This window comes from Phyllostomus hastatus, unplaced genomic scaffold (assembly GCF_019186645.2).
Source record: "Phyllostomus hastatus isolate PE091 unplaced genomic scaffold, TTU_PhHast_1.1 phas_contig_137, whole genome shotgun sequence".
Classification (NCBI taxonomy): Eukaryota; Metazoa; Chordata; class Mammalia; order Chiroptera; family Phyllostomidae; genus Phyllostomus; species Phyllostomus hastatus.
Window position 1 is genome coordinate 4,581,440 of NW_025333583.1, and position 70,680 is coordinate 4,652,119.

Sequence of the window (70,680 nt, forward strand, 5' to 3'; positions counted from 1 at the left end):
ATTTGCAGGTGGATTAATGAACTGAACACAAAGGATTAAAGAACAGGAAGGACACACTTCAGATTTGTCCTCAACTGAATTAAATGTTAAACACTTTAGAATAGTGCCTGGTGCACAGTAGCTATAATTAGTTATGGAATATTAAATTGATCAATATTTTTTTTACTAGATGGCCTCAATACTTTAAGCTGCTTTTGATCTTTGTGTTTTCCTTTAAAAACACAAAATACATCTTTTCTGCTATTTATTTCATAGAAAGTGAATGATTAGAAAATGAATTAGCCTTGGCCAGTGTGGCTCAGTGAATTGAGTGCCGGCCTTTGAAGCAAAAAGTTGCTGGTTCGATTCCCAGTCAGGGCATATGCCTGGGTTGTGGGCCAGGTCCCCAGCACATGGGCACATGAGAGGCAGCCACACATTGGTGCTTCTCTCCCTCTTTCTCCCCCACTTCCCCTCTGTCTAAAAATAAATATTTGAAAAAAAGAAAATGAATTAGTATACAGATTTTTAAACCTAGATGGAATCTAGAGATTGTGTAAATACCTCATTGCTACAGTATACAGCTTACATTTCTAAAAGTTAAATTATAACATTACTATTTTAGCTAAAATTAGAGAGGCAAAGTTCATTCACCTGGGTAAATCAAATTAAACTATTAAACAATTAAAGAAGAATAACTTTACTGGTATTGCAGCAAAGTTCACACAAAACATACATTCAAACTATGATACCTCAAAGCTAGAAGGATATAAAATACACCAAATTGTACAAGTTGTACACAATAATAAAATCAAGAACCTAGTAAAAATTTATTGGGAAAACATCAAAAAAGACAACACGACCAAAATGATTTAAAGAAATTAAAAAAGAAAAGAAAACACATGCCTCGATAAATACTTGTTTAAATTCAGGAACTCGGTATGAGAAGTAAAGCATTATTCTACAATCCGAACACCTGGGACACCTGTCTCGCTGTTCTGCTTACAAATTCCAGGTTCCATCTACGGCCACACCACCCTGAACGCCCCCAATCTCATCTGATCTCAGGAGCTAAGCAGGGTCGGGCCTGGGCAGCACTTGGACGGGAGATGAATTTCACTTCCTCCAGCTTCGGCCAGCCCAGCTTCGGCAGCTAGCCGGCGGTGAGGGTCTCCTCTGCCCTGCAAACCTCTCTGGGCCTGGAATAGTCCCAAGGCCGCCTGTTCTCTGTGAAGCCGTACAGTTTCCTGAGCGCCACTCGAGCAGCTTCTTCTTCTGCGACCAGGACTGTCTCCCCAGGGCCTTCTGCCACCAGCTTCTTGTCACTAGGGTGAAAGAACAGCAGCAGTCTGAAAGTGGCCGGCGCACCATTAAGCATACTTCACAAGTCGGTTTCGCCCTGTAAATCTCGTTTTGGTGCCTCTACCCACCAGGAGCAACAGAAATACTGTACCATTGTTTTCTTTCTACCAGCAATAGTACATGTGAACTGCTGACAAAAGATATGTTTAAGGCTTGCCGGCCTGAGAAGCAGAAAAGTATCTTTCTGTTTGGCTTCCCACTTGAATTGAAACTGTAGACAAAACTTTACACCACCACCTGCTTTCTCCTTTGTGATGCCCTCCATTGGTTATATGGCTATAAAGCCCCTTGTCACATAAAGATTAGAAAAGTTACCTAAATTCTTAGTCATCTTGGATATTCACAGTTTACAGTTAACACTCCAACCCACCTGAATTCAACTGGGGGCAGGTCAACTGTCACTAAGAACACCAGGAAGTTCCGAGCGTAAGGTGATTTACATATATGTATACACTGGACAACTCAGCCCTTCCTTTCCCAGTCTTGGCTCAGCTAAAACTGTTTAAGTGTGGATTATGGTTAAATCTGTAAAACTCGAGTCAAAACTTTTATTTTTTTTCTACAGAAATACTTAGATTAACATATATGCCATGAAATTTATTGGTTATTAAAAGCTACTATTGGCAAGAAAAAGGTGAAGAGATTAAGAAGTACAAATTGGCAGTTACAAAACAGTCACGGGGTGTCAAGTACAGCATAAGAAATGCAGTCAGTAATACTGTATTAAGTATGTGTGGTACCAGGTGGGTACTTGAAATATCAGAGAATCAATCTGTAAATTATATAACTGTCTAACCACTATGCTGTATACCTGAAACCAATATAAAATAGTATTGAATGTCAACTGTAATTGAAAAATAAAAAACAAAAAGAAAATTTAAAAAAATTCAGGGGAAATAAAAAAGATACTTTGGGCAAACCATGGATCACGTGCCTTTCCCTAAGAATAGCCAACAGGAAAGGAAGTAGTACTCAGATAATCGCGGGAATGAGATTTTAAAAAAACTTTTAATGCAATGAGAGGCTGTACTAAGGAATTGTGAAAAATCCTTTTTTAAGGTCTCCAGACAATGTTACGAAATTAAGATTGAACTTTTACTAACCAGTATAAGCCAACGAAAAACACGGGCAAAGCTGTGGTGCCCCCGGACTGCCTGGTGAGTCTGGACTCGGGAGCTGACACATTCCTCTTCTTCAGCTCTTCCACCAGGAGCCCCATGGGGTTGACTACGCTCCAGATCTCAAAGAGGTCTTTTCCAGTTAGCTGAGTAATTAAGAAGTCCTGCATATAAAAACACAATGTATATGTTTAAGTTAGTGTAAAGAAAATAAGGACTAGAACTCAAGGTTTAATTTCAACAGAAATTAAAAACTTATGGGAAGTAGCCCTGGCTGGCGTATCAGTGGATTAAGCGTGGGCTGAGAACCAAAGTGTCGCAGGTTCGATTCCCAGTCAGGGCACATGCCTGGGTTGCAGGCCATGACCCCCAGCAACCGCACATTGATGTTTCTCTCTATCTCCCTCCCTTTCCTCTCTAAAAATAAATAAATAAAATCTTAAAAAAAAAAAGCCAAGAAAGGATTTCTCAAAAAAAAACAACTTATGGGAAGTAAAAGAAAAAAGGTACGATACCTTCACATTCCCATATAGTTTTCTCACATAAATTTTATTACAATAATCCTAGCTGAAGGTAACATCCTGTCTCATAATTTAGAAATATATTCTTATCAGTAAGAAAGATATTTTTAAAAAGTCCTAGTTGAAGGTAACATCCTGTCTCATAATTTAGAAATATATTCTTATCAGTAAGAAAGATATTTTTAAAAAGAGTTTAATTAATGAATAAACAGTAATAACTTCTGGCAGAAACTCCTGTAAAAAGGCACTGGGGTCTTCTAAGTTAGCACTACTTCTTTGTGCAAGTTCACAATTTCAAAAAGTCATTGAAATGATCATTTCATGGTTTTGGTGGCTGTAAAGCTGGGGAGATCATGGCCAGGCCAAGGACGCGAGATCTCACAGTCCCCCAGCCCTCTGACCCTCCCCAGAACACACTCAATAAAATGCTTTGATTCCTCCCTCCCCCACCAGTGGTAATCAGTTCACACTAACTGCCTTTTTAAAGTGTTTATGACTTGATATACTTTAAATTTAAACAACTAAAAAATGGAGGAACTAATTATGAACTTTCAAAGCAGAATTCTTTTTGGCAATAAATTATATTGAATAGGAAATATAGGAACAAACGTTAATTTTCACAATGATACACTATGTTAACAAACACAGTATGTAACAGGAAGGGTAAATGGGAGAAGATGGGAGAAATAAAAAAAAGATTTCTTAGTTCATGAAATGGAGTCACTTACATTACAACACTTCCTCGGCTTTGTTAATAAAAAATATTTATAAGGCCATTCTGAGCTGGAGATTTTGAATCTTTTAATGTACAGAGACAAAATGCTTGCAGGATGTACACAGTTGTTCACCCATGTATGAATCACTGGATTCCCATGTAGAATAACCAGCTGTGGGGTAAGGACAAATAATTCTAATGCCTAAGATAGCCATGGGAATATAGAAGGAGATCTCTGGGGTGATTACTTATGCCTCCTATTCTTTCCTCTTGGCTCCTGATCTTACCAGTTCATCATCAGAGCTTTCGGTAAGGTGGGCGTTGTTGACTATCCCAATCTCATCTCCCCACAGTAGGGAGGGAGCGTGAAGAAACGTCTCCAAAATGCACATCTGACCATGGAGATCTACCATCTAAAACCCCTCCAGCTGGCTCTACATTAGCCTGCACAAGACCATCAAACACACACCCCTTAGCTGCGCTAAGAGCAGTGCTGCTCACATCTGGGGGGCAAAAGCAGCACCTGGAGAGCTGCTGAAGCAGATTCCTAGGCCAGCCTCGCAGAGATTCTGATTCAGGAGTCTGAGGGGGTGCCTGAGAACCTGCATCTCTAATGAGTTCTCGGCGATGCTAATGCTACCTCTGCCAAACCGTGTTCTGAGGAGCACCGAGCTGAAAAGATCTTCCACACTCTGTCTAGCTGTTAGAGGTCCAGGCCGTCTCCCATCCCTTTTCCAGATTTAAAACAATCTGGCCACACAGCATGACTTGTAGTCTCCCAAGCACAAGCACAAGCTCATCCTGGAGGCTTCCTCCTGGAATATCCTTCAGGGCAAGCATAACCTCTGTAACCCTAACCCCTAACCCTGCTAGGGTTGCCGACACTCCCTAGCGCCTCCATGAGAACCTCCCACGTTCCACTCCATCTGCCCAGTGACCCTCAAGGCAAAAATCGTATCCTGTTTAGCTCAGGGAGCTCAGTGCCTGGCATGAATAACACAGGACAATTCAAACCTGTCGATTCTGGGATGGGAAACTAACAAACAAAAAAACTAAATGAAACAAACGCTCCTGACTTAGGCACAGGTCCCTGAATTATCCAACAGGCTCTGCGCCTGGAACTGTCGAAGAGGCACTAAAACAGGGTGAGCAAATATTTCCAGAATGCTCTCACAACTACCTCACAGAGATCTTGAGAAAGTGACAGAAAATTGTTGAGAGGGTTCTAAGACTCCGAAGAAGAGAGGGCGATAAAAAAAAAAAAGAAATGGAAATCAAGGAAGGACTTGTGAGAATGTCTTTAGAAAAAGCTATTTAGCCCTGGCTGGAGTAGCTCAGTGGATTGAGCATGGGCTGCGAACCAAAGCATCGCAGGTTCGATTCCCAGCCGGGGCACATGCCTGGGTTGCAGGCCAGGTCCCCAGAGGGGGCCATGTGAGGGGCAACCACACATTGATTCTCCCTCTCTCTTTCTCCCTCCCTTCCTCTCTCTAAAAAATAAATAAAATCTTAAAAAAAAAAAGGAATATTAAGTATTAAAAAAAAGCTATTTAATTCTGGGAGGGGAAAGCAGGGGACAGCAGGGGACACCTTCTGTTTCCCCTCGAGCCCAGGGGCCTTGACAGTGTCCACTGCCTCTGACCTGGGGCAGGGGGTGGCCTGCCTTTAAGCCAGCCAACACACGTTCCTGGCTTAAAGGCAGGAGGCCGGCAGAGGCCGGCAGAGGCCGCCTGTAGTAGTGGAGGGAAGTCTGCAGCAGACGTCTCGGGTACAAAACCCCTGAAGACCGGACGTGGGACTCGCAGAAGGCTGCCATTTGTAAAGAATCTTTCCAGGAAACCACACACCAAGAAGCCCACACTATGTCAAGGAACACGGCTGGGAGGTTCCAGCAGGGGACACGAGGCCCATTAGAGCTGGTGTCAATGTCGACCAGGCTCAGAAAGCACTCCACTACCTCGCAGTCATCAAGCCAAGTGAAAATTGTTCTCTTTCTCTTTCCCGGAGCTCCCACTCCAGAAGGGTCAGTCAACATACCTGCTTCCCAAAGGCAGACCCATCACAGGCCTTAGCAGGGGAAAGAAGACAGGTTTTACCTACGAACAGAGCCTGAGTGTTGGTAAATACAGATACCCTTCTCTATAAAACCATCCAACTCGGCATCGAAACTAAATGGATAGATTCCAACAGCAAGGGATGCTGGTTTAAAAGGTCCCGCATGCAAATGTCTAAATCAAGACTGTTTTTGGGGGGGTTTTTTTCTTTTTGACTTAAGGTGATTGTATGGACTTCTCATTTTGTAAGAGTAACCAAAAACTCATGCTTTCCTCCAATGCAGAGGACAGAAATTCTCTTAGTTAATAACTTCTAAGAGGACAGTGGGAGCCAAGTCATATGGGTTACATCTCATTTTAACTAGCTAAGCCACTGGCTCCCAAGAAGCTAGATGTACGTCGCCGGAAATCAGAAATCCAGGGTTTTATCACTCACGGTTCCGAAGCACACTGGGCCCTCCGGTGACTCCTTCCGTCTCCTTCCCTCACTCCGCAGCTGCTCAGCATCTACTACGGGGGCACTATCCCGGGACCTCGGGGTGTAAAACTAAAGACATGGCTTGCAGTCCTTCCAAATTCACAAGCCAGCATCTAACATTCACTCCTGAGAAGGTCCTCAATGAGACATAACTGGAGTAATTAATATGCTACCATGAAAAAGCTTTAGGTCTCTCTCATTTCACACACAACCTTCCAAAGTCATATCGCACAGAAATGAATGACAGAAAGAAATGCTCAAATTTGTCCTGGTACGTGCAATGAACAATGACCTACCCTGATGAAAAGCGCGGTCCTCTCAGGGCCGCTGCTCTGTAGCAGGGCTCCAACGACTGCAAAGAAAGTCCGCCGTAACACAGTCGGGGGGACTGGAAATGCCGCACTCAGCGTTAGCTGCTCCACCGCCAGGTTTCTAGCCACGTGGCACACGACGTCCTCGCCCGTGAGAAAGTCGACCAGACTCTGAACGCCTTCAGTGGGCAGGTGTGGGAATGCATCCTCCAGAAATTGGGTGAGGCAAGCTTGTGAAAAAGATGACCCTTGTTCAGAGAGTTCTCGATTATCTTTAATATTCAGAAGAACAGCCTCTTTCTCTATTCCCAGCTTTTGGCGCTTGGCCTCCTCACTTTTAATATAGCAGCTGTTAACAAATGCAGTTTTGAGGAGATCTAAGGAAAAGGCTTCCTGTAACCGGTGTCCAAAGGCTTGGATTTCAGCGTGGTAGTCCCAGTTGGGCTTCTCCGACCTGGAAACAGGAAACAGAAGACAGCACACAGGTGGTGAGGAAAACGACAGGATGTTATTCTGGTGCGAAGATTTTTTTCATTGATGATGCACTTCTGTTAATTACATAAAGGAAATTTCACAAAACTTTCATGTTAATGCCATGCTTTGATTTTTTAAAAGTTAAAATTCAAGTCAGATGATTATTTGTTCTTTCTTAGATACATTGTTGGAATATTTTTTTGCCTTTCAGCCAATTGCTACATTAAAGCACTCTAACCATGCAACTACACTTAATACCTAGGTGTGAAATACAGATTATAATTTCAAAGGTTCAAGCCATAAACAATAAATACATTGTATTTATTACATATTTTATTGAAAACATCCATTTAAATTAGCAATTAAGAAGTAGTTCAAAATCATTCCCAAGAATGAAAGTTTTTTTTAAAGATTATTAACCTGAAATAAAACTTTTAAATAAAAGAGGGAAGCAAAGTATAAAGAATTGAATTATAAATACAATGTGTATGTAATCCACAAATTTCTTCCAACTATAAAATCCTAAAGTGACTAGCCGCACAATAATCAGAGAAATGTGAATTAAAAAGAAATAATATGCCCTAGCTGGCATAGCTCCGTGGATTGAGCACCGGCTGTGAACCAAAGTGTTGCAGGTTCGATTCCCAGTCAGGGTACAAGCCTGGGTTGCAGGCCACAGCCCCCAGCAACCACACATTAATGTCTCTCTCTCTCTATCTCCCTCCCTTCCCTTTGTGTTCAAACAGTACAGGAATATGAGTATGCATATTCCTACTGGTAGGTGTATAAACTACATTACCTAAATTTTTTAAGGGGGGCGGAGGTCAACATTAAAGTAGCTATCGAAATTTCATACTAAATCTCCAAAGGAGTAAGAACTTCAAAGCTATTGACTGTTACACCAGTTGTAATAGCAATAATATGGAACTCAAATGCCCGTAAGTGTAGCCACAAAAGAGCTAAGTGCATCCACTTGTACTGCCACGACGAGACGTCAGACACATTATCTGAGAGGAAAAAGATGCAAAATCTCGTGTATAGAAGATCTAATTTGGTCCTATGAAGATCTGCGTCTCTTTCTACCGGACCTTCTGTTACTGAAACAAGATTAATTAAAGCGAAAACCTAAACCTAAAATGTTTCCCTTTTACTGTAGACAGTGGACTTGTGGTGAAATACACTTAATTTTTTTCTCCATCTAAACCGCAACCCTGGGGAGCGCCGCCTTCTCGCTTGTCGCAGTTGACAGGCTTCTAAATGGGAGTTCCAACGCGTGGAGGGCACAACTCCAGCATCTTTGGCTCAGTCCACGCGTCCTCGTCACAGGGGTGTTTGTATCGCAAACCTCCTAGGCTCGCACCAGGAACCCGTTAGCGACGAAGGACTGCTCCCCGCTGCAGGGCCGAGGCCAAGCGGGAGGTCCCAGGTCCTCGATCGCCACCCTGACCCCTTCCCGAGGCGGCTCCTACCGGCGGACGGGCGGCGGCGGGTTCCGGAGCAGGCGCCACCGCTCCAGCTCCTTCTGGAAGCGGACGGCTGCGCGGAAGTCTTTCACTCCCCGAGCTGGCGGGGCTCGGGCGGGGATGGCCGGTGCCGGGAGGGAGCGAGGCCCCCGCAACAGCAGCCTGACCAACCCGGATGCCATTGCAGGGGAGAGGGCAACGGAGGGAGGAAGGAAAAACGCCGGAATAGTGTCGCGGTAACACAGCCCCGTCGGAATAGGAGCGCTAAGGTAGGCCGGGGCGGGGCTAGCGCTCTGTGGGCGGGGCGGCTGCGGTTGAGTGACATCGCGCGTGAGCGAGCGTTGGTCCTTGCCGGAGCTCAGGATCACCCTTGGGTGAGCAGGTAGGTAGGGAAAGGCGTTTGGATCCAGAAATTTATGAAAGACGTTGCTTCTCCTTGTCAATTGTTCCTTCCTTTCTCATTAAAGCAAAACAAAAAACTTCTTTTACGTTCAGTTTAAAGAAAACACTAGTTCAAAAAAAGAAAATACTTCTCAGCAACATATATTTAGTCTTAGTTCCAGATCATAAACGGAGCAACCATTTGAGCAAATATTCATCTGGTCTGTCTCCAAAAAAACCTTCGTTTCAGGGGTCCTGGACAAAGAGTTACTGACTTAGCTGAATTTAAAACTTTTAGTTTAAAACAACCTTTTTAAAAAGCATAGGGGAAAAAAAAAAGAGGGCAAAGGGAAAAATACATCAACATGGAAACAGTGGATATATATGTCTTTTTCTTATCTTCCACACTTTAGCATTATTATTATATTGCTGTCCTATGAAGCTTAACATAATTTTTAAAAAATGTAATATTAATTTACAGAGGATGTCTTGTCTGAATTCCCAATTTTGAGCTGCCTGCTGAACATCTAGACCCTCAAAGAAGTACTTCTTTGTGCAGTCTCTCTTCTTGTGGGGGGCACCGGCGTGCCTTGAAGTAACCGAGACTGCGCTCCTGTGTTGGATCCTGGTTGGAACAAAACAACTGAAAAAAAAAAAGTAAAGGAAATGTGGAGTATTTGAATACTGACAAGTTTTTTAAAAAAAAAAATCAGAGAATTATTGGAGGTTTACAATGGGGGTATTTTAGTTTTGTTTTTAAAAAGTCTTTACTTTTTAGACATTTATGCCAAAATATTGACTTGTGAAAAATAAGCTACCTCAGACTCTCAGAATAATCAGGGTGGCAGTAGGTTGGGTTATTCTTGAAATAATCATGGCCATGAGTTGATGTCAAAAAGTAAATTAAATTTAATTTTAAAAAATGCAGATTAAGCCAGTCTTCTGCTCAAACTCTCCAATGGTTTTCCACCTCACTTAAAGTAAAAACCAAAGTCCTCACCATTCCCCAGGCCTGACATGGTCTGTCTGGTGACCTGTCTGTCCTCATTTCTGTCTGCACTTGTCACTCACTCTGCTCCAGCATCCTAGCTACCTTGCTCATCCTAGAAACCCTGAGGCCTGCCCTCACCGCAAGGCCATGGCACCTGCTGTCTCCTTTTCCAGGCCAGCACTTCTCCCATATTTCTACCCAGCTTCCTCCCTCCTCTCCTTCTTCCTGGGAGGCTAAAATGTCACCTTCTTCCTGAAGCCTTCCCCTCCCCTGGCCACCTGTCTCAGGTTGCATTCTCCAGAAGCAGCAGATGCTGAGACAGAAGTTGGCACACAGGGTGTTTATGAGGGATCCATAGCTGTGAAGGGAGCTGTAATGGGAGTAGGCGGATGAAGTCAGCTGCAATGCAGGCTTGGCAAAGCCTCATCCGACCCGGGAGAGAGTTCTGGAGCCAGTATTGCTCATCAGTGTGTCCTGGGCAGGTTGCAATGGGCCTGCCTTTATGTCTCATGTCTCATTTAGTTACTGAATTCAGGCTGCCACATGGAGGGCTTAGATGAGCATGATGGCTCTCTGCAGCTAAGGAAGACTCTGAAAGAGATGAAAGCTGGAGAATGCCTGCTGACCACCCCTCTTCCATGAAGTCAGATGGGTGAAGAGTATCTCCAGATCTACCACACCATCCCATGTAAAATTGCAACACCTCCCAGAGTCCGCATCAACCTTCCCAGCTTTATTTTCTCCACAGCATTTAATATATGTTAATATACTATGTAACTTACTTATTTTGTTTATTATCTGGTTCTTTCGCTGTAATAGAAGTTCAAATGATAGAGCGATTTCGTCTTGCTTCAGCACAGCTGCCTTTAGAATGGTGCTGGCCTCACAGCAGGCACTCGACAAATAAACATTTGTTGTTGGGAAAAAACTTGTCCAATAGCCTGTTTAGTCATTAAACTGTACAAGCCTTACAAGAACCATGTCTAATTGATCTTGTCAGTGCACTCCATGCAGTAGGTGTACAATACACGTTTGTTGAATTGATGAATGAATATGTGCATGAATGGGTATTAACTTCATTAGAAGAAAGTACTAGTACAGTGCTCTCCAACAGAAATACTAAGTTAGCCACATATATAATCTAAAATTTTTAGCCATATTGTAAAATAAGAAACAAGTAAAATTAATTTTAATAATATCTAATTTAATTCACTATACCTAAAATGTATCATTTCAACATGCAATCAATATAAAAATTGTTAATGAAATACCTTACATCCTTTTCGTTCTGTACTAAGTCTTTAAAATTGGGTGTGTATTTTGTACTCACACCACATCTCAGTTTTGACTAGATACACTTCAAGTGCTGGATACCCGGGTGAGCAGCACAGTTTCTAGTGCAATTCTGCAGTGCGGGAGTGAAAATAATACAGTGTGTGGGGAGGAGGATTGGAAAGGGAGGCCCCTGGAGCCAATGACTCCCTGGGTCCCAATCATGACTCATTAACTTACTAGCTGCCGACATTCTCCAGCAAAAAGCCACCAGGAATACATCTGTAGTTCACAAATAGGGTTGATTGTCTGTTGGAGGGGAGTCAGTGATAGAAAGGACTTAGAAAATTTACATTTGTGTTAGGAGAGTTTAAGGCGGAAGGGCTTCCCTCTGGACTCGATACTGTCAGGAAGTGGGGCAAATTCTATGCTTGGATGTCTTACTAAATCTTGTCTAGATGTAGGAAGAAGAGGCCGAGGCTGATGCTGTAATTGAGAAACAGGAGTCACTCATATTAGCCAGAATAGGGGGACATTTGGTCATTTTTGTGGTTTGGGCAATGTTCATAGTCTCACTGTGTTTAAATATGCGTATGAAGTCACCTTGTCTGACGTTTATGTTCTGCAGGAATAAGCTGTGAGCCCCTCGCCAGCTCCTAGCAACATGGAAGCCTGGTTGCTAGTACCAGGCCAGCTCCCGGAGGTCAAGGCTCCCTTTCTCTTTCCCATAGCTACATGACCTTAAGGGAGTGATTCCACTTTTCCCTGGTTCAGTCTTCTTATCTCTAAAGTGAGAATGCAGGAGCAGTTCTCTCTCCATTTCTTAACGTTATCAGTAATAAAGGAGAGAATCCATGTAAGGAAATTGGGATAGTGTTTAGTGTGTAGTTGCCGCTCAGTGAGAGTCACCTACTGTCTTTCAAAGACTCTCAGCTGCACTCTATTTTTTCACACAGACATCTGAAGTGAAGGTGTCTTCCAAAGAATGGCTTTTTAGAATGAGTACAATGTAATATTATTATTTTCTGAAGTTCTGGTTCCGAGGACAGTTTCTCTCCCCTGCCAACTGCTCAATCCATTCTGGGGTAAAGGACTTGACTTTTTGTGGACAAAAAAGAGGTCACACACCAAACCTGACAAGCTCAGGGGAGGCCTGCATGGTGGCTTTACAAACCCAAAAGACCCAAAGTAACCCATAGCATAGGATGGTCTGAACATAAACGTTCTTAACTGAAAGCAATTCATGGTGGGCAGTCACATGCTAGGCCTGTAGCTTCCTTGACAAAGGTCAGTCTTTACCTCAAGCCTGTCTGTCGTCTTTGTGCATCTAAAATAACACACCTTTGAAAGACCAGAGTAATCTTTTCCAGACCCCTCAGAGCGTGAGACGACAGAACCCCTCATTGTTATCTTGTACCCCAATACTATCTCTATGTGTTATTAATTAACTATGCTGTACCCACCAATGTAAAAGATGTATGGTTTCTCCGTTTTACTTGTTTTACTTTTTATCTAATCGCAGAGATTTGCCCACTTTGCTTTCTCCTGCCCTCTTAATCTACCACCAGTGGATTTCTTGTAGCCCTCTTTATGTCTCCTTCTTTTATTCTAATGTATAAAATAAGATGCGAAACTGACATTCTCAGGAGCATTTTCTCGGTCTTTTCAGATTTTGCTTTCTGGAAACTGTCGTCAGTTAGGCTCAAATCAACTAATAAACTCTTCAAAGTCTTTTCCTTAGGCCGGTCTTTTTCTTCCTTCACATTTTCAACCTTTATAACTTTCCCTACTTCCGGGCAGACGTCCTCTGCGGCTCTGGCCCCGCTTTGCGAATTTAGCTGCGCTTCTCCCCGCGGCAATACGGTGCCTGAGGCACAGCACTCGGGAGTTTACGGCAGCGCGGCGCCCACGCGGCCCGGGAGCCCTGGCAAACCGGCGCTCTCGCCCGCCCCGCCCGCCCCGCGGTCAGCTGATGGGCCGCCAGCCCCGGGAGGCTGCCGCCGCGCGAACATGGCGGCCGAGATCCACTCCAGGCCGCAGAGTAGCCGCCCGGTGCTGCTGAGCAAGATCGAGGGGCACCAGGACACCGTCACGGCCGCGCTGCTCATCCCGAAGGAGGACGGCGTGATCACCGCCAGCGAAGACAGGTCTGGTCGACGGGTCCGGCGCGGGGCCGAGGAGAGACGGGGGCGGCCGGTCCTCCCGCAGGCGACGGCGGGGTGTAGGGGCTGTGGGTCTCGCCGCCCCGTCCCTCTCCGCTTGGGGGCGTTCCCGGTTCCTAGGACGCGCGGCCCGTGGCGCCCCTCTGTACGCTGGAACTCCCGGTTCCCCCCCCCCCCCGCGCAAAGCCCTCCAGTTTCGATTCCGGTCCGGGACGTCTGGCCCTGCCACGCCCCTCGGGGACCCCTGACTCCCTCCAGCCGAGGGACCTCAGTTCCCGGGTGCCACTGCGCCCTTCTAGCTGGGGATCCCCGTCCCAATACACCCCTCCAGCCTGAGACTAGCGTTCCCGCCGCGCCTCTCTAGTCTGGGACCCCTATCGCCTCTCCAGCGGGTCCCCCGTCCCTTCCATCCCGGGACCCCAGTCCCCGCCTCTCCTTTGTGGGATTTCATCCCGAGCTGTTCAGTTCCGAGCCTCCTTCCAGGGAGCCCGGAGGTCGGGCGGCCGGCTACCGCGGTCCTGGTTTCCGGGATTCCCTGATAGCAGCAAACCTCCAGGGCTTTCACTCTCTTGCTTCTGCTTCACTCTGGGCTTTAGACATCTCTTTAGCGCAACACCAAGGTCCCAAGATCATTTATTCTGCACAACTGCTAGAACCACCTAAACTCTCATTTACTAGTTGTTGTTTTTCCTAAAAGCGACTCATTTTTGTTTTTAAAGCCTTAGATGCTTTTATTTTCAAGGACATTTTACATTACTACCATAATGGAAAACCAGTATCACTTCCATAAAGAATTAGACTAATAGCTAAAAGATGTTCATCTGTGTGCACCTAATATCAACTCTTTTTTGTATTGGGACGACTTGCATTGAATGCCCACCGTACTTTGGGAAACACTAATACCACCCGATTTTGTCATTCTAACCAAAAGGAAACTGGGGACCATGAAGAGTTGAGACTCCACCTCTCTGGTCTCCCCAGGACTATGTGATTGATTGGGGAGATACTTGCTTAAAACTTTAGCATTTTTATAACCCTCAACGTTTAAAGGGTTAGTGCTTTCCTGTGGGAATTTGGAGGAAATGACTGATGTTTATTGCGTGAAACTGTTTCCTTGGTACAGTGAGTGGTCTTAAATGGTGATATTCCAAAAGTTGAGAGGCTTTCTGGAAGACAGAGTGTACTGCTGTTCTCTCAAAGAGGGAGGCGTAGGGTCCAACTTTTTGTAATCATGGTGTGGAAGTAAGGAACTTTGGGAGCCTGCCCTAAATGGGAAGAGGAAACCTGAAGCCCTCAGTGTCTATTTGGGCTCTGCATTTTGCTTTTAAGTGAGTTCGTTGTGAGCAGGCCATGGCCTCTTCCTGCCAGTTTACAAGGCGAGAAAGGAGTACTCGAATCCTAAGGAGAAAAGAGGAATGTAAAAAAAAAAAAAAAAAAAGACAGAATAAATGATGTTTGCATGATAAGAACATAGATAAGGGCCCTTCATACAAGTTAGCTGTTTTTATTTGGTAAAGTGTTTTGTTTATGACTCATGCATGTTGAGTAAATTGCTGAATATTTGAGATTGTCGGCCAGGTGCACTGCTGATAAATGTCTTCTGGGGAGTGATCACGCAGCTGCTCTGGGCCTGAAATGTTCTGGGGGAGGCTTAGGTCAGCTCCTGTTTTCACTGGGGCACAGCAGGGCACACGGGCAGGTGACTGGACCAGGTGAGGGGCAGCACCTTGGGCTTCTAATTTGTGTTTCAGGCCCATGGAACTACCTCGAAAGGAAGACAGCCTAAGTTTTTAGCCAGTGCCACATTGTATGAGATTCAATGAGAGAGCGTGGCTATGGGCTCGTGGTTTTGGTTTTGTTGTTGTGTGTGTGTGTGTGTGTGTGTGTGTGTTTGGTGGTTTGTTTTTACATTGTTGTAAATATGTGTTAGACTCTTCAGTCATTCATTTGTTCATTTATTCACTCATTCACATATTTAGGAATACTGAGCTTATTGAGTACTTGGCCCTAGGAATACAACAGGGATCAAAAGCCACAGTTCCTGCCTTCATGTAACCTCTGATTCATTGGTTTTTATGGCCTCCCACCTGACGGAACCAGCATGTTGTTATTCATCAAACAAGCACTTATTGGACACTTACTGTGTACAGACTTGTGGGATAGGGAGGCAGCCGACTCCAAAATCACTGTTTCCAAAGGGCTGGGCAGTGTAGGGAGGTGAGGGCCCTGTGCTCTCAGCTTTCAGCTGCTGGGAAGGTAGGGAGGAGGGTCATTAGGTGAGGGCCAGGGTGTAAACCAAAATTGGCTTGCACGTTTTCTCTACAATCTCTGCTTTAATGCCCAGAAGAGTAACTTTTAACCTTTACAGTAAGGTCCAACCCTGGCTCGTGTGGCTCAGTGGATTGAGCGTGGGGCTGTGAACCAAAGGGATGCCAGTTCGACTCCCAGTCAGGGCACATGCCTGGGTTGCGGGGCCAGGCCCCCAGTGGGGGCCACATGAGAGGCAACCACATATTGAGAGGGAGGGGTTTCTCTCCCTCTCTCCCTGCCCCTCTCTCTAAAAATAAGTAAATAAACAAAATAAAGTAAGGTCCAGCTGGAGTTAATTCATTTATAAAGCAAAAAGCAGTGAGAACTGACTGAGAACATTTTGAGAGGAAACGGGCGTGATGGGAGGGTTGTCCTGAGTTTCGTGTCCATTTTTCTGAACTCTAGGCCAGCGGTTCTCAGCAGGAGGGATTTTGCCCCCTCCCCCACCCCAGGGGACGTTTGGCAACACCCTGAGACGTTTTGGTTGTCATCACTGGGGGAGGGTGCTACCAGCACCTAGTTGGGTGCTGCTCAACATCCAGCAACACACAGGATGGTCCCTCACAGAAAGAAGGGCTGTCGAGCCCCAGAAGTCAGTAGTGCCGAGGCTGAGAAACCCTGGCCTGGGCTGAATGTACTTGTTTATCTGGTCTCTCTGGACAGCAGTTCTCCAACTTGAGCAAGCGTCAGATTCACGTGGAGGTCTCGAGAGCAGATGGCTGTGCCCCGCCCCAGAGTTCTGATTCACTAAGTCTGGGGCGGAGCCCACAGGTTTGCATTTCTGCCAAGTTCTCGGTGACACTGATTGTGGGTGCCATTGGTCCCACACTGTGAGAACCACTACTCTACGATGAAGACGAGCCACTGGCCGCTTTGCTTGCCTGCGGAGACTCCCAGGGAGACAAAACCATGTGTACTCCGCCTTCTTTTCTGGTCAGTGTCTGGGATGTATTTCCCAGGAGTCATTCACATGTACCCACCTATTTCCCAGTAAAACCGAACTGTACATGACAGAGCTAGATACAAATAATGCCCCCAAAGGTGTTAAACCAGTGTGGGATACTGAGCCTAACTCCGTCGTACCTGGAGTCCCTGGCCATGGTTTGGGCAGCGAGCCTAGATGTCTAATCAGAAGTGCTCGGGGTGGGGGGTGGGGGGGTGGTTAACAATGGCTGTATTCTGCATGCGTCCATTTCTGTTTTGTTCAGGGGTAACAGATGCCCTGAGCTCTTTTGTTTGAACTCCATTCTCCCACTGAACCCCAATTAGTGTTTTCAAGTGTAGTTTTAAGTTGCCTGTACTTTGGAACTAGAGTACTTGAGTATGCACTCTTCAAAGTGTAAAATGGTATGTTTGTAAAGTTTTAAAAACTGGAGTCAATAGAGTGTGACTCTCTTTCTAGTCAGGAAACCGTAAAAATGAAACAGCCTCACCATTGAGTTCAAGGCTTTGAACTGCAGCCATCGTTCTCCTGGCGGGGAAGCAGAAACTGAGACTTGACTTTCAGAATGGCACTGAAAGACAGCGAGGCGGGAGGGACCGATTCCCTAGACACACACGTTTGCTTTTTGAACTTCTTTCCTGTGGAATGCACCAGCAACGTAGACCTCTGTTGGTTGGAGGATAGAATTTTTTAAAACGTGAAAGGGTTATTAGAAAACCTTAGGAGTGAGCTAAGGCTGTAGACCTGCTCTCCTCATTTTTGAAAAGTGGAGTTTGGAGGTTTGGGTATGTATGCCATTGCTTCGGGGGCCCGGACTGATTCTCAGAAACCCTGCAGAGGACACTCCGAGTTGCCTGGCCCAAGTCCAGCGTAGGTCTCGTGTGTGTTAAAATATTTCGGGATGTCGTGCCTCGGCTGGTGACCAATGAAGATGATAGAAAACCAACTCTTAAAACGGTTGGCATGTAGCCTCTTTTTTGTTAGACCTGCAAGTCCCCTGAACATATTTCTTTCCTCTTAGACATTTCTAAACAGATTAAGGTGCTTTGAGGAGCACCTTGTATATTTACTAACTGTTCCCATGGAAACAATCTTAAATAAACAACTTGATGGGTAAGTGTTGTGCTCAGAGGGAAGCCTGGCATGGCTGGGAGTCAGTCGATGGTTTGCCCAGAAAGCCAGGCTGCTAGCTGCTGTATTTTCGTCGGCGTGCAGTGCCTGAACGTAGTAGACCCTTTCACTTGTGTTGCAAAATGAATTGAGAAAGTGAGAAGTCAGGCAGCCTGGGTGGGAATGCCGTTGTTCCTCTGTTGTCAGACTGGCTCCCCATTGTCACATCCGGTTTCTTTTTTACCGTGTGGTTAGAAATGGATGCCGGGTGCACAACCCCGTGTGCCACGGGCCAGGTTCCTGGTCATAGTTTTCTCATCTGCAGAATGAAGGTGGTAACAGTGCCTGCCTCGTAGGGTTGGGGTATATGGAAAGCTCCGAGAACAGTGCCCAGCACGGAGAAAGCACTGATGTTTTGACTATTATTATTTTTATCCCATCATCTGTTTTTCATTGAATTACTGGAGCCTCGTTAAAAGCTAAAGATGTCTCTGCTTTGTGCATGTGTGTGTGTGTGTGTGTGTGTGTGTGTGCAAATAAAATAAACATTCGCCTTTTGAATAGGACAGCACCATTCCGGGGGGCACTTGCAGACCTGAGTTCGTACAATTGTGAGTCATGCCTTTTCATCATTTCCACACTTGCTTACTCACACGTCACGTCAGTCGTAAGTTTTCCTTTGAAACAGCCTCTGCCCTCATGTGCCAGGGTGCACAAGACCACTCTCAGTGTCATTGATTCACGCACTAGGAGGACTGCCACCTTATGCTTGTCCTTATAGCCATGATTTATTACAGCGAAAGGACACAAAACAAGCCCTTGCCGGGTGGCTAAGTTGGTTGGAGTGTCATCCGAACACCGAAAGGTTGGGGGTTTGATCCCAGTCCTGGCTCATGCCTAGGGTGCGGGTTCAGTCCTGGATGGGGCGTGTGTGGGGAGCAACCAATCGATGTTTCTGTTGCACATCGATGTTTCTCTCTCTCTGTCTCTGTCTCTCTCTCCCTCTGTCTCTCTCTTTCAAATCAGCAAACGTATCCTCAAGTGAGGGTTTTAAAAAGCAAAGGACACAGAACAAAATCCTCAAAGGGAAAGGTACAGGGCGAAGTCCAGAGGAAACCAGGCCCGAGCTCCCACGAGGCCTCACCCCGGGCAGTCACGTGGGAGGTGCTTCTTCCCTCCCGGACTGAGTTCTGAGCACACGCGTGACATGCTGCCTCCTGGGAAGCTCACGGGAGGCCCAGGACTCGGGGTTCATTGGGGCTGGTCACCTGCTAGCACGGGTCGGAACTGCAGACTCTGGGAAGGAAAGCGGGTGTGCGGTGGTGTCTCAGGTGTGAATTTAGTGAATCCGTAGACCTGTAGGAATAAGGAAGCATGGAACATGGAAGTTTAAAACAGGCTACTCTCCCTTACCGCCTCAGACTGTGCTGCAGTGGGGCTGATTAGACCTTGTGTTTCAAGACTTTTGGGGTATGGCTAGAGTGCGATCTTTTTGGCAAGTTAAGAAACTGTGTGTCCTGGACCCTGCTTTGACACTAACTCCATCCTGTCTGGGGGGGTGGGGGGCTTCTGCTTCTCAGGGGAGGAGATGGCTTCTGGCGTTCTTGGAGGCCCAGAGGTCACAAGGGATCCTTTTGTTGCTAAGTGAAAGGTAACAGCAGGGATTTGTTTCTCTAGTGAAAAAGAACACATCTATCTCCAGGTAGGTAACCAGCCATCCGGCTTTAGGAGAGGAGTTACTCACTCAGGTTCTGGTGCAGGTGCCATAGAAGTGACCGCCCCCATACCCCCAAAAATCCGCCAGCCAGGAGATCCACAGTCTGAGCTCCCTCATTGTCTTGGGCTCTTGAAGCTGTCTGGAATTCCTTCCCCAGGCTGTAGAAGGGATGGACATTTTAATTTTTGCTTAGCTGATCTAATTTTCTGTAAAAAACAGGCTGGATTCTCTTTGCCTTTCCATTTACATAATCAATTCAATAAAAATCTTGTGCTTTCCCCCTTTGCTGCCGGAGGAGAAAGACTCCTTTCTGTGGCAAGAGTGCAGAGTTCAGGAGACTGTGCTGGGAGGAAATTGCTATTTATGTGATAAAAGCAGATTGTGCAGATGACCCTGTCTGTTCCCGTCCCTTTCAGCTAACCTCTTAACGTTACAGAATCCGTCCCGGCTACCGGAATGACACCTCTCTGTCAGGCTAGGAAAAATGATCCTTTTCGGTAGGTACAGAAATGTTTGGAGATTTACCAAGATACCAAACAGCATCAGCAGCCCGAAGAGCGACTGGAAAATAAGTTTTCCTCATGCTTACGATTTTGCTTAGAGTTTGAAAGAAATCAGGTCTAGGGCTTAAATTGTAAGACAAGTTATACTCTGCATTTCCTTTTTAATTGATTGATTGAATCATCCCTCTATTCCAGCCTATAATTTAAATATGGTTAAATTGTGCTAATTTAGCTCTTTGGAGATGTTTTTTTAAAAGATTTTATTTATTTATTTTTAGAGAGGGAAGGGAGGGAGAGAGAGAGAGAGAGAGAAACATCAATGTGTGGTTGCTGGGGGTCACGGCCTGCAACCCAGGCATGTACCCTGGCTGGGAATAGAACCTGCGACACTTTGGTTTGCAGCCCGCGCTGAATCCACAGAGCTACGCCAGCCAGGGCTTGGAGATGATTTTTTAAAAAAGACCTGATTTTAGAAATGCTGATTTGTCAGGCAGGGTGGAGCCTGGCCTTGTAATTTTGCAGACACCCTCGTGTGCTTACTGGAATCTGCCCGTCCAGCCTCGGGCGTGGTTTCCAAGGTCCTCATGCTGGAAAATGACACACCCTGGGCCCAAACGTGTGGTCTTCTTGCGGGTCATAGGTTTAAAAATGAGGTTGATTGTGACTCCCCACAGACGCCTCCCAGCTTGAGAGACAGTGCTTTTCAGGAGGAAATTCATCCTGTAAGTCGGCCATTGCTCCTGCATAAGTAGATGAGGCTTCATAGGTTTGGTGATTCCCTAAAGTGTGTTTCTAACTTCCTCCAGCCAGATCCCTGAGGGAGCTAAACAGAGGGGCTGGGAGGAGTTAGAAGGAGCCTCTCCACCTCTTCTGGTCCTCAGGGCCATCCCTGAGCACACCGGAGGTTAACCTCCTGGAATGAACGCCTTATCCTTAATCAGCACTGTGGGTCCCAGCCTGCTTTTCCCTTGTCTCCTGCAGTAAGGTGACAGACAGAACTGTTATCCCTGGAGACGGGGCGAAAGTATTGAACAACATTGGAGTAATAACTTCATTTATGCTTTCACAGTAATTTCTCCAGTTTCTTAGGATTCCAGTTAGCATCTGTGCAAAGCGAGGATCCTGTATTTCCACTAAAAGTTAAAGTGGACTTGTTTGTTTACTAAGTACTTTCAAATCTGTGGCACTCAGTTAATAGCAAAGGCTATTTTTAGTTTTAAGATCAGATCCCCTAAGTATTCTTAAAAGTATACTGTTTGGAACAGATGACATTGTACCAATTATCTATTGCTACATAACAAACCACCTCAAGATTCAGTGGCTTCAAACAGCAAGAATTATCAACGTTCACGCACCCGTGGGTCCCTCAGACGGACAGCCCTTCTGGTCACACACCAGGCATGCATGTGCGTGTGTGTGTGTGTGTGTGTGTGTGTGTGAGTGAGTCAGCCTTGCTGGTCTTAGCTGGTACTTTCCCATCGTGGGGGGGTTAGCTAGCTGTCCTCTGGGGGCGGATGGCTTCCGCTGGCTCATGAGGAGGTGTTTAATTGTCGGCTTCTTGTTAGTGCTTACTGAGCCGGGGTGGGGGGCTGGGGACCTGCTGATTTCTGCTTCTCTGCTCCAAGTCCTTCCTCTGCCCACCCCCCCCCCCCCCCCGGGAGCCAAAGTCATTGTGTGCCTCTCAGGTGTGTTACCTTCTGCCCTACCTGCCCCTGGTCAGCCTCCTCACAGCCTGACTCGGCATAGTCATGGAATTTAGTTGTGTCGTTCTGTGTTAGGCTTTTAAAGTAAATTAACATTTCATAAACCTTTGTCATGGTTACATGGTCTTCATCGCTATTTTTAATGACTTTATAAGCTACTGAATTAATATGCCATTAACTTATAATTATTTAACACTTTTTCCAATTTTTGTTCTCCTGATGCTCATATGACCTTTTTAAATATATAATCCTTCTTCTTCCTCTTAATTAATTTCTTCAAAATCAATTGCCAAGCCTGGAATTCCTAAATCAATCAATCATTGTTGTCATTGCTATTACCATTACCATTACTATTGTTATTGTTGTTATTATTATTATCTGGGATATGCGTTTACCACTTTATGGAGCAAAATTGCAAAATTCTTGCCCAAGAGTCAGTTTAAATTTATAATGCTGGCAAAAAATTACGAGAGCCCTAGAAATGGCACTTTATTATTATTTTCAGCTCTTTCTTTGCTTATCCCTGTACAGTAATACATTTTAAAAACATTTCAACCTGAAATATTTTACAGAGAACTCCAACCTAACTTTGAGATTTCATTTATCTGGGAAATAAGTGGGTCTTCTGCTGGACTGAATGCCGGTGGACAAGTTTGTGGGTGGCAGTCATGTGTGTGCATCGTAGTTGTGTGCCAGGCCTGTCCAGAAGGGATCCGGCCATGCACTATGAAAAATAGAGACATTTATTGAAGAAGATAGAAGATACACTGTACACAGGACAATGATGCCTCAGTCAGTCCCCTTCAAAGTGGGCACCGTGGGACCTCACCCAGTTCTCCCAATGGCCATCAGCTGCCCTGTCATATTTTCTTGCATCTCATCAATGGTCTGAAACCTCTTCCCTTTCAAAGGTGATTTCAGTTTGGGGAAAAGCCAGAAGTCACAGCGGGGGGCTGAGTCACCTGAGTGATTTGATGTTTTGCCAAATACTCTGCATGAAATGTGATACACGATGCATTGTCATGATGCATTAAGCATTGTCATGCATTGACACGATGCAGTGTCAAAGGTGCACTGTCATGATGAAGCTGCCAGTCACCCATAGTGTGGCCTTCTGAATCATCCGAATGGTTTCTATGGAGCAATGTTCAAGCTTAATGCAAAATTTGATGCAGATTCATTGTTCTACTCACTCAGTCATTTTGAGTGTGACGGCCACACAGTACACATGCTCACTCCACAGCCTCTACTGCCCCCACTGACTAGTACAGTGAAGTCATCATTGTTCACAGAAGAGCATTCCAGTCCACTCTCCTTGGCTGCCAGGTCGCATCGATGTCGTGTAAACTGTTCTCGTTATATTAACAATGGCTGGACTTTTTCTGGATGGACCTCGTATATATATATATAATATAGAGATGCTTCTCTTGTGTGTCCGTGGAAGACGCCGCCGCTGTCTGTGAGTCCGTCCTCTAACAAGAAGGCCGAGGAGACTGCTGGCAGAGCCCCCTTCACAAGGACGCTAGCAGCGTGGGGAAGTGGGGTGAGCGTTTGCGTAGGCCCTGACAGGAATGACACATTTCCTTTCCAAGTACCTTTTGGAAAAATGTCAGATTATTGTTTTCAAGTGACTACAAAATAGAGCTTGGCACAGAATGAACATGTTTCTCATGTTTTGGTTCAAGAGAAGACTTTTTAAAAACGGACCTAGCCTTGGAATATGAAAGAAAGTCCATCCACTAGAAAAATGGAGGGAGTAACAGCAAGAAAAACGGAATGCGTTTGAGTGGGAGTAAAGTTGTCAAAATATTGAAGGAAAAGTTAAGCTGTTTTATCTTAGTGGAGAGAACGGCTTAGACATTCCTCTATGCAGAAAATATTGTGGTTTTCATAAAAATAAAGCCATCTGATCTTGACACTTTCGTGATTGTATGGTTTATTAGTATTATTGTAGAGTTTTTAATGGTTTGTTCCTGTAAAATGTTACTAAACTGTATTATTGTGTTACTTTCAATTTACTGAATAGCAGATCTTGCTTCCAGTTTCCTGAATAGCACATTTTTTTTGGTCTAAGGAATTTGTTGACTTTTTAATAAGCAGCCCAACTTAAGCCTGTTTTTACAGCCATTTGTTAAACCAGCGAGATGAGTTCTGAAGAAAACATCCAACAAATTCTTACATTACTTAATAGGAATTTCATGACCGATAGGTTCTTGGGAGTGCTGGAGTGTTTTGATTTAATCTTGCAAGTGGGAAATTTTACTGCATTGTCTAAGGAAGGGAAAGAATATAGCTTGAAAATTGAAGGAAGGGAACTCCAGATAGAAGGTGCGAATACAGAGGTAGAGCCGACTGTTAAGGTCAAGGGCCTCATTTGGAACCTGATTCCCAAGCACGGTCTCCTCTCAGCCTGGACGTGATGAACAGTTTTCAAATGAAACACCCCAGGAGATCTTTCAAGTCTTGCTGATTTCCTGGTGTGTCAGCTGGCTGCAGACCACGTTGTGGTACTGGTGATTTGCCCACTGGTGATTTGCCCTCCAAAGGAAATAAAACTGTTTCAAAAATGCCGGGTTCTGGGCAGGTTCCTCTTTGACCTTGGGCTACTCTAAATACCAATCTGCTGCTGCATGAAATGAAAATGTGACTTCCAGGTGAGGTGACTGGTTGGAAGAGACACCCTTTAAGGTTCCCTGCTCACAGGGACTTCTCTGCTGCCTGAGTCTGCTCTCCTCTCGGGGGACATGGGGACGGGCACATGGCCTTGTGTCCTCCATTGAGCTCCCTACACATCCATGACCCACACTTCTGGGGTGATTTGAAGGGTTTTAGAATATGTCAGCATTCTGTTCTGTAGACACTTAAAAAAACCAAACGGCCAGGTAGCCAGTAGGCTCAACCCCTGTGTGATCCTGTGTGAGTGAAGGCCAGTGAACTTGACAAAGCATGGCATGACACCCTAGTCTTCAAGTGCCTGGGCTTTCCCTGTCTCTGGAAACGGAGCAGAATCCTTGAGCAGATTCAGTGCTTGGGGGGGAGGTGGCCTTTCACTTATTACAACTCCTTTGGCTTCATCTCCGATATTGAACGTGAGTAATAAAATGTATCCATAAGCGTTCTACGTTAGGTAACAGAATATAGTCAACAAAATGCAGTATAGTGTTAGTAGTTCTGGCCTCAGGATCACCACTGTAAGTGTCTACTGATTATTTCTGATGAGGGAGCCATACTGCAGGGGTGCCCGTCCTGCAATGTGCCCCGATGAACCACTGCACCTGGAGAGGGGAGTTCTCGGTGGGGAAGGAGCACTTACACATACCCTGAGCTCCGTGTATTTGGGCCGTTTGAGGGTCACATCTCCCTGGGTTGCAGGGTCTGGGTCGGGGAGTCACAGGCACTGAGCGTGTCCGTTGAACTTTGATTTGAAACAACCAGCCCCTGGTGGGCTCTGAGCGCAGGGACAGCGGGGTGCCTGGCTCCTTGGGAGACGTCGTCGCTGCTAGGTGACACCCCTGAGGTGGGCCGGGGGGGGAGGGGTGGGGAGCCCAGGTGACTGAGAGGAAGCTGCACTGTGGCGGGCATGCTGAGACCAGAGAGCGAGAGCCAGCATCTCTCTTAGGAATTATTGCTTGTTCTTAAAAATCAAACACGCAAAAACCGTGAAATAGCTAGTCAGCGTCCATCTTTTCCATTGTTTCATAATGATATATGAAATGATATAGGTCTATTTAATAGTTTGACTGAGTCAGAATCCAAACAAGTCCATGCACTGTGATTGCTTGATATGCCTCTTAAACCTCTTTAATCACAGGCTGGTTCTCCGCCTCTGTTTTTCCTCCCTTGCAAATTATTTGCAGAAAAAAACTGGGTCCTTCGTCTATAGACTTTCCTGCACACCCAGTTTTTGCTAAAAGCCCTCCCGAGTTAGGGTTTATAATGTTCTTCTGCTTCCTATAAAGTTGGAAACCTCCTATAGAGGTTTGGTCAGGTTGCATTTTAAAATGAAGTTGGTGTCATACTGCACTTATCAGTTTTGTATAGGGCTTTCACTTACCATCACAGCATGAATATTTTCTCATGCCATTAAATATTTTTATGACTTGGTTCAAATGGTTCACACCTAACAAGAGGCATATCATGAAAGAGTTTTAATTTCTGAGGTTTGTAAGAGGAAACCCAAGTAATCCTGAACAGTAACCAAGAACCCACAAATAATAACAAAGCGGTTTAAACATTACCACAGAAAGTGTTAAATTTTGAATTAAGGTGTTAAATTATAAACCATAGAAATCATAGGTCTGTTCACACATGCTTTAGTGTGATCTCCCTCTCTGCCTTTTAGTGATGGATGTGAACTTGGGCTTTCTTGAACTTCCTGTCACAATATACGTACCTCAGAAAAGACCTGCCTGATTTATATTACCCTGCTAAATGGCATTTGAACGAGGAGACTATGTTTGGGATATTTCTTGGTGTCTCATGCAGACATAGTATATTAGTATTTCTGCTTATTGCAAACAACAGAAATAACTCAGGCTGGCTTAGGCCGCTGAGGGTGTTTATGGTGAGGACGCGGGGGTGTCTGCCTCCCAGAACCCGAGTCTAGGGACACAGCTCGGTTCCAGGAGCAGCTGGCATGATGGACTTTCCACCTCAGCCCTCCTCAGCTCACTTCTGCTTCTCTCCACAGGCAGCTTCCCCCCCACTCCTTTTTCTTTTTTAATGTGCACATCCCTCCAGTCCCATATGACCGGGAACAGCCATTTCAGCTACTGAAGACGTACTGATCTGTTTTTCTCTCTCTTGGTTTCAGATTTGCCAGGGAAGGAAGCAGTTTATCTGCCTAGGGTCAGATGCCCATTTCTGGTCTAGCCTATTGGGATTAGGGGTAGGATGTAAAGGAAAATTGTGGGTGATTCAGTTTGGCAGAAGTTCCATTGTGACCAGGCAGCAGCAGCAGGAGGAGAGGGCGTGCTGTGCAAATGCCTGCTCCTGCAGAAAGGCCGTGTCCAGTTCACATACAAAATAACGTCATGCCACCGGGTCGTCCGATTTATTTGAATGAATGCAGGTCAACATCTAGTCTTCGTTTTCTTTTATGACAGTCTAATCGTATAGAGCATTCTCGACAGATCTTCGGTGCAGTTGGGCAAGTTCTGACACAAATGCAGACACCCATGTAACTAAGTCCCCAGAGCCTTGCCAGTCACTGTCCTAGCACGGTCCCTCCTCTTCCTTTGCGTTGTGCCCTCCCACAGAAGCAAACCTGTTATCCTCTCGGACCAGTCTTACTTGTCTTCAACTTCAGGCGCAATGGACACATACAGTGTCAACATTTAGTCCTTTATGTTACTTTAGTTCAAGGTTGTAAACATCAGTCCAGTGCTGGCTGTGTGCCGACTTCTGTGTTGCTGTTCGGAATTGGGGGACGACTGCTACTGCGCTGTCAGCGAGGGAGGCAGACAGGAGGCGCTGTGCAGGCGCTGTGCAGGTGGAGTGCAGGCGCAGTGCGGCTGCGCCGCCGCGGCGGGGCGCAGGAGAGGCAGAGGCTGGAGCTGTGAGCACGCAGGTGCTGCGAGTGGGCGAGCAGGGTCACCGCATTCCCTGTTCTTTTTCCGCAGCGATAAGCCAAAGGATTAAATTTTGACTGTTTTGGTGATTTGTCATTTTCCTGCCTGTGCACCGGATTTCCTTGTCTTCCTGCATGGTCTCTGATGAGAGCAGGGGCGGGCGGGCAGGCCGGTCGTGGACTGGTTTCCGCCCGGGGCCTGGAGACGCGAGTTCTGGGTGAATGAACGGCAGCGTGGGCTCCGCTCCCCCGTCTCCCGGTTCCAGAAACATTTCCTTCCCCGTGTGTCTGCCACTCGCCTCACTTGGCTCAGATGTCAAGCGACCAGGTTCCCGGTTTGTTTTTACCAAGAAAAGCAGTTAGTAATCTCAGTTTTGTTGGTATGTAGGTCATTAGACAATGCGCATTTTCTATATTGTCAAAGTTATTTGAAGTCCTGACTCCTAACTACTATATAACTTACCATATGTGGTCATACTATATGTAACTATATATAACGTGTGTGCGCCTGTAGCATAGGTACTATATATAAATACATTATATACTATATGAACGTGAGTCTATGTACAGGGGTGAGCAAACGTAGGGCTACAGCTGGTTCGCATGGAAGGACATGCAGGTTGTGATCACGACAATAGCTTCGTTGGCTCTGTTCCGCTTACTCACAACTGCGGGCCTACCCCTGCCCACCCCTGCGTGGGTCTGCCCAGTGGGTTCACTGTGTAACGTCAGGTGGGGCGTAGTATTGCCAATAAAATGAGTCAGTTTCACAGGAGCATAAAAGAAGGTAAACTTGCTGTTTTTCCTTTTCTCTTCTCCATAGAACCCTCCGAGTATGGCTGAAGAGAGACAGCGGCCAGTACTGGCCCAGCATTTACCACACAATGGCCTGTAAGTAGCGGTCACCGTTCCACTTGAGGAAAATGTCTCGAATGTCTTTGATGATTGAATTTCAAAATGTCTGATTAAAACGTGCTGCTAGATTTCAGAATGAGCTTCCCGGTTGCCCAATACCTCCGGCAGCCTGTGCCTGGCAACTGCAGGAAAACGCCTTTTCTTTTGCAAAGGAAGTTTGGTCTCCTGGCTCAACTGAAGCACACTTGAGCAAAACTGGAGGGGGGGGGGGAGGCATGCCCTGTCACCCTGACCCTCAGTTTTCCTTAATTTTGCCACCTTGTCCTAGTAGTGACTTTGTACTTAGTAATAGCCGATACCCTGAAACAGGTTCTGTACACCCCCTATGCCCTTATAACTGGCCTTTTGCCCACCCTTTTGACAAACCTCTGGGGTCCGATGAGAGGTTTGGTCCAAGGCACAGCACATTCTAAATAGATAATTTTCTCAGTAGCTAAGTGTGTTCTAAAAATACATCTAAAGGATCAGCCTCTTGCACTGAGGTTTTTAGCACAGCCCTGAGCTGTACTGACATAAACTTGCATTTGTTTCTAGCCCTCCATGCAGACCTAATTGCCATCCTTCTCTCCCTCTTCTTGTTTCCATCCTTTCTGCAAAACGAAACCCCGTGGAGGATGCCGGGATCCCACCCAGGCCCCAGCTGGGGCTGAACCCTGCCGTCCTGAGTGGTCACACAGAGGCCATCCAGAGCTGCTCATTTCCTTGTGGTTTTGGTCCCTAATAAGGGATTTTGCTCAGTTAAGGGTTCCAAGTATGTAGAGGAACTTCTGGGAAAAGAAAAAAGGCTTTGGGGCATGCTAGATGGTTTTGCTTCTGAAGACCCTTATGAAGTTCCCTAAAGAAGACCTCTTGCTAGTTATTCCAGACACTGGCAACAACTTTTGTAAGAGTTGTTCCAGAGGCAGTGGAGTTTGTTATACGCACAGAGCAGCTAATTATTCAGCAGACTCCCTATAGTCAGTGTGAGGCATGCTCCCGGGCACCCCCGTTCTGGGCCAGCACTTTCTCATTTCCACATGTACGTGCATTGTCCAGACCCTGTGATCAGTCACTACAAAACATGAGTTAGTTTATCTGGATTTTCACTTGTTCTACCTTCCACCTCCAGCTTGGGCAGGCTCCTCAGCTCCTCTGTCTGGATAACCATTCAGCAAAAATGAAGTACACATTTTGGACTGGTTGTGTAAAGACAGCTATTATAAAAGGCACCTGAGAGCCTTTTAATTTGGAGCCCATTAGAAGAAAGCTTAATCACAGTTTATTGTGTGGAGCAGTAGTGTCTCCTGTTTGCCATATGCTGTTGATGCATGACCTTGGTTCCCCCTCTGAAATACCACGTGACCAATGTTTTAATAGAGGTGCTCATAGAGCCCATTTGATAAATTTCCTTGGGGATTTTTTTTGGAGTGGGGGGGGGACAGGCGGGTGGGACACCTTGGGCCTCCGAGCCCACCCTTCCCCCAACCAAAGAAAGGGCTTCTTTTAGACTGGTTACTCCTTCCAGTGGCCCAAGGATAGACCTGGTAGCTGGAAACAGCAGAACGGAGGAACCCATTCCAGTGCTGGGGAGTGTTTCGTCATGTTTGTGAGCAGGCGTGTTAAAGCTAGGGCCGTGATTCCTCCCATCTCTTTTTTCCCCCATACTTTGTATTTGAAACATAGCTTAACCTCCTTGAGTCCTCAACCTTGGAGTTCATGCTCATTAAAATAGAGAGACAGAGGGAGACAAAGATGGGTTTTGTTCTACATTTAATCCCTTTACTCTTTGACTTGTACTTCTCCCAAATGTTTAGTACACAGTATTGTGATTAGTTTCTCTCCCAGGGCACCAAAACCTGTCAGTGGAAGTGGGGACTCTTCCTTGGCTCTTAGGATTTGGGCACATGGCTGTGGCCGTCCTTTGCTAACTTGTCCTAAAGGTGCCCTCTGGAAGTGGCTCCCAGAGCACTGTGGCTGAGAAGACCAGTAAAAACTGGAAAGAACAGGTCCAGCGTCTCTGCTGGTGGTGGCTGACACCCGCATATTTGCACCCACACATATTTGTCTTGTTGCTTCCAGAAGCTTCCTTATTGCAGGCATCTGTAGATGTATGTGCCAATAAAAATGCAGAAACATTGCCAGAAGAAAACAGCGAATGAATTGTGAGAAACAGTCACTTGTCTGTTTTAGAATGACTTCAAAATAAATTCAAAATCTGAGAAGAAAAGTGCTGTGTCGGCTCTAAAAACTTTCTGTAGATTACCCAATTCAGGACATTTTAGTGGTCACCCACCAGCTGAGACTTTTTTCTACGACCTGACAGCGACCAGCGAGCCAAACCTTAGCATACTGCTGCACACGGTCCAACGGAGTTACAGAACATTGCCTCCCATCGCAGAGATAACTTTCGGAATCTGCTTTAGCTAAAGAAAAACAGTGTTTCTTCCTGTCTGTGTCTATTGCGTGCTTTGTGCCTTTTTAAAAGATAATGTCACTTTATGAAATCATCACACCTTAGGGAGATCGATGATGTTTCACCATCAGCAGGTGAGGAAATAGGCCAGAGGGGTTACATTGATCGCTTGCGGCTGGAGTTCCCATCCACGCCTGTCTGACTCCAAAACTTGGCCGCTGCCACGGTTATGGAGTGGGTCCGTGACCTTGTTCTGAAAGGGCCGGTCTCTGTGCGGCTCTTCAGCTTCCTGCCCTGGTAGCATGAGAGCAACCGTAAACCGTGCTAAAGAAGGAGGCTGGCTGTGCTGCTGCAAAACAAAAAAACCCCCGAATACTTTATTTACAAAACTAAAGCATGTGGTTTTGGATCACAGCGATGCCTTTTGGAAAGGCCACCGATTTTCTATTTTGTTTGTTTATAAAACTATATGAATTGAGAAACTTAAAAAAATATTGCTTATCTCAATAGAAGCTTCTCTTCCAGGAAGAAAGTAAATTTAAAAAGCCAGGACATCTTTATATACAAAACAAACTGAGGAAGCTTTTTGTTTCAACTGTAAGTCTTTCGTGGTCTCATCAAATATCTCAGCACACTGTGATTTTGACACAGATGAGAGATCTTACATATTTATGTACAGTTTGTTGGAGTGTTAGGCATAGAAAGAATGGAAAAGGAGGATAAAACCTTAAGATTTAGTACCAACTGAAAAGTAAGTAAAAATGATGACAGTGAGTCTTTGAAAGTATTAAAGTGTGAATTGATTCGCCAATGATGATTTTATGCATGGATATTAAAGAGCTCTGTTCTGAGGATGTATATATCTTGGTGGTTATAATTCTTAAACATGACCGTTCTTTGCAGCTTCAACACCAACGTTGTGGATGAGGGTGTACAGGCTTCTTGTCACTTTTGATTGTCTCATGTGCGGACAAACGTAGTACCTGCCTTTCAACCAGATCGTTCTTTGGCGGCATCTCACACAGTCTGTCTCCATAGTCCGACCACGCCGGTAGCTGTGCTCCTGCCTTAGAGTACAATCCAATATTATGTACACTAGCTCATTTTTCTCCTTCATTGGAGCATGTCAGCCCATTGTGGAGAGAGAACTTTACATTAAACAATTTTCAGACAGTGGCTTCATCTGTAAGGTTTTTTTGCTTCACTTTTTCATAAGAAATTTTATTTCAGAGTAAACTCAAATTTGTTTGTTGTTATTTTTCCTTGTTGTGGTTCTCCCACTGTCAGTTAAAATTCTTTAGGCTCAAATAAACCCCAACACTTCTTTTTCCTAATGTTCCCTTTTTTTTAAGATTTTTTTTTATTTATTCACTTAGAGAGAGAGAGAGAGAGAGAAACAGAGAAACATCAATGTGCAGTTGCTGGGGGTTATGGCCTGCAACCCAAGCATGTACCCTGACTGGGGATCGAACCTGCGACACTTTGGTTCGCAGCCCGCGCTCAGTCGATTGAGCTACGCCAGCCAGGGCCTAATGTTCCATTTTCTGAATTGTGTTAATTCTGATCTGTAGCAGCAGGAGACGATGCGGAGTTTCTCCTTTCTGAAACTTGCCGTTGGGCCCGCATACTCTGGAAGGGCAGCTAGAGCCTGGAGGGGCCTCTGTAGGGGAGGAGCAGCAGGTGCTACCCAGCCCCCCGACTGGTGTGGACAGCGAAAAGTGTCTACACCTCATAAATTCACTAACTACACACTGTGGTGTGTGTCATTGCACAAGGGAACGGTTTTTGGCCATGGTGGGGGGAAGTAATTCCAAAATGGCCTTTTCAGCTTGTGCACAGATGCCTTAGAATGGAAGCGTGGTGCTGGGAGCCCCATTTCCTCAGACCACAGCTCCTCTTACCTGCGATGGGAACAGGGGCGGGGGCGGGACAGCGGGCTGAGTTTGGGTGCAGATTGCCCGCTGCAAGTGCTGGTCCCCCCAGACCTTTCCAGAAAGAGGTCGGGGTTTCAGCCAGACGGAACTTCGTGCTGAATCGCTTCACCCAAAGTTCTAAAAATAATTGTGTATGAGATTTTTAAACAAAAGCAACAGAAAGAATTCCAATAGCATTTTCAGTTTACATCATTTTTATTTTTTACAAAGTCATGTTGCCCTTTTAAATGTCCAACCTAAATCATGTAGCTCTTTTTAGTAGTGAACTTTGAACAGTGACAGTGCTTCGCTCTGCTGGTAACGTGGTCTTTGTCTCCCCGGCAGCTCCCTGTTCTGCTATGACTTACCACCACGACAGCAGGCGGATATTCGTGGGCCAGGACAACGGGGCCGTCATGGTAGGTGCCTCCCAGACCGTACCCACTGCACTGGCCTCCCCAAGTTCACGTCTGTTGGACGGTTTAAGTAAAGTTAGCAATGAATGTGGCATAAACAATGTTGAATTCAATGCAGGCCTTAGACCTAAAAATGGATTAAAATTTTAATGAGTGCCTAATGTTAAACCAGTTAGATCTGTAGAACTCAGAATGCTGTCACCATGGATGGCGGGTGCTCGGGCTGTAGCCCGCAAAGCGGAGTCTCCATCCCTGGGCCACAACGGAGGCCATGCGAGGAGGAGAGCGTGGCGGAGAGCCTGGGCGTGTGAGTGTGACGAGGAGGGGAAGGAGCACGCGGTGAGGGACCCGGCATTTAGCCGACGGCTCGTGCAGCAGCCCTTTAAGACAGTGCTTCTCAGGGTATCTTTGGTGAAGGACCAGATGTGTACGTTTCCCAATGTACTGTAGATCGGTATTTTTGTGGGTCAAATTGTGTGTCTGTGTGTGTACATATCTATTTTTTCTGAATTGAGATATAATTCATACCATAAAGTTCACCATTTTAAAGTGTGCAGTTCTGTGGTTTGGTGGTACGTTCACAAGATTATACGATCATTAACACTCTCTAATTCCAGAACGTGTTCACCACACCCCTCCCCCAAAGAAACCCCTAGCTTGTTACCAGTCTCTCCCGACTGCCCCTTCCCCTAGCTCCTGGCAGTCACTAATCTACTTTCTGAGTCCAGAGGTTTGCCTGTTCTGACATTCTGTGGAAGTAGGATCTGCCTTTGATGTCTGACTTCTTTCACTTAGTATAATGCTTTAAGGTTCATCTGCATCGGAGTCTGAAGTAGAACTTCGTTCCTTTTTGTTTATTACGGAGATAGACACACTTTGTTTATCCATCCTTCAGTTGATGGACATTTGGGCTGTTGCCACGTTGTGTTTATTATGAATAATGCTGTTGTGAACATTCGTGTGCAAGCTTGTGTGTGAACCTAAGTTTTAAATTCCACTGGGTATGCATACCTAGGAGTGGGATTGCTGGGTCATATGGTGGGTCCATGTTTAACTCACCGAGGAACCACTGCGCTGTTTTCAGAGTGGCCAAGGCATTGTGCATTTCCACCACTGATGCATAGGGTCCAGTTTCTCTACATCATTGCCAGCACTTGTTATTTTCTGCTGTTTTTGTTTTGTTTTTACTCTCGCCATCCTAGTGGGTGTGAAGTGGCATGTCATGTGGTTTGTATTTGCATTTTCCTAATGACTAGTGATGCATGCCGCCCATACACTCATTGGTCATTTTTTGTATCTCCTTTGGAGAAATATCCAAGCCCTTTTTTAATTTTTTAAAAAACTTGTTGAACAGTAAGAGACTCGGACCTGCGGCTTGGAAGCAGGTACCAGAAAAGCCATCTGGTGTCCTGGGTTTTTCATAGTGGAAAGTTTTCTGACTACTGATTTAATCACTTCATTTGTTACAGATCGTCTGTTTCTTCTTCAGTTTGTGTTTGTTGTTTGTGTCTCTCTGGGCCAAGAAGGAAAGGGCCAGTGGAAGGCAGGTTCTCGGCCCAAAGAGTCCACTCAGTAGAGGGCAGGTGGGGAGGAACCCGGTGCTGTGGGGTTGGGGTTGGTTAGGTCGATGCCCCCTGAGCTTGGGGCTGCTATAAATATAGTATGTAATGGTAAATGCCAGCATTCTCGCTTTTCTCCTGAAAATTTTATGGGATTTATGGGAGAACCTTATGGGTGAAGTGTATGTACAAATACAACAAGGAGCCATGAACTGCAAGCCTCAAACAGCTTCTCCAGTGGTGGCGATGGCTGTGCATTAACTTTCCTAGGGAGGGGCCCTTCCCGTGGCCCCGGTGCGGGGGCGCATGTGATAGGCTGGCCTGCAGGAGCTCTGAGTGCCCTTCAGCGGGAAGGGGCGGTGCAAACCCAGTTCACCCTCAGTTAACTAGCTGTTGATCTGGCGACCTCCCACCCAGCAGCACAGATCCGTATCTGTGAAATGCTAATACTTTTTTGGAGTTTGTGAAACCAGGATGGAGAACAAGGGATTAGTATTCTTATTTTTTTCAGTCTGAGCAGTGAGCAATTTACAACGTCCATGTACCTAGAGCATTAAGAACATATTGATCCAGCATTGGTCAATAGAATGTTTGATTAGGGCCTTTTTTTTTTAGAGTGTTATCTTCTTGGTTTTATGTTGAAGCTCATTTTCTTTCATTAAGAAGTATATACTATTAAATTTTTCCTAATTATGAAGCCTTACATAGTCTATAAACTCTGGAGATTACAAGAGTATAAAAAATGGATACCACCCACAACCTCTTAATTTCCTTTTCTTGTGTGGATTTATGTATTAAATACATATAATTCCTCCCGTACATTGCTGAAATACCCTATGTTTTATTTCCACTGTAGCTGAGGACTCAGTTAGTAATGGGTCTTTGCAACCTTGCTTTATACATATCATCTTGAGGAATTTTGGGCACAGCCAAGAGAGGAAAATTAATAAGACGCTTCCTTTGCAGTCAGAGGGAGAGGGAATTCCAGGCGCTGCCTTGTGAAGGAGGGACTGGGTGCAAAGGCTGTGCTGGGCAGCGGAGCTTCCCCTCCTCAGTCGGCTCCCCCGAGGGGACCAGGGGCGGAGGGCGGCCTGGGGACTGGTCTGACTCGGAGAATGCGAGTTGTTAGAGAGTCTGGAGTCCCAGGGCTGGTGACGGCTGGTTTTGGATTTCACTTTGTTTTGTTTTGCTTTAATTTTATTGTTGTTCAAGTAGTTTTCTGCCTTTTCCCTCCACCCCAGCCATCCCCTTCCCTCCCCTGATTCCACCCCCTCCCCTTCCCTTGGTTTTGTCCACGAGTCCTTTATAGTCATTCCTGAAGCCCTTCCCCTCTCCCCCTCCCCAGTATCCCCTCCCACCTCCCCCTCCAGATTTCACTTTGTTTTGCAAGTTAAGTTCCTATTGTTTTTAAAACCATAACTGTTTTCTTACTGCATATATTTACTTTTAGGAATTTCATGTTTCTGAAGATTTTAATAAAATGAACTTTATCAAGACCTACCCAGGTAACTATACCACACACACACTGGCCATACACAACACACACAGATCTACACACACTCAACTGGGGCACCAGCTCTTGGGATCAAATCAGGTTTTCACAGTAACTTTTTAGTTTTGTTGCCCCAGTTACATGAGAGGCTGTTAGCTCTTTGGAATTATTTGCCATTCTTTTCCTGCTTATGAACACTTGAGATTTTGGATGCCGTTCCATTTGGATACATGTGTCAGAGTTAATTGAACCAGCCCTCTATTTTTGAGCATGAGTACTGCTTCCATTCTTTGATAGTACCCACTAACATATGATAGCAAATATGTATGTACGTGTATATACATCTGTGAGTGTGTGTATTGCATATGTGTGTATATAGGTGTGTGCGTGTCCTTAAACTACTTCTATTTAAGGTAATTCATAAAAGTGGAGTAACAGGGCCAAGTACTAAAAAGTTTGTAAATGCTCCAGATTTGTTTTGCAAGCCACTTCCCAGCAACCGTGCACCCCTGCAGCCGCATGGGTGGGGGCGGAGAGGGCTGCCGCTCAGTCTTGGCGGCGTTACCCTTGTAAGTGCTGTATGCGGTCTGACAGTCAGAGTAGTCCTGAAGCTTTATTTATGCTTTCTTTAATGTTAACCCTCGGTCACCTTTTATGAGTATCTGTTCATGCTTTTGCCCATACTCCCAGGGAGCCGTAGTGCTTTCTAGTTAATTTATGAGAGAGTTCCTCAGTGTTTCTGAAGCAGCCTGTACAGCCGAGAGCAAGGTTAGAGGTTCCTCTGTCTGGCCTCTGACTTCATTCATCAGACTGGGCATGTCTTAAACACCTGCTGCGTGCAGGATACCAGACCAGATGAAGTAGACAGGTCACTGCCCTTGTGTGGCTTACAGTTAACCTGGAGGCACAAATCTTCCAGAAGGTAGGTCATGGAACACTTCCCTCATTCTCAGCTACTTTTGGAATATAGAATTTCATCATACTTTGTCTTTATAAATAATAAAAAGTTGCACACAAGTTGCTTACACTGCTTTTTAATTTCAGAAAATTATAGTTGCTCTTGTTTACAATGCCAACGTTTTCTAACAGGTCAAAACACTAAAGTTACAGACAATTTAAAAAAATTACTCTTTTAGAAAAAGTGCTGCTTTCCATGTGGAATTCATTGGTAGTCACAGTTTTTTAGAGCAGAGTAAAAATCTGTCCTCTAATCTATTACTGGAATCCCTCTTGAGCATTACTCTTTAATGATGTGTAGCTTCTGATTGTCTGCTGTGTGGCGGGAGGCAGAGGGCGGGGCTGTGGGGAGCCTGAGACGGAGGGAGGGTCAAGGGCAGGGCAGATGACCTACTGACGGGGAACCACCACTGATGGGCATCCCCAGGCCAGCCAGGCCGAGGAGGCCGACCTCCGCTCTCACCCAGGAGACTGGATTCTGAAGGCCTCATTTCTTCCTGAAGGGCGCAGACTTTCCCTTTCTGTTCCTGCAGCTCACCAGAACCGGGTGTCCGCGATCATCTTCAGCTTGGCCACGGAGTGGGTGGTTAGCACCGGCCACGACAAGTGTGTCAGCTGGATGTGCGCCAGGAGCGGGGACGCGCTCGGGAGGCACTTCTTCACGTCCTGGGCTTCGTGCTTGCAGTATCCTTTCAAGGGCTGGGGCTTTGTCTGCTCTGGCCTTCTTGTCTCGAAAATCAGTTTTGAACACGTTGATTGACAAAAAGAAACCCAAAAAATAGAATAAAAAGAGAATGAAAAGCAAAACCAAAAAAATTTAAAAAAAAATTAAAAAAAGAAAAAATACACAAAAAGAAAAGAAAGAAAAAACAAACAAACAAAAAAATAAAGAGCAGCCCTGGCCAGTGTGGCTCAGCTGGTTGGAACGTCATCCCACAGACTGAAGGGTATTGGGTTTGATTCCCGGTCAGGGCACTCACAGGTTGTGGTGGGTTTGATTCCCAGTCAGGGTACCCACAGGTTGTAGTGGGTTTGATCCCGGCCAGGGCACATATGGGAAGGCAGCTGATTGATGTCTCCCTCTCACCTTGATGTTTCTCTCTCTCTCTATCTCCCTCCCTCTCCCATTCTCCCTCCCTACTTCTCTCTCTCTCTACTGCCCTTCCCCTCTCTCTAAGAGCAATAAAAATGTCCTCCAATGAAGATTTTTAAAAAATTAAAAGAACAAATTTTTAAAAAAGAATAAATTGTTGAGATCCAAAGACTGAGTGATTCCTGACATTTCACATAAAATCTAAGAATTGCTGTATCTGCTTTTCTTGGTATAAAATTGATTTATTAAAAATAATAGATGGATATCATTCCCTGCTGGGAAGTACTATATGCTTTTAATAGAAAATCTTGAGAAACCTAACCCCCATTAATACAAATCCCTCCCCTCATTCCTTTACACTTCAGAGTAAAAGAAAAGACTTTTTGTATTAAGAAAGGAAAAAAGAAGGAATTGACCTTCTAGTGATTGGTTATTTACAGACCATGCAATAGAATAGAAATATAGTAAGGCTTGTGACCCTGGAGTTCATAAATGGGCAACAAGGTCATAGTTTTTTTATATGAGGAGAGAGTTCATCATTCGTATAATACTCTCAAAGGTGCTTCAGCACCCCCAAATAGTTATGATATTGCTGCTTTTAAATGTCTCTGTTACGTAATGGAATCTTTTTCACATAGAGTTCGCCCTTGCTTAAGGCTGGCTGTGGTGGCTGTGCTTCTTAGTGACGGCAAGGTCAAGGCCGTCTGCAGGCAAAGGCTCTGTTGTAGTTCTCTTTCAGGGGTGGACATCTGGCGGCGTAAAGTTTTTTTTTTTCCCATGGAAAGCCTTCATAAAAAATGTTTGTTATAAAGGAACGTGCAGCATGAGATATTTAAAACAGTGCTGTACACTTTAGAATGAAACAAGGGAAAACACTCAGATATGTTATGTGCTACATACGTGTTTCAGTTTTGAGTTAGGCTTTTCACGTGGGGCGGCAGGAAAGGGCCCAGAACTGCCAGGACGGCCCGGCCCGTGGTGCTCCCTCTGACCTTGAAATAGTCGTTACCCTACTGTGTGCCAGCTGCTGATCTGCCACAGATTTCTAGAGCTGTAACGTCACTGGGAAAGTGACGAGTTAATATATTTTTAAAGTTTAAGTTTGCTGTTGCCCTGCTTTTTGGTGTATTCAACTCTCGCCACTTACGGTGAACCATCCTCTCTGCTTTGGGCTAAGCCATCCAGGCCAAAGGAGAGGTGGGCTCGTGTCGGGCTGGCTGTCGATGTTGCATGATTTCCGCGGGTGTTTCATAAAGAGCCGTTTTCTTCCGGTTCCTTCTTGCTTTGTTCATTATTGAGTATTTTACATTTTTGCATTTTATTAGAATTTGATTGTAACTACTTATTTTCATGCCTGACTTTTCTGTCAGCTCTTACCTTTTTTACTGCCAGGTTCTAGGATATTGGTTACAGTAATAACAGGTACTCAATGAGTTCTTGTTGAATGATTGAATATTAATTGCTGCCATGATTCCAGCTTAAAACTTTTTCTTCAGTGTTTGCCGATAGCATGCTTTTCAGTTGGGCATCCTTGTTCGTCATTTTAGGCTTGTGCACCCTCTGTCTAAAGCGCACACTTTCTGCCTTATAACTTGGAGCTGGACTGTGTTAGAGATCCCTGACTGCTCCCCACAGGTACGATTTTGATACTCAGTACGCTTTCGTTGGCGATTACTCTGGACAGATCACCCTGCTGAAGCTGGAACAGAACACCTGTTCCGTTATCACCACCCTCAAAGGACATGAAGGTAGGCTGTGTCCTTCCCCACAGGTGTTCTGTCGGACTCGGGCATCTGAATTTCGCTCTCAGCCCTGTGGTTGGTCAGATCGCCATGGGATTGGCCAAATCCGGGACCTTGATCTCAAACAGTGAGCACGAAGTGACCGTAGGGTATGGGGTTGGGTTCCGTGTTGGCAAAATCTAGATTGCTTGTGTGCGTAACACTTGCTACTTTGTTTTCATTTTCCAATTAATTATTTTCCAAAGACCTTTTAAAATTTCTCGTAAATGGTAAAACCTTTGTAAGGATGTTGTTACTATCTTTAATTTGTCCGTCTGTGGGACACTGAACGAGACCCACCTAGTGGGCCAATACAATTGGAAGAAACGTGTGGGCTGGTTCGGCCTCTGCTTGGGAAACCCCCCTGGGTGGGGACTGAGGGACAAGAGTGACCCGGTGGGACTTCATTGTTTCTGCCGTGCGGTGAGCTGGCGAGGCTCCAGGAAAGGGTTTTAAAGCCCCGTTGGCCGTATTGGGTAACAACAGATTAGAAGCTTTGAGGCCATCTGGTTTGGATTGACGAACTGGGGAATTGTTGAAAAGAATTAATGATGGAGTTGCATGGAAATAGTGTCTTAAGTGTAGCAATTGGAATGTTCTCCACACTGACAGTCTATTTAGGTGAAATGCAGTCAGTCAGACCGGGGCCCTGCAGGGGAGAGGGGGCGAGAAGAGCAGTGAGTGAGCATAGATGTGGGCAGGAAAGCCCAGCCTCAGAAGACACCCCTTTCCGTTCATGACTAATACTCTCGTGACCCTGACTCCAGGCCCGCCAGCGCTCTCTGGGCTGTGGCGACTGTGTTCGCATGGAAAGATCTCTGTCTGCCATTGGGCCCCTGGCTGAAGTGTGCGGGGCATAGGTTCAAACAGGGTCAGGGTTTACACGGAATCATCCCTGAAGCCGGTTTTGCAGAGAGCTTTTTTCTCCCACTTCCGACGGGTTTCTGTGAGAAACCAGTTCTCTTGTTTGCTTTTGAATATGGCTTCCTTCATTTGCTATATATCCACCAAAAATATTAGCTTGAATGACTGGTTCAATTTCATTAAGTTTATCGATCATTTTCTTTTAGGCAAGAAGCATAATGATGAGATCTGTTGAAAGGGAAATCTGTAAAAAGAAAGATTTCCCCAAGGGTATCTAATTTGATAAGTTTAGTCAATATAGAGTGTGAAATGTACGGTTTGGATTTTTTAATCTAAATTCTCTGGTAAAATTGTTTGGTTTACCTGCAAAGCTTTCTTTTTTGAGGCACTTAGTTTTCTTAAACATAGGCACCCTTCATACGCAGCTGTTTGTAATTTTGTGGTACGGGACAAGGAAAACTTTATTTGAACATCTCCGCATTTAAAGTAATTGGATGTACAGCTGAAGGTTTTAATGTTACAGCCCGTGAGAATGGGTGTGCTGTGCCTTCCCCATGACTCGTGACAAAGTGTTGAATGGCCCTTTGTACGGCAAAGACACGGTTTTGCTGAAAGACCCGGCTGTGCCAGCCAGGTCTTCAGCTGTCAGATGCGTGTGACCTAACACAGTTGGATTTAACCGCTCTCCTCTCCCCCGACCCGGCCCCATCTCTCTCCATCCGCTCTTGCCCCCTCCTCTCCCCTCCCTCCCTCCCACCCTCCCTTCCTTTCTCTCTCCCTCTGTCCCCCTGACCCCCAGGTAGTATCGCCTGTCTCTGGTGGGACCCTGTCCAGCGGTTGCTCTTCTCCGGAGCGTCCGACCACAGCATCATCATGTGGGACATCGGGGGAAGGAAAGGCCGCACGCTCCTGCTCCAGGGCCATCAGTGCGTGACTGTTCGTGGGGGTGGTGGGCGGAGGGTGGGGGTGGGGGGCGGAATCTGAGTTTGCGGAAGGCAGGGGAAACACACAGTTTTTCGATACGGCTCACCAAATCCAGTTTTAACTGCTTTTCTGTTAGTCCTGATGTCTGGTGTTCTGTGGCAAAAAGGGGGGGGGAAGGGCACAGGGTTTGCTTCCTTCGTGGTCCGAAGAGCATGTCCCACCTTTCCTTCCCAGTGAGTCACCCGGTGGAAATCTGCTCCAGGTGAGGGGCCTCGGGGGGAACTTGGGCCGGAAGATTGTGTGTGATGGGGTGCTACGTCCTTCTCAGGCTGGGTGCCCAGCTTGTTTTCTTCCATTCTAAAATGAGTTTCCTGAAGAAGGAAGGTCCGGTTTGACACAGTCGTGCTGCCTGAGCTGTGACGTCGTGATACTCGGGGCTCTTGCCGAGTCATACTGAAAGGAAAAGGGAACCTTCCCTCCTTGGTGGTTAGGCTGTTGCTGTTGACCACAATCAGAATCAAGCCAAAAAGTAGCCAAGGAAAGATTCTCCACACAGGCCCACAGGCAGTGGATTGCTTCCCAGGGCACCCAGAGTGCACGTGTGTGTGTGTGTGTGTGAGCATGTGTGTGAGCGTGTGTGATCACCTGTTCTGTGGTCGTGTTCCAGTAAGGGAGGCGCGCCTCCTTTGCTCTGGTTCTGAACGGGCACGTAAATCTTGGGCTCCGGACAAGGAGATGGTGCTTGGTCTGCGACACTTGGCATCCTCCCATCTCTGACCTGCGGTTCTTGACCACCGACTTGGAAGCAGTGCTTGTTTCATAGACCCTGTTATTCTCTCTAGTGAGTTACAGAATGCCAGGCAGTTCGCACTCGAATCCATGGTACCACACCAGAGCGCCAGTGATAACATGCCAGGGGCCGATTCTGGCCGGGGGAGAGAGCAGCCCACAGGGTTGACGGAGTGAAGGGTTGCCATGCCCCCACACTGACGCGGGTGCGGGTCTGTGTTGTCCCCAGTGACCGGGTGCAGTCGCTGTGCTACCTGCAGCTCACGAGGCAGCTCGTCTCCTGCTCCTCGGACGGTGGGATCGCCGTGTGGAACATGGACGTCAGCAGAGAGGAGGTAAGAGGAGGAGGAGCAGGCCGGGCTGACGAGGGGACACCCCCAAGATCCTGGCTTCCTGGCTCCTCGCCCAGGAGCCGGAAATGCCCGCCCAGGTGCAGACGGTGCTGCATGTCACTTTGCGTTGCATCCTCTGCTCATGGGAGTTTGCACGGTAGCAGGCAATGCACACAGGCTGGGCGTTCTGGCTGGCTTTCAGCTTCGAGAAGCACAGCGAGGGGACACTGGCACAGCCTCCAGCACGTCCAAGGGGCGGCTGCACCTGGCGCTCGAGCAGCAGACCCGTCAGGAAACTCTGAGGGGGCTGCAGCAGGGACACAGCTGGCGCCTGGCGTTTTTCTGGAAAAATATGTCTCCATTCTCTGCTTTTATTTTCCGCTGAGTGCTGTTCCACGGAGCCCATGTCGACACAGTGTTCTTCTCAGGAGACCTGAGTTCTGCCTTGTTTGGGCCTCTGACGAGTCGTGGGGCCTTGTTTAGATGGGTGCGGTAACTTCCCCGAGTCTCTGGTCCCCCTTCCACAAAGTGAACTAGTCGAATGAGGTGACTTCTAAGGCCCCTTCGGTTCTTTAGCAGACACTCCAGCTGTCTAACCCATCTGTCTTTTTTATTTTAAATAATGCTGCAGTGAACATTCTTGACCTTGTCATTGTTCAGATATTTACTGCAAACGTATTTCTGAAAACAGACCTTTTGGGCCAAGGATATGTATGTGCAATCTTAAGGCTTTTTATAGATGTTGTCAGATGATTTCCAGGCAGGATTTCCATTCTTGTCTCTGCTAGCGTGGGGAGCATCTGTCTTTTCCAAACGACAGGGACAGCCTGTGGCATACATAGCAAGAGTTGGCTCCAGACAAGATGTGAGCGTAGAGGAACGTTAAGGACTTAGGGATTGACTACAGAAACATTTATTGAGCACCTGCCTACGGGGTGGGCTACAAACCCAGTGGATGTACCCCACGTGTGGTTGATTGACAGTGCCTCGCAGTGCACGCTGTGCTGACTGGTGACACACGGGTCGGTCAGGGTGTCACCCTGACCCATACGCAGCCTGTGGATCAGTGTGCTGGACACCATGCAGTGCACGCCGGGGATGGACGCGGGGTTTCCAGCATCCTGGGCGTGGGTCTGCTCTGAGTGGCCCGTGATTACCTGTGAGTCTGATCCTCACTGAATACATGTGCATCTTTAGCTCACCACAAACGATGCCATCAAAGAGGGACAAGCCATTAAAAAAATACTGATGTTGCTTAGTTCCAGACTTTATGGTTACCGTATTCTATATACAAAGGTTCTTGCCTGCAAGCAGCTTGTAATCTTGTGATAGAAATACACTGTCCTATAAATAGTAACACCGCCCATGATATGGATAAGTACCAGTTGCTAGTTTTTTGTTGTTGTTGTTTGTTTGTTTGTTTTTAGTGACCTTGTAAGTCAGGTAGAGGAAATCTTGATCACATGTTCACTGCTTAATTCCTTTCTTGAATTTTCTAAAAATCTTTGGGTAGGGCTTAGAGTAACTTGGTATGAAACACGTGTAACATTGGTTAATGTTACAGAACGTGTCAGACTTTCTCTGCAAAGATTTATTGAACTGTGTTACATATTCATCAGCTGCTAGCCGTAGACATCAAGGACAGCTGGTCTACTGTCCTGTCATGTGGCAGCCCTACTCTGAGCGTGGAGAACTGGGAGGATGTGCTCCCTGGGTCTTCAGGGAGGAGACCATGGGGTCCAGTGGCTACTCGTGGCTCTTCCAAGGTCTTAACAACTTGGATTTCAACCCACTATCCTTATCCTTGGTTCAGTTCTCTTAGAAAAAGTAGTTAGGAGTTATTTGTACATCTAGGGAAAGAAGGGACACTCCCATTATTCAGGGTGCTTCCTGTATGGGCAGTTTTCTCTTTTTTTAGTCTCTTTACAAGACATCATCCCAAATCATGTTTTTCCCACAAGCTTATCTGTCTCAGTGGTTGGCAGTGTTGGTGGGAAAGGAATTTATGCCAAAAAGGCACATCATTTTTGGTAATTTTTTTTTAACTAGCTGAATAAGTATTAGTGCAAAACTAAGCAGCCGGTGCTGTGTACGACTCTGACCCTGAGTCAGAGTTTTGTACAATTAGGCAGGGACACGGCGGATTAGCCCCGGGTTCTCTGGCCCCACGATGCCCGCCTGGGTTTCCGAGTCACCTGGAAGGCCGGCCGCAGCCCGCCCGGCCCACGGTGGCTGCCAGCAACCACACTCACAGGCCAGGAGCAGATCTGCCTGCCTGCCAGGCCCTAGTCAGAGGGGCTCCTCTTTGGAAGTAGGCGTGAGACGCAAATGAGCAGGTCGCAATAACGAGAAGGAATCCTCTGGGAAAGAGAACTGCGTTTTAAACTAGCGGGTCGCAGAGTGCGTGACAGTTCATGCCCTGGTGCAGCGCAGGCCAGCAGCGGTGCTGTGGCGTCGTGCTCGTTGCAGCCTCTCTGTCCAGATTGGGCAGATGGAACCAGAGGCGGAAAAGGGAGGGGAACGGCCGGGATGCTTGGTGGACACTCTGTCCTCAGCACAGAACACTTTAGAGAAGTTTTCTCTTTGGAGAAGAAGCATGTGACAGGATGGCTCCTGACGGCTTACGGCAGGCTCTTAATCCTGTTAAAAGAAACAAAGTTACGAGTATTTCTTACACTACACATGTGCCAAAAGCCTGTTTCTTTCCGACTTTGGCTTTTAGTTTCTCTCAAATTATTTTAAGCACATTTTGCTTCCCACGTGCCCCTCTGCCCTCCAGCTCAGCACAGTGAAGGTGTTGCCTAAACCCTTTAACAGAGTTGCACTCCCCGAGGGCAGGGACTCAGGTCTGTCGGTTGTCCTATCCCAGAGCCAAGCGTAGAGACCCCCCCACGTGGGAACTGGGGGGACCCATAGACAGTGTGTGCGTAGTGTCCTGGACAAGGGCAGGGACTCGGCTGGGACCCTGGGGCTCCCGGGATCTCCACCCACTCACTGACCACGGACAGTTGCTTCAACCCCTGGGCCTGTAAACTGTTGCTCTGTATCTCTTAGGCTTGTGGCAGGAATTAAGTGAAGTAAGGCATATAAAACACTTGGCACACTGCCGGGACTTGCACGGTGCTTGCTTTATGCCAGGCACTGTGTGAACACCTCACGGAAGGTAACTCGGTTAATCCTCACAGCCACCAGAGCTGTGTCCCCGTACCCGAAGGGTGCTCTCTGGAACTCATCTTACACTCTGTTTGGTTCCACGTGACGTTTGTTTGGTACGTGGGAGTCACAACTGGTGTGTGTCCCCAACTCAAAACTGGTCACCGGTACCTGCTTTCCTTCCCCTGCGACTGGACGTCCCCACGCTGGCGGCAGCAGCACCTGCCGTGTCGTCTGCCCCTGGGGGACATCGCTCACAGGTGGCGTTCCCAAACCCAGACCACCTTCCCTCTCCCGTGGGTCACAGCAACAAGCAGCGCCCCTGCCCGAGGACAGGAGTCTTCCTCGCCCCTCCTGCCCGCCCTCGGACCCCCCACACTGCCACCGTTACTTAGAGAACTCTCTCCTAGCTCACCCCTTCACTCTGTGCGTGAGGGCACCGCTCCCCGAACGGAGGATGGCCTTTGGAGCGGCTGGCACAGGTGGGAGCAGTTCCAGTGCCGCGTCTAAGATGAGAAGTGGGAGAGCCAGCACTTTCAGCCCAGCGGGAAACACAGAACTAGGCGCCCTGGTCCTCTGCAGAGTCGGCCTGCCAGCCTCCGTGGGGCTCGCCGTCCCCGCCGCGTGGTGTTCGGCGGGCCGGTGTGATTCCGCGTCTGCGGTCCCCCCGCTGCGGTCCCCTCCGATCACATGTATTTCTCTCGACTGTTAACTCTCCAAGTTCAAGGTGGTTTCTTACTTAATGATCTCTATTTGGTTTAATTTATAGAAGTTCGTTTTTTCTCTTTTTATTTCCGGCACACCGTATAATCAGCACGTAATGGTAACTGACAGTAAATGGGCTTTTTGCAGATTGATCTTGTGGCTGAGGGCCGTGTGTCACATTTGGTTTAGAGAAATAGTTTCTAAGTTTTCAAGACAGTAATGTTGAGACTTAAGTTGCCCTGTTTCAACAAAAACTCACTGAGAATCTGCTCCGTGACAAGCTGTACGTATATAAAGATGAACCAGACCAACTAGTAACTCATAGGTGGGGAGGGGTGGGGAGGGGAGGGAGAATCGTTCATAGAGAATTACCGTAGAGAGTTCACTGCTGGGTGGGGTCTGCAGGCCCGTGGGATGGGGCACAGGGTGGGGGAGCCACTGGGGAGAGCCCAGAAGGGGGGGGAGGGCGGGAAACCTGGCAGGTGTGGCCCCACCCAGAGGAGCCTCCTGTTTGTCACCTTGGGAACCACAAGCTGCCCCAAGTGGTAGTTTGCCAGATTCTGCAAAAAAAAAAAAAAAATGGTTTTTTGCTCAAGTGGTTGAAGATTTCAAATAAGTTGGCCGTAAAAAAGAATTATATTACAAAGACAGCTCCAAGAGTTCACAGTGAAGATTGAATGATTTCCTCTTACCTTTAGATTGAAAATTGACCAATCCTGCAGACATTACTAAAATTATAAAGATGACTCCAAACACAAACATAATGTCGAGTATGGCAATAGCTGTAACATATCGAGGATTTTTAAAACGCCACCCTCAGCACAGCCAGCACGGCCGCGTGGGTTCCCGAACAGCCACGGCAGGTGCGCGGCCGCCCTGACCTCGGCCCCGTCTCCCCCTCCCCAGGCCCCCCAGTGGCTAGAGAGCGACTCCTGCCAGAAGTGCGAGCAGCCCTTCTTCTGGAACATAAAGCAGATGTGGGACACGAAGACCCTGGGGCTGAGACAGGTGCGTAGCCGGCGGGTGGGTCCCGTCCTCTGTCGGCTGTGCGGTCGGGTCGGCCTGCCGTCGTGTCCGGAATCACTCTGTCCCTGTACATGCTGCTGGTTCGTGCTTTCGGATGTCACCATCATTGTCTGGCAGTAGTGTGTGAGACCCTCCCTGGGGCCGGCGCGACTGTCCCCTAGCTGTCCCACTGCCGCCCATCCCGCACCGGAGGAGCCGGGGGGCACAGAAAGCCCGAGAGCCCGCTTGAGAGCAGATACAGGTCTTTCCCTTCAGGACCGCTGTTCAAGTCGCTCTTTCGTACTCACTAAGCACTGAGTTCAAATGAGTTAGGGTATGCGAGCTCATGCCTCCACAAGCAGATACGGTGACACTAGTAATTTTAGATCAGTCCTGAATTGTTCCACATCAATCTGCCTGGCATACTTTTATTAAGCATGCTGCAAGTACTATGTTTTATTTTATAAATTAAAGAATCATGTCCCAAATAGCCTGCACATTTCAATGATGCTCTTATCACTAATACTAAAGTTCTACAAAATATATATATACACATATTCTACAGAAGACATGAAGGTAGCCACTCACTCAGGTTTCATATGAATTTGTGCAAGTAAATAGAGAAAGAAGGCTGATTGTATTTTATTACTGGTTGCACCTCTATGAAGGATTGGCCTAGAGTGTGTGTGTGGTAATAGACTTTCTTTGATTCTACTTACAAATCTCTTCTCCAGCAAGGTCTTGTATGAGACTGTCAGGCAATGCAGGAATTCTTTCAGCACTTAAAAACTTTCTAATCCTCTGAAAATAGCACCTGAATTGTTTCCTTAGCCTAGTTCTCACAGTGCATGTGTGGTGGTAACTAGTGCATCGTGACTGATGGGCGAAGAAGTCCCTACTCGTAAAGGAAATTAACTTTAGTGTTACATGTTAACAACTAAGAGAGGAAATGCACAGGCCTCTTAGTGGCCTGTATGTCCCAATCAGTAGTAACTGGGCCATTTTGGAACATTCTTGAAGCTTATTTCCAGAGTCACAATGTGAAAGACTAAAAGAAATAGTAAAACATCTAATTATGGATGTTGGTTTCTTAATGAGGGTATGTTACATTTAAAACCTTTTTTGTAACTTTCTTTTGACCCAGAATAGATTTTTTTTTCCTTCCTGAAATCTCTAGTCATTTGGGCTTCTAAGTGAACTTGAACTTGATTTTAATAATGGTTGTTGATATGAACACATAATATGAATGAACAAGAAGCAGTATTTGACCAATATAGTCAGGTGGTCTGGAAATCCTTGTTAGATACTGAAATTGTCTACCTTTTGCCTGTTAATTGCTACAGGGAATTGGTATTAATTATAGTTCAAGGCAAGTCACCCCACCCCATCCACTCCCCTACTCTGAAGGGAAACCACAGGCATCAAAGCCAAAGTTAACGCCTCCCTTTTCCTCCTTCCTTTTCCTCCTTCCGGTCCCTTGACCTGAAGCATCACTGCAGGAAGTGCGGGCAGGCTGTCTGCGGGAAGTGCAGCAGCAAGCGCTCCAGCTACCCCGTCATGGGCTTCGAGTTCCAGGTCCGGATGTGTGACTCCTGTTACGACTCCATCAAGGACGAGGAGTGAGTGCTGGCCTGTCTCGGCCTGACTGTGCATCTGCAGTGGGAGGACACGTGGATCCCCTTCTGTCTCCGTGTGTGTTTCTTCCCAGTGCCAAATGATTTCTCCGGGGAGGGTTAAGACAGAGTTCTCCCAGACGCTGCAAGGGGTGACATTGCTGGGACCGGCTCAGCTGTCCAGTGGACATTCTTGAGCCCCCAGGCCATTCAGGGTGCTGTACGGGGTCAAGGCCACGTGCACACGGGTGCAGTGGCTGAGCTGGTTCTCTCCAAAAGCATCTCTCATCTTTGCTCACACATACATGGAGATTTAATTACTGGGGACCAGTTGTTTTTCCTCCCACAAAGATCCGACCCAGCACTCTGTTCTTAACTAACTATTCGTGTTAAGACATCTCTGTCTGTTCCCCATTCTGTCCTGCCTCAGGCAGACCCACTAGGGCAGAACCATCATTTTCTCTCCCTTACCCTTGAACCATCTTGGAGAGCAGTAGACGGGCAAACGTTGGCAGAGGCCCGGGTTGGAAAGCTGGTGGGCACTGTCGGCGCTGGTCGGTGAGCTTGGCGTGGAGGCTGGGCCTGCGGGCTTCAGAGCAGAGTGCTGCTCCCTGGACGGACGCCAGAGGGGTCTGGGGGAAGCCTCCTGCCTTCTTGTGAGTGTGTGCCCGCGCGGCATGGTCTCTCCGGGGCAGTTCCTCTTCTGCATTACAGGTTCTCGCTTTTGTGTCTCGGGACATATGACCTTTCCACTCAAAACAGAACAAAAACAGTCATTGGGGGTGTTTTATAAATCCTTCATGAAAGAGTCTTACAACTTACCATGCTTTTTTTTATCCTTGAATTACAAAGTTAGTTTTCAGTGTAACCACATTTTGGGGAGCAAATTTTAAGACAATTATTACAGGTACAGTTGACCCTTGAATAACACAGGGGTTTGGGGTGTGGAAGCCCTGGCAATTGAAAATCCACGATTAATTTTTGACTCTCCAAAACCCCAACTCCTGTTGACGGAAAGCCTTACTAATAACATAAGCAGTTGTTTAACACGCATCTTGTACATTATGTGTATCCCATACTGTGTTCTTTCAATAAAGCTAGAGAAAAGAAAATGCTATGGAGAAAACTATAATTCCCTGAGGAATCATAAAAACATTTATAGTACTATGTGTGCTCACTGAAAAAAAAACCTGCGTGTTAGTGGACCCACGCAGTCACACGTGGTGCTCAGGGGCGACTGTAGTTCCTTTGCGTGGCCAGGAAAGCGTGTCCCTTCGCCCCAGGTGCATCCTCAATGTTCTCTTTTCTCTTTGCCAGTCGGACTTCTCTCGCAACCTTCCATGAAGGAAAACACAACATTTCCCACATGTCCGTGGACGTTGCCAGGGGGCTGATGGTGACCTGTGGGACCGACCGCATCGTGAAGGTAACCTGCTCCGCTGTCCCAGTCAGCAGCTCGGTGCACACTGCTCCCTCGTCGTGCTGCGGGCGGGCGCGGGACATTTCTATGCGCCATTTCTATGCGCCGGTCTCACCTTCCGATCGGCAAGCTTGCCTTCCCTTTTTATAAGCAACCTGCAGCCAGTTGAAAGCCCAAGGTAACAAACGGCATGCCTGTGAGTTTCCATGCTCTCGGCCTTGGCTCATCCTGAGGCATTTCCCTTGGCCTGGCACGCGCCCCCCCTTCCCCCTCGCTGCCTGGCTGAGCCAGCCCGGGGCTGCCCCCTGCCCACCTGACCCCGTAGCGGAGCCCTCACTGCAGTCATTCCTTCCCGTGCTCAAGTTCCTTCCACTGGGGACAGAAGGCTGCTAGTTGTAAGAAGTAACCACACACCTTTTTTTCATCAATTCCCTGGACTACTAACACAGAAACTGAAAGTAACTCTTTTATAATTAGTACCACTCTTGAGCTGGGAGACCATGACATATATTATTTCATAATTTTTAAAAATGGGCTTTTTCCCAGTGGAGACATCATTACGATGTAGTTTTCAGGTGTCTGGAGACACTTAGGAGCTTGCTGCACGTTTAGTGTTTTACTGCTGTGATCCTGAGGCAGCTTTGCAGGGAAAGAGGCGAACACGAGAATGAGTTCCTCTGGCCGCCAGTGTCGGCGTTGGCTGCCCCGGGGACCCAGGTGACCAGTGCGGCCTCCACGTCTTCTTTCTTGCAGATATGGGACATGACGCCCGTGGTGGGCTGCAGCCTGGCCACCGGCTTTGCCTCGCACTGACCTGCGGCGGCCTGGTCCACACCTCCCGGCGGCAGCCTCCAGACGCCACCCTTCCCTGTGGCGCCACAGTCACCATCACGTGAACAGGCAGTGGCCACTTAAACATAGATCAACACTTTCCAAAAGAAAACAGTTGTAAAGGTGTGTTTCGGGGAACCTGCAGAAACCACCTGCGGGGTCTGATAGGTGGAGGATCGTCCTCAGTGGTTCCCGGACAAGTGGAGCTCCTTCCGCGAGACTTCCTCCTGAACACCGAGCAAATGGGGACTAAAAGATCAGTCTAGCAAATGAGAATTTTAGAGCAAAAAATAGTGAACTCAAGAGCTGCTGCCTAGAACGCTCTGCAAGCAGTTGTGAGGACACACACACACCTGCCCCTGTGACCTGCTGGGAGCCCGGGGCTGCTGGTGCAGCCAGACTGGGGAACGGAGGCTGTCTCTGTCCCTTGCGGGGGCGCAGCGGGAACTCCAGAGCCCACAGGGGCCTCCTCCCGTGCTGGAGGGTGTGAGCACACTTTACACTTAGCGATGGGCAGACATGTTAAAGACGCCTGTTGTCTTCAGGGCCATTATCCGCACCGAGCACCTGGCTGGCTCGCTTCCCGTTGCTCCTGCCCGGCAGTATGCCGTGGGAGAACCTCACAGTTGCTGTGAGTGACTTGTGAAACTTCCATTTTAACAAAGCAGTCCACATTCTCCCTGCCCCGCCCCCCTGCCACACGTGTGCTCTGGGGACAAAACATTTCTATGGTGCCACTGCCATGAGAGTCACAGAAGCCGCCTGACTTTCTGTCGTTGCCGTTAGTGACGACGGCCGGACAACCCAGCTGCCAGCATGCGTGTGGTGGGAAATGATCCTTCCGTGCCACGGAGCAGCCCGGCCCTCATGTTCTGTTTCTAGTTCCAAGGTGAGCCCCCGTGGCATTGTGGCAATTTAACACGCGCCTCAGATCAGAACTCCAAAGCGCTTTAACCCGTGTTGACTTGTATTTGTAACTAATGTTATTTTGGTAACCCAGAGCAATAGCGTTAACCAGCTCCTGCACAGTAATTCCCAACTTGTAAACTGCTTTCATAACAATTTGCAAAATCTGTTGTATCAAATGGTGTTCGAAAGGGTTTGGTCGCTTGGTACCAGGATGGAGAAGCGGTGGGGGGAGGGGGCGCCTACTTTTAATATTCAAATATTTATTGTTTGATTGTTTTTAAGAATAGCACATGTTTCTATTACTTTAGGACTGTGGAAGTGAATGGAGAGAGACCTACTTTTTTTAAGGATAAATTTGAAGATAGCAACAGTATTTTTGTTAGTCTTCCTAATGGATGTTGTTAAAAACTCACTACTGCTTTACTACGTTGGGGTCATATCAAGACCAACGTCACTATACACGATACAGCTAAGGAACTCAGTCTGTTTTCTAACAGCAGCTGCGAAGGGCTGTCACACTGGACAGGCAGTCACACTGAAATGTCTTAACGCTGAGGGACTCACATACTAAGGGGGGGAGAGGTAAGGCGCGTCCTGTTTTAAAATGATCTGCTTTGACACTGGCTTGCTTTCAGAAGTAGGACTGAAGCATTTTGTTGCTCCTTGTAATTTTTGTACTATCTCACCTGAAAAATGCTGTTTCCTTTAAAAACTTTTCCTAGGCTTTCTGCACAATGTACATCCCTAGCACGATCTGGAAGGAAAATTGAGTGACGGTCACTTTTAAATGGCAGTGTTGAATGCTGACGTGCGTTCAGTTCTGGCTCAGCCCACCCAAAGGTGCTATCCTGGGGATCTTACGAAGTCCTCAACGGTAAACCGAACGTGGTCAATTCCTTGCCACAATGAAAAGTGCTGAACTGCAGTTTTGTTTTCCTCTGTTCTGTAAAATGTGATTTTTTTTTTTTTAACGTCTGTGGTAGGCTGAGCAGCAGAGCATCACAGCTGCTGAGAAGATGCCATAGCTTTCAAACTTCTTTTTATTTCAGCAATTTTTAATGCGGAGCCCCAGTGTCCCATAGAGACCGCAAGTTTGTGGCGGTGCCTCTAGGGGCTAGGCTAACAGAAATCAGAGGAGCGCGTGTGCCCGGAGGGAGTGGAGCGAGGCATCCAGAAAGGAAAGAGACGTTTCTAGACACTTTTCTCTCTCCACCCGGGCCTGCTGCGTTTCTGTCTGGAAACACACGTGGCACCCTGGTCTTGTCTCTGACACACACTAGGTAGCAAAGGGGGTACTATTTTTTATACAGGTGGGCAGAAAAATTATTTTCTCAATTTTACTGACTGAGCACATAAGGACAGCACAGCTGCGCTGACAGTTATTGCCTTACTTCGCATGACTCTTGAACAGGTCGTTTAAACTAGTTCTTCACGTCACGTTTACTGGTTCTTCATGGTCCTCTGTCCGAACGGATTCAGAAGTACAGAATGTTAGAGAAAATCCTTATGTTTAGCTCTCGTAGGTGTGGGATAAGAAAATGCCAATTCTTTATTTTAAACGTGTTTTTAATTGGCCATTTAATAATAGCACAAGTGATAGAGATACCCCTGTAACATGAAGGGGGGGCCATCATTTATTTCGTTGGAAGTCCCTGTTTGCCGCATCCGAGCCGTGCCGCCGCCCAGGGGCCGTGAACAAGATGTGGTGCTCTGGGCGGCTCCTCGTAGAGAATCCAGTTCGTCAGTGTCCACGTTTTTAAACTGTTGGCACTGGCCGAAGTTTGTAATCAGTACCACAGTGGCTCACACCCAAGGAGCTGTTCTCTAAAAATCAGTTTTCTTTCAATTACTTTCTCCTTCCGTTACTGGATCTGATGTCTCTTGAAGTGTAAGAAACCAGTTACTATTCATGGTAAATCATCTGCTCATTACAAATGTGAGGTTGAACAAAGAAGGGACACATGCTGTGTTTATTCATTGTGAGCGGATTGCTGAGTGTCTACTCCGTGTGCTGCGGTTTATGACACTGTAACTCTAGGAGTAAGCTGCGGTTGAAGTGTGCGACGGATCTGCATCAGAGTCCAGCTTACACTGTTTTTCTCTATCGCCTTCCTTTGACCGGGGGAGCCGAGCAATGTTGACTAGCACGTTTTTTCCCGGTACAAGCAATGTTTCCATAAAGACATAGTGCCCGGCGGATCCCAGAGAGCTAGAAAATTTTGTCTTTGCTCCTCTTTGTGGGTTCTGTTTTTGTGGGTTTTCTTTTTTCAGAAAATACGTACAATAAAATACTCCTTGCTTGTTACTCTGTTGTTTGATTTCGCTTTTGTCATGTATGGTCCAGACACAGGGCAGCAAGAGCAGCTTCTGTGTGTATAGTTGTAGCCGCCCTGTGCTCGGCACGCCTGGTGTGCCGGGCGCCCCACCAAATGTGTGTCATCCAGGCCTGGCACCACTTCTGCCCGTCATCATTGTCCCCATTTACGTAGGAGGCAACCAAGAAGATCCTGTCTGTCTCTCAGTCTGGCTGTCTGACTTGAAAGCAACGCCTTCTTCACGCCGCCTGCCTTCGTGTGCTAGTGTGTGGTGCGTGTTTTATGTAAGGGAAGTGGGAATGACGGTCTCTTTTACAGTCTGTGAAGCCCTGGAGTCAGGTGGCTCGGGAGATCCCGGTCCTCAGAGTGCACTGGGCCCTGGAGAGACATAGGGGTCCGCGCCCCAGTCCCCCCCTCACGGCTGCTGTGTCGGGAACACAGGTGGTTCTGACAGCGGACAAGGGATTCCTGGGCTCACCTGGCAAGAGGTGGATTTGCCCACCAGAATGGCAGTTGACTACACCTTTAAAGAGATAGAGCTTTGTTTTCTCTCATCCTCAAAATAATGAGTTTATTATAATAAATAGAGAAGGAAAGTAAAAAAAAAATACCAAAAAATATATAAAAAAGATTTTTTAAAACCTTTAGCCCTGCTACTCAGAGAAAACACTGCTAAACTTAGGCTGCATACCTTTCTGGTGTCTTTTTAAATGTGTGTGTACCTACGTAACGCATGCTCCTAGGGTATGTTTTCAGTGGGCCGTGCTTTTTCCTGCTAGCCGAACATCACGGTGGTTTGCCTTGCCGCGGAGTGGGGCTCCGTGTGAGCACTTGTGGTTCTCCACGGGTCACAGTGGACGTGAGCTCCCTGCCTGGCTAGCACTCACTCACAGGGATTGCTTGTCTCCAGCTCTTTGAGGTCAGCTCAGGCCGTGTGACTTGCTTTAGCCAATGAAGTGCGGGCAGAAGCATTTAACTGTAGGTGAGAGACCCAGCCTGGGCAGTCCCAGAAGCGCATGTTGGTAGAGAAGTAGGACCCCGAGCCATCCCGCGGAATCCAGCTTCCCTGGGTCTCCAGTGGACTTTGCGTAAGGGGAAGATAAATCTTTGCTGTGTCTGTCTGCGGAGGTGGGCGGATGGGTGTGTGTTTTACCTGCAGCGTAATCTGGCCTGGACAGCGGTGCTGCATTGTTCCATTATGTGGCTGAACCACCGTGAGTATCAGAAGTCCCATGTCAAAATTAGATTACACATTTTTAGAATATTTATAATTTTAATATAAAGCACTAGGTATTTAACCATACTAAATTCAGCATACTTTCATGTTCATCCCTGCTTGCTTTTCCAATTATTTTCTTAGAAGTGGGGATTGCTAGGTCAAGAACATGCATATTGCAGGCCTTTTATTTTTATTGCTAATACCTTCATGTCCTCACCAACAATGGAATTTGTTCCTTTGACTAGGTGATAGAAAGGCATATCTTAGAGTCATAATATGTGGAATTCCAGTTTATTAATTTACAACGGGAAGTTTATCTGCCAGGCAGACCCCAGTGTCTGTAGGACGGTCTAGAGAGAGCCCAAGTCGCCCTTCGAAGGCTGTTGAGAGGACCAGGACGCAGAGGAAGAAAGGCTGGGTGATCTCAGTGCCGTCGGGACAACCTCCGGGGCTCATCGCCAAGGCTGCTGGAGAGTCAGCTGGCCTCACGTCATCGGAAAGTGGAAACACCCCAGTGAGTTCTTGGTTCTGGCTTTCCTTCCTTAGGGTCCACCTAGATGATGATCCATTTGTAAAGACATGCCCAGGTCCTTGAGTTTCCGCTTTCTTTCCTATCTGTCACTCTCAGTCCCTGAGTCTCCTTGACTGTATGTTGATCTCTCTGTGAGTCATTTCACTACGCACACAAACCATCCCTTAGCAAGTTTATTCACACTGTGTGATTTCCTATGAAAGTGGAGCCGTGCATTCTGGGGTCACCTCCGTGGCTGCAGTCTCATCATCTGTAGTACAGAAGTGGAGCCCGAGAGAGCATTTCCCAGGTCAAAGCCAAGCGGAGGACTGAAGAGTCAGGCCCTGCTCTGCCTGACCTCACAGCCCCTGTTCCTTTTCTAGTTCCCATCTGGTTCTTTCATATTGAGAGAAATTGCAGATCCCGAATTTGACATTCTGGAGAAAGACAAAGCAATAGGAATTTCTTGACACCCATTAGCAATGGCAGTATGGCAGATTTGCCCACAACTTAGAGTTTAAGGACAAGTGGGGCCTTAGAAGTCCATTCACCCTTTTTTTTTCCGGGATCATAAATCAATGGCAGTGTTGACAGGTGGCTTCTGTGATGACATACCTCCGATCATTCATTCCCCATACGTTCTAAAGAGCAGTGGTCCTTAATCTGTATTTTATGATACTCGACTATTCTTAAGTCCTTTTGGAACTGTTACAGAATTTCTTTCAGAAAGTGCATTGTATTTTTGTCTGAACTATATTAACATTAATGCACAGTAAAGAATATAGAGTTATCCCAAAACCAAGCTAGTGAATTGGAAATAACTTAAGGAATCACTCTTCTAAAGTATGGCTGTTAAACTTGTACACACTTCATTGACAGGGACTGACATCTCTCCCTGTAACACGTAGGAGTAGCCAATAGCCTGTAGATTCTACCGTGAAAATCACACCAAACTAATCCAGTCACAAAACAGTCATATGATTTTAATATTTCAGAATTACAGGTCTCATTGCCTTATTAAATAAATGTAATGTTAAGTTTTGACCAGACAATGGCAAACAACTGGATATTTCCATCGTCGTGAATTCTTTTAGTTAATCCTGTGATGACAGAGTTTGCATGATGGCGCAGTTTGTTGAATTCAAGATACCTTAAGTCACAGAAAGGAAAAACTATGTTTTTTTTCTTTTTAGTATTTTATTGATTGTGCTATTACAGCTGTCCCATTACCCCCCTCCATCCCCCTCCCCTGCACACCCCCTCCCACCCACATCCCGCCCTCTAGCTCATGCCCATGTGGCATACGTTCTTTAGCTTCTACATTTCCTGTGCCGTTCTGGCCCTCCGCCTGTCTATTTTCTACTTACCATCTAAGCGTAGATGGTAGGAAAAACTATGTTTAAACCACTCTTCCGGACCCATCCCACGCTTTCACTCATGTCACGGACTCGACATGCACATGGCGAGGGCCCGCTCACCAGCTCTGGTTCTCGCCCACAGCTCTGCCCGGGACCAGCCTCTCTGTCTCTGTCCTGAGTGTCTGCCACACAAGACCTGCTCAGCCCTCAAAAGACTCATCAGCTCCTTGATTCTCTAGGTCTTTGCTGCGTTTCATGTATTTATTCAGCAGATCAGAGCGCACACCTAGGCATGTTCTTCCCGTCCTTTGACAATGCCGCCTTAGGCCGAGTGTACAAAACATTATGTATGTGCACTTCATGGAGCTGTTTCCTGGAGCCGGAGGAACTCACTGGAGAGCAAGTTCGGTAAATAAGTGGGGACATCTGGTTGAATTAACGCCTCACGGTACTAAAAAGAGGAAGAAAGGGAGAGGAAAAAGCTTATGGTCAAACCGAAATTTGTTCATTTGTGGATTTACTTGTGTAAAAACAATTCTTTGCTCAAGTAGTTTGGGGGCTTTATTTCCAAGTTATGAATGTACTTTTATATTGCTTGTATTTTGTGGTCGGATGTGAATCAGACATCTTTTGCTTCAGGAGTCACATCAGTTAACCAATCAAGTGAATCCTAAGTTGTAAATGTCTGCTGGAAACATGGGCAAACCTGGAGACACACGTCTCAGCACAAGCCTGTCTGCTGTACCTTCGAATGATCCCGAACACTTCTCACCACTCAGCTGCAGTTAACCGTGGTCCAGTCCCCCGTCCACTGATTGCTCAAGCAGCCCCCAACCTGTCTCCCCAATCCTGCCCCTGCCCTACCAGCCAGATCTCAGCACACCTATTAAAATGCAATGCAGATCATGCCATTCCTGTACACAAACCCCTCACCACTCCCATTCCAGTGGGAGCCCAAATTCTGAAACGGACTCTCGTCTCCCTGACACCTGCGATGCTCTCTTACTCCTGCCTGGCCACACTTCTTGCTCACCTCCCTCTAACTCCTCTGAACACAGGGAACTTGCACACACAACCAGCAGTGTCAGGCACATAGTAGGCACTAAGTAAATAATGATGCTTGTATGTGTGCAACTGGGGGGCTATGTGCATAAACGAAAAGGAGCTTAGGTGGACTTTTTGAGGGAGTGGAACAGTGCTCATTGGCTGTCCCTACCACCCCGCATCATTTCATACCCGTCTCCTTCCACCTGCCACGCTACCGCTGCAATTGCCAGAGACAGGGTATGGAGAGTAAGTGCACGGGGGGCGGGGTGAGATGTTCTCGTTTCACCAAAACATCAACCGCTAATTCTGGGTGTCTGATCATCGTAAGACTTAAGTCAACTCCACTTTGGTGGGTATGCTGGTTTTAAAGTGTTTCTGTAAATTCTTACACTGTCTGATGGAGAGGTGGAATTGATGCTTTCTTCCCTTGAATCTGGGCTAACCGTAGTGGCTCACAAACAATATGGCAGCAGTGAGAAGCGACACTGCAACTCTGAGGCTGGGTCAGAACATGCTGTGAAGCTTCCCCCTGGTTCTATGCAGGGGACCAGCTGCCGCTGAGACCGCTGGTGCTCCGGCCGGTGGCCGGGCCGAGCTTCCAGCTGACAGCCAGCACTAACCGCCAGCTGTGTACGTGCATCACCTGTGATGTCCAGCCCAGCTGAGTTTGCAGATGGCTGCAGATGCGGCCGACGAGTGACCGCAGTAGCAGGGGGGCTGCCCATGGGAGTATCCCAAATTCCTGACCCACAGAAACATGAACAAAATAAAATGGTTTTTTCAAGCTACTAACTTGTGGAAGTGATTTGTGACACTGCAACAGTAACTTGGACAATGGGCAGTTGGGGGCAACTGTAATTCCTCATCTGGGGGCCACAGAGCACAGCACCCTGACTTCCTCCCTACGCCAAGAGAAGTAGCGTGGACACAGGCAGCGTAGTACCGATGAAGAGCTCCTTCAGAAAGACTGAATCCAGTCCTCCACACTCCCATGACCGTGAGACCTGGTCAGGGCCAGTGACGTGACCACCCAAGTCAAAAGCAAGGCAAAGGCAAGTTTGGAACCCAGGTGTCCAATTCTCATCACGGGCTCCTGGGATTTTGTAATTGAAAAGACCCCTAGGCCGTACACAGTCCGGACTTACTAATTTTACAGATGATTACACTAAGCCTTAGTGGTTGAAAGATAGGTCATTACTGACCCTACTTCTTAGCTCCACTGCATTTGAGTTGACATCCTCATTTATTAAGTTGTACTCAGAAAGGTGGTAACCAATTGCAGAAGAAAATTCTTAAGCATGGGCCTAGTGCCTAAGGGATATTTTCCCACTGAACACCTTTGTCTTTAGATGCAGAGAAACAGAAATGTTCACACTGGTAGCTATTACTCCAAATGAACACAGGGGGTCACCATGTCCACGGCTTGTTCTGCAACTAGCTCAGTCTTCTAGTCTTCGAAAGCCACACCACACCTCACTGAACACTGTTAGAATCTAGTCTTTAGATCCAGCAGGGAAAGACAAGTTACTGCCCTGGGTGCATCCTTTTACCTGGTACCAAACTCGGAGCTAGTATTTAGGCTCTCATTTGCCCAGACTTGTAGATTTGATGCAAGAGAACTATCTAAGCAAATGTTCAATGACTACAAAATAGGAAAATGAAAAATGTGGAACATTCCTAATAACCACATCCAAGGGAAAAAAAATAACTTCTTGTGCTGCATAGAGGGGCTCAGGTAAGCAAATGCCTCCACTGTGAAGGCCTGAGGTAGGTGATGTCATTTAAAAAAAAGATTTAGAGAGGAGAGAGTGGGAACGAGCATTCTGTTTGTGATTCTTTAATGGCGGTGTAACCAAACAAGAACCAAACAGTTTCAGCCGCCTGCTGCCACAAAAGCCAGACTCACGAGGCAGATGCCGCTGCACATGGAAAGAGGTTTTATCCTGGTGTGTGACCTGGGAGAAGAGCAGGCTCCGATCCCACAGCCCAGCTCAGCAAGGCCAAGACAAAAGCCCGTGTCCAGAGTTCCTGCTCCAGTTTGAAGTACAGTCCTTTGGAGCTGCGGTCGTAGTTGCCATCCAGGTAGCTTAGCTTGTTCCTGGCTGCTGTCCACGTCAGGCTCCTTCCTGGAGACTGCGTGTGGAGCCTGCATGGCCCTGGGCCTCAAGGTCATGTATTCCCAGGACTCCTGGGCCCAAGAATACGGGAATGTACTGGTTAGTGCATCACAGGTGCGTGAGAGAGAGAGGCTCCCTCCTGGAGGCCATGGCCCACATGGAGCTTGGAGAAACCTGGAAATGCCCTGTGTGAGTTCAGGTCACGAGCAAGTGAGCCACAAACAAGCAAGAAAGAGCAAGAGAGCCAGTCTCTCTGTCCTTCTGGGATTGTATTAGCTTGTGTGTGTGTGTGTGGGGCGGGGGGCGGGGGGGGCGGGGGACAAGGTGGTTTCTCAAAATGACTAGTCAACGTCCCAAACTTTCACGTGCTTCTGGTAGGCCCACCTTCCAACCAATCCCTGCTTTCTGCAGGCTACACTGACAGGCCTCTGGTCCCTCCCCTTCGCCTGCACTATTTTGTGTTCCTGTAGCACGTATGCCTGCCTTCCCCAGCCCACCCCCAACCTGGCACTGCAGAGGGGAAGGGCTTTTTCTCTGCCCAGTTGTCTTGCTAGCTCTTTGACCACTCAGGCCCCGTTCGATGATATCTCTAGCTTTTTGTGTGCTCAGTGTAAGAACCTCCCCCTGCCTCGGTCTTGGCCAATGAGGGAGACTCTCTGACAGACTGTCGACAGGTAACAGTGGGAACTAGTAAGATATGGATGCCATTTTGCACAGAAAGCTAAGAGAGGTTCTTTTTAAAAATTAAGTCCCTGGTTTTTAGCAGAGCCTACACAGCCTCCCTCACTTGGGACCGAGGTCTTGGACTGCTCTGCTCCCTCCTGAGCTGCAGCCCTACCTCCCTTCATTCCTTCAGTCCCTCCAAGCATGCACCTGTCCTCTCCCAACCCCATTCACCTGGCTGGTTTCTGTTCCACCTTCAGGTTAGGCATCCCTTCCTCAGAGAGCCTCTCCCTTTACTCCCTCTGACACAGCTTCTCATTGTACTCTATCACTGGCCCCTGGTTTTAGCCATCACAGAACTCACCCCAGTTTCCAACTGGACAAGTTTTGTTGGTGCGCTGGTTTACTGTGCTCTAAATTATAAACTCACCGGGCGCAAGGGTACTGTCTGTTTCAATGCCCGTGCGCCTAGAACAGTGTCCAGCCCATAGTAGGTACTTAATACAGAATTGCCAAATTTGGGGTGCTTGTGAGTAAGGAAAGTGGCCCTGGAGTCTTTCTCCATAAGCTGTGAGTTCTGTAATCATTCGTGTTAAAAGCTGAGAGATTTCTGCCCTAACTTTTGGGTTCTTGATCTGTGTTAGCTCTCAGGGAGAGCTGCTTATGAGGCAGTGTTTGGGACTGAACCAAGCTGAAAAATAGCCGACTGTAGGGCCTGCGGAAAGCGTGTGGGAAGTGCCAGGGGCAGAGAGGGAGAACTCAGAACCCAACTGGACGGCCTCCACTGGTCTTTGGGAAGATGCAGTCCGAGTGAGAGCTTCATTTTTGCCCCCCAAAAGAGAGAGGCTCACCAATTTTAGTATCAAAGAGCAGACACCCTTTGTATTAAGTGTTTCTTCTGTACCAGGCACCATGTGAAACCCCCGGCAGGTATTATGATTGTGGTTAGTTCTCGCAGCAAACCTAGGGACTGCGTAGTCGTATCATCTCCACTCTCCGCTGAGGAATCAGCGACGTTACACGTCAGTCCCAGGGGCAGAGCTAAGCAGTGGTGAGGCCAGGACTGACAGACATCCCAGCCTTGTGGCAGACGCTGAGCCCACGGCCCCCTCGCCACCAGCCCTTGCGCAGATCTGCCGAGTCAGCCTTTCCCGGGGCGGGGCGGGGCGGGGTGGGGCTCGTGTATCTTGAGCACGTTCCCTCCGTGACCTGTGCACACCGAAGTGGGAAGGCCCCTGGCTCCCGGGAGGGGGCGCCCGAGTCCCCATGGCTCTCCACGGCCTCTGCGGGACTTCTCCCAGGGATGTTTCAGTTCGCCCTTGAATCAGCGGGGCCCTGACCGCGCCCAGGGTCGTGACTGCAGACCTCAGGCTGGAGGAGGAAGTGGGAATGGGGAGTGTAGGACAGGACACCTGTCAGACTCTTACTCACAAAGGCTGAAAGGCCTGGCTGGAAGAAATGCAGCCAAGTGCGTGGGAAACAAGAGCACAAGCATAAAGGAAAGCTGAACGTCTGGGCCACGCATGCGGGTGGCTGAACGACAGCGGCAGTGGAAAGATAATGGACTTGGGGGCCAGGGCGGCCCCAGTCTGAATCCCAGCTCTGCACTCTGCTGGACAGCTGGTCCTAACTAGTCCCTTAACTACTCTGAGTCTTGGTTTGCTCACCTATAGCAGAGGGGTGATAACTTACAAAGAACATCTGGAGCTCTTCCGGTACTTCCTCAAATGTGGCATTAAAGATATAATAAAAAATATAATAAACTATGTAATTGTTAAAAAATAATAAAGAAAAGGAACAGAAAATTGACAAAGAGGAGATGGGTCTGCACAGAAAACCTCCACTGCCACACAAATTCCTGGCAATTTTTTGCTTCACCCAACTTTTAAAATACTGGATTAAAAGAGCAGAACATGTGTTTTAAGATTTTATTCATTTATTTATTTTTAGACAGAGGGGAAGGGAAGGAGAATGAGAGGGAGAGAAACATGAATGTGTGGCTGCCCCTCACACACCCCCTACTGGGAACCTGGCCCAGAACCCAGGCAGGTGCCCTGACTGGGAATCAAACCAGTGACCCTTTGGTCTGCATCCTGTGCTCAGTCCACTGAGCTACACCAGCCAGGGCAAAAGTGTGTTTGAAAGATAAGATTAACAGCCAGTAGTTATTATCTCCTAACACTATTTTTAAAATATTGACCCATCCTAGAAAAAAGCCAACATGTAACAAAGTATTTATGATGGCATAATATCATTAGGACAGAAATTAGAAGGCCAAAAATCTTGGTCTCCTTCAATGGAAGGGAAAATACCAGTTCACACAAACTTTTGAATGTGGGAGACAGCGTAATGACATCTTCTCATGTGACGATTAACCTCTGCCTGTGCAGACCCAGCCAACAGCCACGTGCATTCACATTACTCACCCTGGGGCCTTGAGGCCAGAGATCTTCCAGTCCTGCTGCGTGTGCAGATTGATGTTCTGTTTCTTTCTTGAGTTTCATGTAGCACTTGAGCGTGGCTTGCGCTGCCGAGGACAAGCTTGCCGGAGCCACACAGCTACCACGCCCTCTCTCGCTCAGCTTCGAAACATGTTTTTGACAAGGCACATTTGGGCATGCTTTGGAAAAGGTGTTTTGACCGGTGAGTATACAAGGCAGCTTTTTAAAAAAATTCATTGAAACATTTACTGAGCAGCTAGGGAGATACGAATGTGATTCACACATGGTCAAAGAAATGAGGCCAATGCAGAAGAAAGTAGAAAGCAAAGGGTGGTGTTCCCTGAATCACAGCAGATAAAGAAAGTGCTGTAGGAGATCGAGCTTTTTTTTTTTTAACGTTTTTTAAAGATTTCATTTACTTATTTTTAGAGAGAGAAGGGAAGGAGAAAGGGAGAGAGAGAGAAACATCAATGTGAAGTTGCTGGGGGTCATGGCCTGCAACCCAGGCATGTACCCTGACTGGGAATTGAACCTGCGACACTTTGGTTCGCAGCCCGCGCTCAATCCACTGAGCTACGCCAGCCAGGGTGAGATCGAGCTTTTAAAAAAGAAAAGTTAATACAAACTAAAATGCATCACTAGTAGTAGTCACAGCAATAATTATTGAATACTGACTTTTTAATCCTGCCAGTGTGGTTAGGAGTGTCTACGGAAAGTAACTGCACAGGGGGATCTGATCATACGTTCCTAACTTTTTAGTAAAATGTTCTTCTTGGCCTTCAGCGAGCCCTGTCCGTCGTTTCTGTTCCTCTAGGTGAACACACCTTTGAAATGCTTCTTTTCAGTTCTCTCTTCTAGAGCAGGACCGCTCTCCAGAGAACACAGAATCTTAATCCCATCCCTGCTTTGCTCCCTCCCTTCCACACAAAATCTTTTTAAGTTCTCCTTAATTCCAAATGCACAAAAGAATGTGCACCTTGTTGTTTTCTTGGGAGCATTCACCTACTGAAGTAAACCCTTCTCGTCCTGTAAGACGGTACCAGTGTAGCAGAACCCCTGGGTTCTGTCGCTCTGGGTTCTATGCCCGCTGCCGATAAGGATCAGGATCCTCAATGGCTGAGTCTTAAGAAAAGGAAAGGAACTATTTATTCACAAGTTATGCAGGTTTAGAATAATGGTACAATTCTGCTGTTAAATCCCATGCTCTTTGGAAACAAGAAAAGAACACCCACAAACACACAGTCCTGCCCCTCTTTGCTAAACAAGGCCAGTGAGAGGTACCGCCTCTCAGGAAAAGAAATAGAAGTCTGTAGTTTAGCCGATTCTCATGTGTATTCTGGCTTCTTTCAGTCATCCATGCTCAGCTAGGCTCCTGCTCTTAATGCAGTACTGCCTCATCATGGTGGGCTGGGGCAGGGGGTGGGGATCCTTCAGCATCCTTTCAGATTGAGTGGCCAAGCTCCCGGACTGCTGCTACTTGGTCAAGACACTTCTCTGCTCCCAAGCCTCATAGTTCAGAGAGACAAAGAGAGAGCACCTCTCGTGACTCTCCTACTGTCCTTCCCACATGGCCCAGAGCTCACATGGCTGAGAGAGATCAGCTGCCCCTGGGCCTGGGTTTAAGTCCTGGCGTGGTTCTTCCTCTGTAACTCCATTTCTGACTCTTCCCACACTGGATTACACCTGCCAGTATTCTGGAACTCCATTTCTGACTCTTCCCACACTGGATTACACCTGCCAGTATTCTGGTTTCTTCTGCCTTCCCCAGCTGCCATGGTTAGTCTAGGCAGGTGTGGCCCTGTGACAAAAAGCTAACTGCCTTCCTGCTCTCCGTACAGTAAGCCCCTCCAGCTACATGGAATCCTGAGTTAGAGTCACGCCCATCTCCCTGGCAGGCACGGATCTTCTCATTTCTAGAACGCTGGCCAGGTTCTTTAGATATGCAAAGTAAGTCTCAATGGCCCTCAACTCGCTGCTTTCCTCATCCCCCAAATGACAGCTGTGGGGGTTTTCTCCATTTCTGGGAGGGACCTCTAGTTCAGCACCCTGATACACCAGCACTCAGCAGTGTATGAGCCACGTTTTCCTGGGCAGGGGTTAGGTCTCCATCTTCCCGCTGTCCCAACTCACTGGAGGGTTAGATGGTTCTGATTGTTCTCCATCGCCCTTCCCACTCCTTGCCCCAGGTTTTGAACCACTGGTCTTGAGGTTCAGTCCCTCTCCTGTGTGGAGGAAAAGGGGCCACATAGTAACCCGACAGGCTCAGGGGAGGCCTGAGAGTCAGCCTCACAAACTCAAAGACCTAAAGTAACCACAAAGGATGGTCTAAAATTAAAACTTGTTAATTAAAGGCAGGTAGTCATGGCAGGTACCCAGTATTTTTCCCTAACAAAGGCCATTCTTTACTTTAACTAGGCCAATCAATTGTCTTTTGGGGTCTACGATTACATACCTTTGGAATGTCAAGGTAGCTTCCCTTTGTCCCAAACCCCTTGGACACAGCCTGAGACCACAAGTGCCCTCATTGTTATTGTTATACTACTAATTGTTGACTGTTAACTAATCTGTATCCACCTATGTAAAAGAAGTATGTGTCTATCCTTTTGCCTTTTATCCAGTCCCAGAGGTTTCTCTGCTTTGCTTTCTCCTGCCTTCCCTAATCTATCACTGATGCACTTCATGTAACCCCCTCCTGGCTTCTCCTTTGATTCTAATGTATAAAATAAGGTGCTAACCTGCCATTCTCTGGAGCATTTCTCAGTCCGTTGAGATATGGCTTCCTGGCAACTGTCGTCAGTTTGGCTCAAATAAACACCAAAACTCTCTACAGGTTTGAATGTTCCTTACGTGGACACCCAACACATACATTTCTCTATTGGTTCTGCACCTACGTTTCACCTAGACGTGGCCACAGGATGACTTGGGGAGTGCAAGTAAAAGCTACAAAACTGAAGGTGGCTGCTTATCAGGAGCACCAGAGCCAACAATTCTCTAGTTACGTTGAAATTTAAAAATCAGCCAAGGAGGTGCCCTGGCTGGGGTGACTCAGTGGATTGAGCACCAGCCTGTGAGCCGGAGGTCACTGGTTCGAGTCCCAGTCAGAGCCCATGCTGGGCCAGGTCCCCGGTTAAGGGGCATGACAGAGGCAACCAATTAATATATCTCTCGTACATTGATGTTTCTCTCCCTCTTTCTCCCTGCCTTCACCTTTCTCTAAAAAGTAAAATAAGTAAAATCTTAAAAAAATGAAGAATAAAAAATAAAAATCAAAATCAACTCAGGAGTTCCACAGGAAGCGGACAATGTTTAATATCAATGTGGCATCCAGCTTCAGACCAAATGAAGGCCTCTCAAGTGTCAAGGTGACTCTTTCTGTCATGGAGGACAGGTGACAAGCCAAGGCAGGGAGCAGGAGGGATACACATCCCACCCACTGGCTCAGCAGTCCTTGAAATTCTGTGTATCTTTTCCACGATCTGGGAAAGAAAGCCTTTGAAACTGTGCTTTCATCCTAAGGCCTGAAAGGCCAGAAAGGGCCCATAATGCCTAAAGGAAGAAGATTATTAACACTTGGGGGAGTTCATGCCCCCTTCCTGGAAAGCTAGTACCACCTTCACCTGTCAATCAACATGTAACTTCTTCACCCCACTGCCCCCCACCCCGCCCCACCAACTATGTAAGTCCTCAGAACAAAGGCTCTTCTTCTTGCTCTCTCGCTCTCTCTCTTGCTCTTGCCACCCCTGCCCTCGCCGCTCTTGCTCCTGCCTTTCTCCCCCAGCCCATTCTCTTCCATGAGAACCTATCACCAATAAACTCTGCTTGCACGATAATAGACTTGCTGATCCATAATTCTTTACTGCATGGGCGAGAAGAACCGAGTTTCTGGGAGTTTCTCCTGTAACATTCCTACCCAGCTATAAGTCTGGCCCCCAGACATCACACCTATGTCTTGGGTGACTGACTCATCAGCATCACCACTGAATATGCTGTGCAGCCCCAAGAACTTCCTGGAGAGTGGTACCTGTTCGAACATTCGGAATTCCAAAGTCCGGTGGATGTAAGCAGTAAGGAAAGCGAGCAAAAGTCAGACAAAAGTGGGATGCACTTTTATTTTATTTTTATTTTTTAGAGCTTCTTGGGGTGGCATGGATTAATAAAACCGTATAGCTTTCAGGTGTGCAATTCTATAATAATCGTCTGTATATGGTGTGTTCGCCACCCCAAGTCAAGTCTCCTGCCGTCACCATTTATCCCCCCTTTACCCTCCTCCGCCTCCCCAACATTCCCCTTTTCCCTCTGATAACCATTCCACTGTTGTCTGCATCCATGAGTTGTGTTCTGTTCAATCTCTCCATTTTTTTTCACCCATTCTGAAAATTCCCTCCTCTCTGGCAGAAACAGTCTGAACAGATGCCATCTGTTCTCTGTATCTATGATTCTGTTTATAATTTATTTATTTTGTTCCTTAGACTCTACATATAAGTGAAATCCTATGGTACTTGTCTTTCCCTCAGAGGCTTATTTCACTCAGCATAATACCCTTTAGGTCTATCAGTGCTGTTCCACAAAAGGTAAGATTTCCTTCTTTTTAAAAAATTTTCCTTATTTTATTTTTAGAGAGAGGGGAAGGGAGGGAGAAAGAGAGGGAGAGAAACATCAATGTGTGGTTGCCTCTCACATCCCGTACTGGGGACCTGGCCTGCAACCCAGGCATGTGCCTTGACCAGGTATCAAACCAATGACATTTTGGTTTGTAGGCTGGTGCTCAGCCCACTGAGCCACACTATCCAGGGCTTGATTTCTTCCTCCCCCTCCTCCCTTCCTCTTCCTCCTCCTCCTCCTTCTTCTTCTAATATAGAGCTGAGTAGTATTCCTTTGTGAAATGTACCACAGCTTTTTTATCTACTCATCTGCTGATGGGCACTTGGGCTGTTTCCAAATTTGACTATTGTAAATAACACTGCAGTGAACATAAGACTGCATATATTCTTTCAAATTAGTGTTTCGAGCTTCTTTGAATATATTTCTAGAAGTGGAATTGCTGGGTCATAAGGCAGTTTCATTTTGAATTTTTTGAAGTATCTTCATCCCACAGTGGCTGTACCAGTCTGCATTCCCACCAACAGTGCATGAGTGTTCCCTTTTCTCTGCATCTTCTCCAACATTTCTTTGTTGGTTTATTCACGGTAGCCATTATGACTGATGTGAGGAAATACCTCATTGTAGTTTTCATTTGCATTTCTCTGATGATTAGTAATGTTGAGCATGTTTTCATGCATCTATGGGTCATTTGTTGACACAATCACTGACGGGCAGTGACCGCGGAACGCTGCAGATGGCTCGTTGACACACAAGAAAAACATATACAGAGACAACCAGGTCCTGTGGGGAAGTAGGAACAGAATGGCCACTCTCTCTAGTGGGGACCGCCCTGTTCCTCCACGCTCCCCCCGCCCCAGAGGCTTTTTATTGGTTTCATCTGCATAAGAATTCAGGTAAAAGCTCATTACTCATTTTTAGGAAGTAAGGATCAAACAATAGATAACAAGGAAGTCTGAGTTCCTATTTTGAGTCAGGGTCAAAGAGCTGTAAAACTTTCAGGAACAAACTCACTTCTTCCTTGGACCCTTATCATTCAACTGAGAGCATTCTAGACAAAGCAGGTTTCACAGGATTTTACATATTCTTTCTTAGGCCTGATCACCCAGGGAACCCACCTTTGACAGCAGAGCTGCACCACCCTCTGTCATTGTTTCAGGCTTTGGTGGAACAATGGAAGTAAGGCAACCAAGAGATAAGAAGATTTTCTTGGAGACAATGAGGACTCAGGCTATGTCAAAGCCGAGGAATTAGGGTCCATCACCCCCTTTTGCTGTAGCCCCCAAAGTCCTTCCTTGGGGGCCTCCCATGTGAGCGTGTCTGTCTTAGGTCGTTCCCCCTTGGGGAATCTTACCTGTCACTGGCTAACCGACCAAGCTTTTTGGGGTTCAGTTATGAATAGAGCAGCAGAAGCAGCATTCCTGCCAGGGAAATAAGCTTTTGTCTCCTTGCTGGCTCATAGTTCCAAGGGCGTTCCCTTAGCCTTAGCCTAGGCGGGGGTTACAGCTTCTGATACCAGGCAGGGCGGTTCCCAGCAATTTGTATGTCCTCTTTGGAAAAGTGTCTATTCAGGGCCTTTGCCCAATTTTTTAACTGGGTTGTTTGTTTTTTTGGTGTTGAATTTTGTAAGTCCTTTATAAATTTTGGATATCAACCCCTTATCAGAAGTATCGGCAAATCTGTTCTGCCATTCTGTGGGTTGTCTTTTTATTTTGTCAATGATTTACTTTGCTGTGTAAAAACTTTTTAGTTTGATGTAGTTCCACTTGTTTTTGTTTTTTTAAAAGATTTTATTTATTTATTTTTAGAGAGACGGGAAGGGAGAGAGAAAGAGAGAGAAACATCAGTGTGTTGTTGCCTCTTACACACCCCCACTGGGGACCTGGCCCACAACCCTGACTGGGATTCCAACCGGCGACCCTTTGGTTCGCAGGCTCGTGCTCGTGCTGCAGGCCCCTGAGCTACAGCAGCCAGGGCCTGTTCATTTTTCCTTTTGTTTCCCTTGCCCAAGGAGATGTATCAGAAAAGATGATACTAGAAGAATTGCCCAAGATTTAACTGCCTATGTTTTCCTCTAGGATTTGTTTTTTAATCCTCATCGAAGGACATTTTTCATTTGCTCTTTTAGAGAGAAAGAGGAATAAAGAGAGGAATGGAGAGAGGGAAACATTGAGGAGGAGTATCGACTGGTTTCCTTTGTATACACACCCA

At 46.9% G+C, this 70,680-nt stretch overlaps 2 protein-coding genes across 2 annotated transcripts; one reads left to right on the top strand and one right to left on the bottom strand.

Moving 5' to 3' along the window:
* Window positions 1-785: 785 nt before the first annotated feature.
* On the bottom strand, window positions 786-8,728 carry MRPL44 (mitochondrial ribosomal protein L44). The gene is made up of 4 exons (XM_045853977.1): window positions 8,482-8,728; window positions 6,524-6,992; window positions 2,445-2,623; window positions 786-1,304 (listed from the first exon to the last, which is right to left on the bottom strand). Exons 1-4 carry the CDS (start codon window positions 8,655-8,657, stop codon window positions 1,133-1,135), a joined length of 996 nt encoding a protein of 331 aa, XP_045709933.1. The 5' UTR covers window positions 8,658-8,728; the 3' UTR covers window positions 786-1,132.
* Window positions 8,729-13,053: 4,325 nt separating this feature from the next.
* Window positions 13,054-54,504, top strand: WDFY1 (WD repeat and FYVE domain containing 1). The gene is made up of 12 exons (XM_045852961.1): window positions 13,054-13,266; window positions 27,960-28,027; window positions 32,702-32,775; window positions 35,782-35,836; window positions 37,314-37,464; window positions 39,509-39,621; window positions 41,318-41,444; window positions 42,461-42,566; window positions 47,328-47,429; window positions 48,915-49,045; window positions 50,357-50,465; window positions 51,213-54,504. Exons 1-12 carry the CDS (start codon window positions 13,130-13,132, stop codon window positions 51,270-51,272), a joined length of 1,233 nt encoding a protein of 410 aa, XP_045708917.1. The 5' UTR covers window positions 13,054-13,129; the 3' UTR covers window positions 51,273-54,504.
* Window positions 54,505-70,680: the final 16,176 nt, after the last annotated feature.

Bases quoted from the DNA above. Each gene is read 5' to 3' on its own strand.
- MRPL44 (XM_045853977.1), bottom strand. From the start codon at position 8,657: ATGGCATCCGGGTTGGTCAGGCTGCTGTTGCGGGGGCCTCGCTCCCTC. The intron at 6,993-8,481 runs GTAGGAGCCGCC...TCCTGTTTCCAG, and splicing joins CCGCCGCCGCCCGTCCGCCG to GTCGGAGAAGCCCAACTGGG. The intron at 2,624-6,523 runs GTAGGTCATTGT...TTTTATATGCAG, and splicing joins GGACCGCGCTTTTCATCAGG to GACTTCTTAATTACTCAGCT.
- WDFY1 (XM_045852961.1), top strand. From the start codon at position 13,130: ATGGCGGCCGAGATCCACTCCAGGCCGCAGAGTAGCCGCCCGGTGCTG. The intron at 32,776-35,781 runs GTAGGTGCCTCC...ATTTACTTTTAG, and splicing joins AGGACAACGGGGCCGTCATG to GAATTTCATGTTTCTGAAGA. The intron at 42,567-47,327 runs GTAAGAGGAGGA...CCCCCTCCCCAG, and splicing joins TGGACGTCAGCAGAGAGGAG to GCCCCCCAGTGGCTAGAGAG.